The sequence below is a fragment of the Cynocephalus volans genome, chromosome 8, assembly GCF_027409185.1.
Source record: "Cynocephalus volans isolate mCynVol1 chromosome 8, mCynVol1.pri, whole genome shotgun sequence".
Classification (NCBI taxonomy): domain Eukaryota; kingdom Metazoa; phylum Chordata; class Mammalia; order Dermoptera; family Cynocephalidae; genus Cynocephalus; species Cynocephalus volans.
Window position 1 is genome coordinate 30,476,461 of NC_084467.1, and position 60,948 is coordinate 30,537,408.

Sequence of the window (60,948 nt, forward strand, 5' to 3'; positions counted from 1 at the left end):
GAACACTGGACCTTGGTGTTATTAGCATCACACTCTAACCAACTGAGCTAATTGGCCAGCCCCTACCTAATTTTCAGGGTTTGCAAATCTAGCTGGACTTGGCACATAGAAGGCACTGAAAAAATGTGAATGAATGTAACTAATGAACAAAAGAAAACTTTGTTGTAACAGGTAAGCGTCAGGGTCCCTCCAAGCCTGTTCTGGCACATAGTTCATGGGATGACTGGTTATCTGGGCAAGGATGATGGCAGAACTCCTCAGGACCTGGTCCCAACTCCTCTCCACACCATAAAAGGGTATCCCATTAACCCTGGAGTCTCAGGTAGCCACTCCTAAAGAGGGGGCTATGAGGAATGTGACAGCTGGAAAGCAGCAGGTGCATTTCTTAGTAGCCCTGATGCGGCTACTGTGCCAACAGGAAGGCTGGAGCGATGTCTCCTCCCCACATTTCCCATTTCCAAGGCTTTGTTTAACTCTCTTCCCAAAAGGCAATGTCTCCTTGCACCTTTGGGCAGTTTTGATAATCAGTGTTTCTAGTTGGCTTAATTAGGTTTAATTATCCACTCACTCTTCTTCAAAAGCTCAGGCTGTGAAGAGGTTGTCCAACTGGGGTTTTAAACAACTGGAAGAGCCAAAGTACAAACGAACATGTGAGGAGCTGCCCAAGGGATGGGTTGAACCAGGAAGGAAAATAACAACCCAGAGTGAAGTGCTGCAGGGTGAAGGCAGTGAAACCTTACTGCCATGGAGATGACTAGGGCAACAGATTAAGTGTGAGGAAGATGGCCAGTTCCAGAGTTGGGATTTTTTAAAGTAGATATATTAAAAACAAACAAACTGAAGGTCTGAGTGCTGGGGGTAAAGGTGGACTCTGGAAAATCCTGTTTTGAAGCAGGCCCTGGCCTCCAGATGATTGGGCTTACAGGTAGATTAGTACCTTTTTGGCTCCCCTAGTTCTTTCCATTTGGTACACTAGATTCAGATCCTGGGGCAGCTGCTCAACTCCACCCAAGATCTTGGCTATCTGGGCTTGGAGAACAAGAGAGTATTAGCCACTTCCACAGTCCAATAGGGATCCTGTAGAAGGAACAGGAAGACAGGATCACCAGACTCTCAATCTGAACTAGCAAGCAGGTGAAGTCACTGCTGGTCCTAGTTCCATTGTGTGCCAGGCTGTGGAGGCGTGGGGAAGGAGCAGGGCTGCAGGCCCATTGCAAAACAGTCCAACTTGGGCCGAGCCCGTGGCGCACTTGGTAGAGTGCGGCACTGGGAGCGCTGCGACGCTCCCGCCGCGGGTTCGGATCCTATATAGAACTGGCCGGTGCACTCACTGGCTGAGTGCTGGTCACGAAAAGGAAAAAAAAAAAAAAAAAAAAAAAAAACAAAAAACAGTCCAACTCCTTTTTTATGCAAATGAAAGAGGCAAACCTTGGTGCCACACTTAGTCCTAGGAGCAGCTTGGCCCCCCCCCCCCATCTTTCCCTAGTATGTGCATCAATGCCTGACTTAACTAAAGGTAGGGCTCATCCTGAAGTGAAGTGGCAGCAAAGGAGGGTGGGGAAAGAGGTTAGGTCAGATTTACCTAACACAAAATATGTAGCATAACAGGTGCTCATTAGATCTCAGTTGCTACTAGAGTTGGTGAGAAAGAGGGAGGGAGGCATTAAGAACTAAAGGATTGAGTTAGTCCATAACCCTGGGCTTCAGAACAAGATACTTTCAAATCAAGGGCTGGTTTTATTTTCCAACAGAATCTTTTTTTAATATAAAACAAAGATAAAACACATTTCAACCCTACAATCTGCCAGCATGCCTTGTTTCTACAAGATGCATGCTAGACCATAAGACCACATAGTAGAGTCTTTAAGAGCATTTGCTTGGGAGACATAGAAAAAGCAGATCTCAGGGAAACCTGGGCAAGCCCAAAAGCTGAGCTACAACCCTGAACACTAGAGTAGTCCTTGTCTTTTCAGATCCTCATATGTCTTCTTATTCACAACATTCCCACTGGAGTCTTCATACTCTTCCTAAAAAGGAAGGGGTACACTTTGTTAGCTACATCCCCTAGGAGAAATGTTTAGAACTAATCCCTGGGTACCTGAGCTCACTCTGGACTGACTCTGTAGCATAACCCGGTACTCTGAGATTGGCATTCATCTCAACTGGCATCCCACAGGAGAATTAAACCCTACTTCCCTAAGGTAGCCATTGTGTGTAATGAATTAACTTCTCTCCTAGACATCTAGAATGGTACCAGTCATGACCCAACCCTAGAGAATCTGAGAAAATAGTTCATTCAATCACTTTGTGTGTTTAAGATGAGGAATCCTGGTTAAAAAAGGCTAACCTAAGATAGCAGTTTCCAAATGGATCCAAGAACCCTGAGTTTCTGCCCAGAGGCCATGGCAGAGGTTGAAATGGAGGCCAATAACGCTGAGCTTCCCCACTTCCAGAGTAGTCCTGCTTTATTCTATTTTATACATCAGAGTTCTACATTACATGTGGAAAAGGTTCTGCTGCTAAGAAAGGAATATTGAAAACCACTGGCCTAAAAGGAAGGAAGCCTACAGCCAGTTGATGTGGGACTTGGAGTTAGTTGCTACCATACCTCACATACATGTCATTTCTCATCTGTGAGACCTGCACTTGGGACGACTATCTTAAGTCCAACAGGGCACCTTCCCAACCCTACAGGAGGATCATCTCCCAACAGATGCTTTCCTCAAAGGAGATCTAACACATGATATGGATTCTCAACTTGTTATTTTATGAATCTCCATGTCAAGATAAGAGACTGGGTATCCTGCTTGCCACTTCAAAATTTCAATGGGAGAATACAACCTGTCTAAGACCCAGATTTAAAGTCTGACAAGTATCACAAATAAGTTAGGCTTACATGTCAAGAGTCAGTTTATAAATACTGTCATTATACTTGCTACTACAGTAAACCAGGGACCACCTTTCTTCTCCCTTCTACATGGTGAGAGAGCTCTGTCACTTGACGCTATCTGCAATGCTGTCCACATTAGCACCCACCTCAGTGTCAGGCTGCCATCGTTCTGAAGCCTTCTGCAGTTTCAGTTTGGCCCACACTGCAGGATGAGAAATAAGCAGCAATCAGGATTGAGCATCCACTGGGTACACAGTGTTACAACACCCCCACCCACATTAGGATCCCCCTGGATGGCCCTGCCATTGAGACTCTTGCCTGCTCTAAATAAGAATTTTGGTTTTGGACCACCTATAGACAAAACCCCTTTCATTGCAAGATTTATCATGATCTTGTTTTGCTGTAAAAGAAAATTGGATTAAATATAACCAAAGACTTCTTAGAACAGAGAACTATTGAAGGAAGAAGTTATGTGGAACAACCTATAAGAATTATGGGAGAAAGTGACCATACTGTCTTAAAGTTCATAATACAAGAGAAAAGATATTTGACAAGATATTGTCAAATATATTTAAGTCTGATGTGTATATTTCAAAAACTTCAGTGGAGGGTGGGCTGGTTAGCTCAGTTGGTTAGAGCACAGTGTTCTAATACCAAGGTCAAGGGTTTAGATCTCCCATACTAGTCAGATGCCAAAAAAAAAAAAAAAGCTTCGGTGGAAAAATAAGGTGAAATATCACAGCCAAAGAGGGAAAGATAAGATGGGTTAAAAGACAATGGAGACATTAAAATAAAAATTCTAACAGTTTGATAACAAATTATCCCCATGAAGATAAAAAGGGGAAAACATCTACAAAAACCATCATAATTTTAGAGGAAGTGATCAGATACATACACAAGAAAGGACAGATACAAAACCAAGGAAAGAACGACTTGAATCTCTAAGAATGGTGTCAGGAAGGTGAACTCTTAGACCAACTGGCTACGTGGAATAGATAAGACAGTCTGCTGCTAGAGAGGGAAGATAATAAAATATCAACAGATGATGGCAAAAAGGTAGAACTACTTGATTCCTATGTTTTCACCTTTCCCATCAAGTAGAACAATCTCTAAAATAGATATGATTAGAAGAAATATCGTATAGAGAAAGTTGAAGTCTAAGACGGGTGAAGAAATAGTAAGTGAGATAATATATGAGACGCTTAGCTCTGTATGTGGCATATAGGTGCTCAACTAATCATTGCTAATTCCTTCCTTGCTAATTGCTTTAAATTAGCTGAAGTTCTCAGGCCCAGATAATACATACATCTGGAAGGAATGGAGAATTTGTAATGTGCTGACTATGTGACAAGGCAGGGCCCTGTCATATTCTTTGTCTAGGCCCTTCAGGAATCCAACCCAGAGTGGTACAAAAATGCTGGAGACTGAAAATGCTGTCATGATTCTCTTAAAGAAAAAAAGGGGTGTAGGAAACTGTAGAGCAGTAAGGGAAATATTACTCCTCAGAGAAATCTGAAAGCAATTAGAAAGAATGTGATCATCACTGTGTGTCAGTGTGGATTCACTAAGAATAAGTCAAGCAAATTAATCGAATTTCCTGGTTTTGATGGGATACCTGACATAATAAAGAGCTGTAGGCACAGGGTATGATAATTTTAGTAAAACAATTGCCTTTATAGACAATGTCCCTGGATTTCACTAAAATGTTTAAATCTACTATGCTTTTATTATAAACAAGATGGTGATATTTGAACTTAATGCTATTAGTTTATTAGGTAGATTTATACCTAGTTAGAATATTGGTGAAGTGTGACCAGCCACCTAAATGGAGATTTCTGGTGGCAATTCCATAGGGCTTTTTCTTAGTTGTGTTTTATTCAACTGTTTAAAAAATCGTAAATCTAGAGCAATGAAATAATTAAATAATACATTTATAGGTGAAAGACTTCATATAAGTTAAAAAAAAAAAAATCAACTGCGACTTAAATGACAGTACCAAATCCCTCCCCCCAGGCTAAAATCTCCATGAGAGAAAAGAAAAACTTCAATAGAATGATCTTAAAACAAAGACAAACAAGTACATCCAGGATAACATCTATGCCAATGGTTACTTCCCTGCTCCCTCCCCCCTTCTTAGGGAAAAAGTCCTAGAAGGAGCAGTACTATCTAACTATTTTACAACCAGCCCTAGTGGAGACACAGCTGACTAGACTACAGATGGGACCTGACCCAGCTGCACCTACTACTGCCTTTCCCAGGTATTAGAAATTGGGACACTGAATGAGCTGGATAATGGTGACGGTAGACTCTGAAAACTGAAGAAGGTCATACAGAGCAACAGCAAGAGTTGCCTTCACTGTATACTAAGATAAACTAAGATGAAGAGAAGATAGGAGAAGTGGAGGAAGCAGCTGTACAGAGAGTAGCACAGCTAGATAAGCACATACTTGCAAATAGGATGGAACACATGAAGTTAGTTTTAATAGGATCTCTTCCTTATAATCAAAAATCCATAAGACATCTAGTTTAAATGCTTTTAAAAAAGCATAAAGAAAAATTACAGAAACTCTCCATAATAATAGAATTCAACTCTTATTATTGATGCTTACTATTAGTAAGACACCTGAGACATAGTTTATCACAGTCTTGTGGGAGTCAATATGTATATAACAATCTATATAACAATCTCTTTGTTATTGAAAGGCAGCTAGAGAGTTAATTTAAGTTACTTAAAAGGAGGACTAATATCTGGAAGAAAAGCAGGAGAGGGGATGATGATAAATTTATAACCTATAAATAATCTATAGAGAGTGGGGAAAAAACACAAATGAAAACAGAAAGTGATAACATTGAGGTAGAAGTAAAACTATAAATGTGATCCAAAAATATTAAGGGAAGCCACGATGGGTGGAAACGGTACAATTAATCAAAGAAGTGGCAAGAATAAAGACATGCATAAGAAATTCATTAATCTAGATAGCCAAATAAGGAGATAAATTCTGAAAATAATATGAATAATTAAACAATCATGATCTTGCCAACAATATTCTAAAAACAAATTTTTTCCAAATATCTCTATATGGTTAATGAGAGAATGCATAAAGTTTCTTTCTGGAAACACCCTAATGATCAACCCTTTAAAAAAATCTAGTTGGAGGTGATTTAAAAGAAGGCAGTATAGCACTGTGGAAAGAGAAAAGATTCTGTTTTAGGACAGACATAGGTTTGAGCTCTGTTTTTTTTTTTTTTTTTTTATCCCTAGCTTTTTCCACTTATAAGATAAGACCTTGAAAAAGTTGCCTAACTTGCAAAAAGAAAAAAAGAATGAAAGGGTAAAAGGGGAGGGTAAAAGGGGTTGACCAGTTAGCTCAGTTGGTTAGAGCATGGTGTTGTAAGACCAGGGTCAAGGGTTCAGATCTCCTTACTGGCCACCTCCCCCCAACCCTCCCCCCACCCACGCCAAAAGCTACCTAAATTCTCTTGGCTTTGGTTTCCTCTTCTGAAAATGTGGGTGACCCACTACCTCACTGGGTGTTCTGAATACTAAATGAGTGTAAAATATCCTTCATTTACCTGGCATATAGCGGGCACTTGATAAATGGTAACTAGTAATATTAATGAATGAAAAGATAAAGGTAACTTTGGATCTTACTCCTCAGACTCTGCTGAAGAGCCCAGAAGTGATGATGATAATAATGACAGCTTACACTTAGTCACTGAGAGCATACTATGTTGTGTGTCAGGTGTGGTTGTAAATGCTTTACCTTATCTCATTTAAACTTCGAGACAACTCCATGAAGAAGATACATTATTACCATCTACATCTTATAGATAAGGAAAATGAGGCACTAAGTAACTTGCCCAAGGTCCCACAGATATTAAGTAGTGGAGCCATGACTTGAACCCCAACACACTGCTTCTCCAGAGTCTTCTGCATCCTTAAACGATATGAAACTACATTAGAAATGTAGTTTTGAGCCAACTTTACCTTTGAAGTAGAACATATCAAAATGTAAAGAACTAGACAGAATCTATCAACCAAGTCCTGGGGTATAGATCATGACAAAAGATGATGAAAAATTAAAAGCAGAAAAACTGCTTTTTATAAACAAGATGGTAAGAATACTGATAGGTTAAAGACAAAATCCACTGAATCATTATGAGAATAAGAAATAAACAATGCTTCAGACCATCAAGATATAATGACCTCCAGTACATAATTCAACCAAACAATACCTATTAGTAATAGACAATACAAATCAGTAGTAGAAATAAACTATTAGTTAAAACATTAAAGTTAGAAATGTTAAAAATAACTGGCTAAAATGAATAGTTTCAAGTCTACTAAATAATCCATGTAAATGAGAAGTATAAACAAATCTAACAAAAACCAAGATACTCTTTCCAGCAAAGGAGATAAATACAAATAGACCAATTAATACACTGAGTGTAAGTGACCTAATACCTCTATTAAACTGCAAGTATTGATGACTGGGTTAAAGGATAGCCAACATTTGCTGATGATTGGGGAAATGGTCTAAGTCTATCACAACAGAACAAACAATACTATCAGATAAAGAAAATTTCAAAAAGAAAATGGGAATGACTAATAAGGTTACAATACAATATTAAGTTTATGTGGCTCAAACAACACAAAACAAAATGCATACACAATTGGCAGAAACGTAAAAGACAAAATTTAATTATAACATGCCCCTATCATAATTAAAAATGAATAGATAAAGGTATAAAGTTAAAGACCTGAACTTGCAGGAAGATTAAACCAGCTCACACATAGAGAGAAGAACTTCTTTTCAGGTGTATTTTTAACAAATCACTGACTATATACTTGAACATAAACACAATATATCCTAAAAGCAGAAATTCTATACTTTATTGCATGGGCCAAGAAAAATAAAAATAAAGAAAATAAAGTTAAAAGGTGCTCAATTAGAATTAAAAGTATTATTTTAAATAATCTCTGAATTATTTTTTGAATATCAGAAATAAAGTCTTTAATAAATAAAGCTCTAGGGCTGGCTTGTTAGCTCATTTGGTTAGAATGTGGTGCTGATAACACCAAGGTCAAGGGTTCAGATCCCCATACTGGCCTGCTGCAAAAAAAAATAATAATAAAATAAAATAAAATAAAAATAAAGCTCTAAATACAACATATCAAAACTGGATCTCCCTGATGGCATTCTTACAGAATGACATCTAGTGCTCTTTTTTTCCCTTTTTTTTGGGTGGCTGGCTGGTACAAGGATTGAACCCTGGACCTTGGAGTTATCAGCACCATGCTCTAACCAACTGAGCTAACCAGCCAGCCCTGACATCTAGTTCTAAATGGCTGTATTAGAATGAATAAAGAAACAAAGAGAATAAAGTTCTCAACTAAAGACTTAAGAAAGGAATACAGAAACAAGATCACAGAAAGTATTAGTAGGAAAAAGGAAATAATAAAACTCAGAATAGAAATAAGGCACTTGGTTTCCTACTTTGTCATTAAAAAGGAAAAAATCAACAAATTATACAGGTTATTAACTACAGAATATTCTTAGAACAGTCACTTTGGGAACTTCCAGTCAAGATGGCGGAATAGACGGTCCCTAGCATCACTCTCTCTCACAAATCAACCGATTTACAACTATAAAAACATAACATCAAGTGCATACGGAATGGGGAGACGTCCAGCAGAGGAAGCAGAAGCTCCGTGGAGACCACATGCCCTGCGGGGCCACCGTCACGCAATCCAGCAGATAGGCTTCACTGCCGCCACCTGGCTCCATTCCCAGCCCGGCCCAGTGCGCACAGAGTGGGGAGACGTCGGCAGGGGAGGCAGAGGCTCCACAGAAACCACACACCCTGTGGGGCTGCCACTGCTGATCCACCAGGTAGGCTTCACTGCAGGCACCCGACTCCATTCCCAGCCCGGCCTAGTGTGCACGGAGCAGGGTGACATCCGGCAGGGGAGGCGGGAACTCCGCGGGGACCACACCACTGTCGCACGATCCAGCAGTCTGGCCCAGTGTGCGCAGATCGGGGAGACGTCCAGCAGGGGAGGCAGAAGCTCCACAGAGATCACACACCCTGTGGGGGGGCCGCCGCCATGCGATCCAGCAACAGGTAGGTTTCACCGCTTCCACCTGGCTCCATCCCAAGCCCGGCCCAGTGTACACAGAGCAGGGAGACATCCAACAGGGGAAGGGGAAGCTCCGCAGAGACAACACGCTCTGCGGTGCCTCCGCGCATCCTAGCAGCCCAGCCCAGTGTGTGCGGAACAGGGAGACGTCCAGCACAGGAGGTGGAAGTTCAGCAGAGACCACACACCCTGAGGTACCGCCCCGTGACCCAGCAGCCTGGCCAAGTCCAAGCTGACCAGAGAGGTGGCTCCCCGGAGAGGCCCAAGACCTGAGGCAACCACACACGCAAGGCACTAGTGGCCAACTGAGCAGTCACTGAGGTAGCCATACCAAATTGGCAACCACAGCAACATCTTAGACAATAGTGTCAAACCTGTGGACTGTGAAACCCCCTGCCACAATGAATAAACATCAAAGAAAAGATACCAGAAATATGAAAAATCAAGAAAGTACACCACCAAAGGGTAATAACTCTCAAGATCTAAATCCTATAGAACAAGAAGCCCAAGGAATTTCGAGTGATAATTCTAAGGAAACTGAATGAGATACAAGAAAACTCTGCTAGACATCATGATGAAATGAGGAAAAGGATAAAGGACCTGAAAGAGGAAATGTAGAAGGAAATCAATGACCTGAAAAAATATGTAGCAGAACTTGCTGAACTGAAGAATTTATTCAGCGAAATAAAAAACAAAATGGAGAGTTTAACCAGCATGCTTGTGGAAGTTGAAGAGAGAATCTCTGAACTTGAAGATGGGCTGTTTGAAATAACACAGGCAGACAAAAAAAAAGAAAAGAAAAAAGAATCAAAGGCATTGAAGAAAATCTGAGAGAGATATCAGACAACCTTAAGCGCTCAAATATCTGAGTCATGGGTATTCCAGAAAGGGAGGAAAAAGGAGATTGCATTGAAAACATATTCAACAAAATAGTGGCAGAAAACTTCCCAGGTATTGGAAAAATCACAGATCTTCAGATCCAGGAAGCTCAAAGATCTCCAAATGTATTCAACCCAAAAAGGTCTTCCCCAAGACATGTTATAGTCAAATTGGCAAAACTCAAAGACAAAGAGAAAATCTTAAAAGCTGCAAGAGAGAAGCATCAAATCACCTATGAGGGAGCCCCAATCAGACTAACATCAGACTTTTCATTCCAAACCCTAAAAGCCAGAAAGGAATGGGATGATATGTTCAAAATACTAAAAGACAGAGATTGCCAGCCAAGAATACTTTACCCTGCAAGACTATCCTTCCGAAATGAAGGGCAAATAGTATATTTCTCAGACAAACAAAAGCCGCGGGAGTTCACCACCACACGACCACCCTTACAAGAAATTCTCAAGTGAGTACTGGGTTTGGTTCCTGAAAAATAACTACCACTGCCATAAAAACCCAAGAAAAATCAAAACCCACTAGTATAATAAAAATGGCATTCATGAAGAGAAAACAAGCAAAAAGGCTATCTACAACCCAAGGAATCAACAAACACAGAAAACAAACAGTAAATTGGAAAGCAAGGAACAAAAGACACCTAAGACGACCAAACAATAATCAATAAAATGCTAGGAATAAATCAACACTTTTCAATAACAACTCTTAATGTAAAAGGCTTAAATTCCCCAATCAAAAGACACAGACTGGCTGACTGGATTAAAAAGAAGAACCCAACTATATGCTGCCTTCAAGAGACCCAACTCACCCATCAAGACTCACATAGACTAAGAGTGAAAGGATGGAAAAAGATTTACCATGCAAACAGAAAAGAAAAACCAGCTGGAGAAGCTATTCTTATATCTGATAAAACAGACTTTAAACTAACAACCATAAAAAGAGACAATGAGGGATACTACATAATGATAAAAGGATTGATCCATCAAGAAGACATAACAATCATAAATATATATGCACCCAATATTGGAGCAGCCAGATTTATAAAACAAACTGTATTAGACCTAAAGAAGGAAACAGACACTAATACCATAATAGCAGGGGACCTGAACACCCCACCGTCAATATTGGACAGATCATCTAGGCAAAGAATCAGCAGAGAAACACAAGATCTAACCAATACTCTAGACCAATTGGACTTGGCAGATATCTACAGAACATTCCATCCAACAACCTCAGAATATTCATTCTTCTCATCAGCACATGGATCATTCTCCAGGATAGATCACATATGAGGTCACAAATCAAGTCTCAACAAATTCAAAAAAATTAGAATTATCCCATGTATTTTCTCAGACCACAATGGATTAAAATTAGAAATCAATAACAAACGAAATTCTGGAAACTATACAAACACATGGAAATTAAACAGCATTCTACTTAATGACATCTGGGTCCAAGAAGAAATCAAGCAGGAAATCAAAAAATTTATTGAAACTAATGAAAATAATGATACATCATACCAAAACCTGTGGGATACTGCAAAAGCAGTATTAAGGGGGAAATTTATTGCATTAAATGCTCACCTCAGAAGAATGGAAAGATGGCAAGTGAACAACCTAACACTTCACCTTAAAGAACTAGAAAAACAAGAACAATCCAACCTAAAGTTAGTAGACAGAAAGAAATCATTAAGATCAGAGCAGAACTTAATGAAATTGAAACCCATAAAACAATACAAAAGATCAATGAATCAAAAAGTTGGTTTTTTGAAAAGATAAATATAATTGACAATCCATTAGCATGGCTAACAAAAAACAGAAGAGAGAAGATTCAAATAACAAAAATTAGAAATGAAAAAGGTGATATTACAACTGATTCATCTGAAATAAAAGGCATCATTCGAGACTACTATAAACAACTATACGCCAACAAGTTTGAAAATCTGGAGGAAATGGATAAATTTCTGGACACACACAAGCTCCCAAAACTGAGCTATGAAGATGCAGAAAATCTGAACAGGCCAATAACAATAAAGGAGATTGAAGCTGTTATCAGAAGGCTCCCAACAAAGAAAAGCCCAGGACCAGATGGATTCACAGCAGAATTTTACCAAACATTCAAAGAGGAATTGACACTGATTCTCTACAAACTATTCGAAAAGGTTGAAACAGACGCAAATCTCCCAAACTCATTCTATGAAGCAAACATCATCCTGATACCAAAAGCAGGTAAAGATATAACCAAAAAAGAAAACTACAGGCCAATATCCTTGATGAATATAGATGCAAAAATCCTCACTAAAATACTAGCAAACAGAATACAGCAACACACACGTAAAATCAATAAATGTGATACACCATGTTAATAAACTCAAACACAAGGATCATATGATCATCTCTATAGATGCTGAAAAAGCATTTGATAAAATTCAACACTCATTCATGACAAAGACCCTCTATAAGTTAGGTACAGAGGGAAAGTATCTCAACATAATTAAAGCCATATATGATAAACCCACTGCCAATATCATCCTGAATGGGGAAAAGCTGAAAGCTTTTCCTTTAAGAACAGGAACTAGACAAGGATGCCCACTCTCACCACTCCTATTCAACATAGTGTTGGAAGTACTAGCCAGAGCAATCAGAGAAGAGAAGGAAATAAAGGGCATCCAGATTGGAAAAGATGAAGTCAAACTGTTCGTGTTTGCAGATGACATGATCCTATATATCGAACAGCCTAAAGCCTCTACAAAAAAACTCTTGGAGTTAATAAATGATTTCAGCACAGTAGCAGGATACAAAATCAACACACAAAAATCAGTAGCATTTCTCTTCTCCAATAGCGAACAGGCAGAAGGGGAAATCAAGAAAGCTTGCCCATTTACAATAGCCACCAAAAAAATAAAATACTTAGGAATTGAGTTAACCAAGGAGGTGAAAAATCTCTATAACGAGAAGTACAAACCACTGCTGAGAGAAAGTAGAGAGGATACAAGAAGATGGAAAGATATCCCATGCTCTTGGATTGGAAGAATCAACATAGTGAAAATGTCCATACTACCCAAAGTGATATACAAATTCAATGCAATCCCCATCAAAATTCCAATGACATTTTTCTCAGAAATGTAAAGAACTATCCAGATATTTATATGGAATAACAAAAGATCACGCATAGCCAAAGCAACACTGAGCAAAAAAAATAAAACTGGAGGCATAACACTACCTAACTTTAAACTATACTACAAAGCTATAATAACCAAAACAGTATGGTACTGGCATAAAAACAGACACACTGATCAACGGAATAGAATAGAGAATCCAGAAATCAACTCACATACCTACAGCCATCTGATCTTTGACAAAGGTACCAACCTTATACACTGGGGAAGAGACTGCCTCTTCAGCAAATGGTGCTGGGATAACAGGATATCCATAAGTAGGAGAATGAAACTAGACCCATACCTCTCACCATACACTAAAGTCAACTCAAAATGGATTAAAGAATTAAATATACACCCTGAAACAATAAAACTTCTTAAAGAAAACATAGGAGAAACACTTCAGGAAGTAGGGCTGGACACAGACTTCATGAATATGACACCAAAAGCACGGGCAACCAAAGGAAAAATAAACAAATGGGACTATATCAAACTAAAGAGCTTCTGCACAGCAAAAGAAACAATTAACAGAGTTAAAAGACAATCAACAGAGTGGGAGAGAATATTTGCAAAATATACATCTGACAAAGGATTAATATCCAGAATATACAAGGAACTCAAACAACTTTACAAGAATAAAACAAGCAACCCAATTAAAAAATGGGTAAAAGAGTTAAGTAGGCATTTCTCTAAGGAAGATATACAAATGGCCAATAGACATATGAAAAATGCTCAACATCACTCAGCATTCGGGAAATGGAAATCAAAACTACACTGAGATACCATCTCACCCCAGTTAGGATGGTTAAAATCCAAAAGACTCTGAATGATAAATGCTGGCAAGGTTGCGGAGAAAAAGGAACTCTCATACATTGTTGGTGGGACTGCAAAATGGTGCAGCCTCTATGGAAAATGGTATGGAGATTCCTCAAACAATTGCAGATAGATATACCATATGACCCAGCTATCCCACTGCTGGGAATATACCCAGAGGAATGGAAATCATCATGTCAAAAGTATACCTGTTCCCCAATGTTCATCGCAGCACTCTTTACAATAGCCAAGATTTGGAACCAGCCCAAATGTCCATCATCGGATGAGTGGATACAGAAAATGTGGTATATCTACACAATGGAATACTACTCAGCTATAAAAACGAATGAAATACTGCCATTTGCAATGACATGGATTGACCTAGAGAGAATTATATTAAGTGAAACAAGTCAGGCACAGAAAGAGAAATACCACATGTTCTCACTTATTGGTGGGAGCTATAAGTAAAGAAATAAATTCACACACACACACACAAAAAACCGGGGAGGGGGGGAGAAGACATAACAATTACAATTCTTTGAAGTTGATAGGACAAGCGAACAGAAAGGACATTGTTGGGAGGGAAGAGGGTGAGGTCGGAGGGAGGGAGGTGTTGGTGATGGGCCACAATAATCAACCACATTGTATATCGACAAAATAAAATTAAAAAAAAAAAAAAAAAAAAAACGAAAGAAAAAAAAAGAAATGCAAATACTGGATGATCATGCTTATATGTGCAGTGTGAACCACAAAGTGTGACCTATTTACCACATTTTGAGAATCACTTTTTTCCCCACTCATCCAGTGGGTTCTTTTTGCTTTTATTTTTTCTTTGTTCTTTTTTCCAGCTTTCTTGAGGTATAAATGACAAATAAAAATTGTATATATTTTTTAAAAAAAGTCACTTTGTATAAAGACGTAATCTCTATGTAAATATAAAGTTTCAAATAATAGAAGAGAATGTAGCATGTAATCCCATCCATTTTATGTTGTCAATAGGTTTTGATCACTAAACCTGATATGGTGTCTCAAAGGAAAACAAAAGTTCAACTTATTTATGAACATAAATACAAAATTTCTTAACAGAATTCTAAGAAGATAAATAACTACATTAAAAGAATATTTATCCCACGTTCATGGGTTCTAGATGCCCATATTGGCCAGACACCAGAAAAAAAACAACAAAAAAAGAATATCTATCAACTCATATGAAATACTCTAGAAATGCTCTTTTTATGCAGTGCCCGATAAAAGAAAAAGTGGTAAAAATGTTATAATTATCTCAACAGATTCTGAGAGATATTTGACAAGATTCAGTGGCTTTTCTTGGCTATACTCGTTTTAAAAATTAGTACTAAGTAATCTTTCTTTTTTGGAATATGATACTAAAATCAGGAACCAACCTGAAAATTAGTATAGATGTACAATCATCATCCCCTTTAAAATCAGCATCAGGCAAAGATGACTTGCTTCTATTTAATGTAAGGCTTGGGTAACTATCCACACACACACACACACAAAAAAAAAAAAACATGAAAAAAATGAAATAAAAATATCACCTTTATTTTTGCAGTTGGCATGACTGTAAGCCTTAACTGATGCAAACAAATCAATCTTGAGGTATCAAAAGCAATAAATTAATTCAGGCAAATTGTAGGACATAAGAAAATACACAAGAAATAAGCTGATCTATTTATTAGATCAGCAGCTAGAAAATAATCTGAAAAAGAGATAGCATTCAAAATGCAGCATTATGATTCATTCTACGAAATTTTATTACTATTTTAATTTCTTCCAAAGCGAAGGGCAAAAATGAAAAAAAGAAGCTAATTGGATAATCTGGCAATAAGACACATTATCATTCTGACTGGAAGAACTATATGGTCCTGACTGGTAAATTAATAAGGAATGACAGGAAAGCAAGGAGTCCCCAAAGCTTATTGCACACAAAAAATGCAACGGAAGAGGAACCTCCAGAATCCACGGGATAAGTCAGGGATCAGGAAGCTCTTTATAGAGGTCATTTCTATTTGGCTCTGCGATGGAGGATTGATAGCCCCAGAGTAGGGAGCCAAAGGAGTTAACTGACCGAGCAGCTGAACAGCGTGCTTTAAAGTACAACTAGGAGTGAGAGCCTGTAACTTAACAAAGTGGACTGGCAGAATCCCTTTCCTCACAGTCTAACCAGCCTAAAGTGAAACGTGGCAGAGAAGAGATAAACTACAAAGAAAATTAAAAGCCTGCCAGGAAGATGCTAATGGAAGAAAGAGCTACCACTGCCAGGAAAATAGAAGCTTCTGCCTGAGGTCCCCTGGGTTGCTTTAGCAGCACATTCCCAGCGCACTCCACTTTGCTTTTACTCCAAGAGGTATTTTGCTGCTGTGTTTCTGTGTATCTGCCCTGTCTCTTCAGAAATAAGTTCCTGAGGCCATTTCTATTTTTTCCTATTTAACAGCAGTTCTTAACATATTAAAATCAATTCAGATAAGTATATATAGAACGATGCACTCAAAATCTTGCATACAGGGAAGTTCAGATCCATATCAAAAGCCCTGTTTTATACTCAGCATAGGGCTCTTCTCCAGGGAGAAACAATCAATACATCTAACTCATTCCCTGCAAAAATGTAGTAATTGTATGACTGTCCTAGTTTTAATGCATCCACAACCTACTGCTGTTGGACCTGGATACCCTGGGGTATTGGGACAGTCAGTTGTAGGAGGAGTGGCTACTTGGTCTGGCCTAGGGAACAGTAAATAAAGCTTACTTACAGGAGACAGCATCTTCAATCTGCGTCACATTAGCAAAGTGGGCAGTGTTTGGGATGCCCAAACACCTCATGCCATGAGCATGACGCCATTCCTGGGAGAAGAGAGAAGCAAAAGGACAATGTAAATGGGAATAACTGAACACAGAGCACTAACTCCATTCTACTCCTAAACCTTATCCTGACCCTTTGCAAAAGACTCCACCCAAAGGCAGCATTCCTTTTGCAGTTCATGTTTGTAAACAGCTGGCTGTGACTGACAAAAAGTTACTGCAAAGCAACACTGCATTGTTTGCCTCACTGGGCTGGTTTATAAAACCTAGATTCCAGACCTATTATTCTTATAGATAAAAATCTCTGGGTCGAGGGCCAGCCCTGTGGCTCACTTGGGAGAGTGTGATGCTCGTAGCGCCAAAGCCGCAGGTTCGGATCCTATGGCCAGCGTGCTCACTAACTGAGTGTGGTGCAGACAACACCTTGCTGGGGGTTGCGATCCTCTTACCGGTCAAACAAACAAACAAAAAATCTCTGGGTCGAGACCACAGAAAAACACTACAATTCTAACCAGTCACCTCTTATGCTATGGGAGAACCTGAAACAGCCCCCACAACCCCCCCTCACCAGCATGAGTAAGGATTATTGATAACAGGTCAGCATCACCTTTGTAGGTAAAGGAGAAGAATGTTTATCAGGTAGAAGAACGGATGTGTGAGAGAGCAGGGAGAGACACTGACATAATGAAAGTTTTGCCTCAGGGAGGGTAAATGGCATGGGCTTTATCCTGGATGTGAACTCCAGTCACTGGAGGTAGTGTTGAGAAAGATTCAGAGTCCAGTCATGGGCTCAGCAGAAAAGACCCAGGATCAGTTATTAATACATATGTGTGAGAGGGTGAGAAGAGTTCATATAAATTTACCATCCTTGGTCCTAAGTCTTTTCCATTCTGTAAAATTTCCTTCTAAGTACTAAGAACTGAAGACAGAAACAAAACAAGGGTGAGCCCACTTACTGAAGTACCACTCAGATAAGGTCTTGTCTCAAGAATAGCTTGATAAATGTCAGCCCATTACTTTCTTTTTTTCAAAGAGGCAAAGGCCCATTTAAGACCCAAAGAAAGATGCAGTCAGCCCCTTTTTCAGTTTTAAGTACTAGCAATGGAGTCAGAGATTGGTCTAATGTGCTAGCAGAAAGACAAAAAGAGAGAAGTATAAGAACAAGCAAGAGAAAACTAAAATGAGTTCAAATGGCAGAGTGGTAGAATGCCTCCAGAAACTGTCTCTGGTATTCAAGATAAGCTCTGGTACCAAAAGCCAAGGGCTTGATTTTAGACACATCCTTCTCTGATACCCTTCAGATCTGAACATTAGTGGTCCTCATAAGCTGTTGCTATCCTCTTCTCTAAAACTCTCATGTTTCTACTTCAATTCCCAGGAGAAATCGCTCTGAATTCCTTACAGCAAAGTGCCGCTGGAAGGCCTTGGGCCCTCGGTATGTGTAGTTTCCACAAATCTCACAGTTGTAGTTAATATTCAGGCCATGAAGTTTATACAGCCAGTAAGGAATGGGCTAAAAGAAACCAAATAAGAAACAGTATTAGTCTACTAAGGTCTGTATCTGCTCCCAAAATAGGGAATGGGGAGACAGGGTCACGGCTGGGACTCACTTTGCCATCCCAGCCAAGAGGCAGGTTTTTGGGGTTGTAAATGATCTCATTCTCTTCATCTTCACTTTCACTCTCACTGATCTGCTCTTCCTCCTCTTCTTCCCGCTCTTCTCCTGTCCTTGCTTGCTTGCGTTGTACATTTTCATGAGTGAGATGTCGCTGTTCCTAAGGTTGGTCCATAAATGAAAAGGAAAGTTAGAGAAAAGTAGTGCACAACAAGGGAAATTTTCCATAAGCTTGCTGACCCCTCACTCCCAAGGATAAGGTTCTTTCTTGTAGAAGAAAGGAAAGTGTTGCCTTCATAATTTCTTATTAGCAGGCCCTACCTGATCTCGAAGGAAAAAGTCAAATGTTTTAGATCACTTGCTTACTCATCTGAGGCTGCAGATTATTGCAGTACAACAGAGAACAAAACCTCATCTGTTCTGCTTCTAAAATATTTCCTGAACTAATCCTTTCACCTTCCTGCTGTTACTTCCCTCACCAAGATTACCACCTTCTAACTTGCCCCGAGTCTCTCCCCATTCCAGTTCAGTTTCTGTTCTGCTGCCAGATTTCTCTGTCTAAAAAAAACCAAATCTAACGGTGCATCCTCCTGGTTTTTAAGAACTTTTATTGGCTTCCTACTGTTTATAGGACAAAGTCCAAATTTCCAACATAACTCTCCAAATTTTTCTCTGACTACTCCCTTCCTCACAAGACACACTCCAGACGCTTAATTTCTTATTATTTCCTAAACAGATCATTTCCTTTCATAATGTTGTACCTTTGTGCTTGCTTGTTTCCTCTACCTGAAACATTTTTTTCTCCCTCTTTCTACCTAGAAAACTCAACTTCAGTATATTATGGCATATATTACATTATACCACAATTATTTGTCTCCCCTCAACCACAACGTATGTTTTTCAAGGGTAAGGGGCTTGAAGACAATGGCAGGAACCGCAGGCCTTGGCCCTGCCCACTGCCCTCTGAGCAACCAGGCCTAGCGACCATGGAAGAGCCATGCCATTCGCCCCCGGGGCCCTGAGATGGAGGGCCAAGGGCCTTAGCATCCCCCCCACCAACAACATCCGAGAGTGTACTTATTAGAAATGAGTGTTTCTATGAGGTATGTAACTTATCTGCTCATGTCCTTCACCAAGTTTCTGCTTAGATTTTTCTAATTCATTTTTAAGAGTTCTTTTTTTCATTAAGGATTTAATCTTTGTGTTAAATTTATTCCTTATGAGTTGACATTAAAATTAACAAAAAAGAAAAAATATATAAATTAAAAAGAAAGAAATAAAAAAAATAGTTCACACACAAAAAAGGGCAAGGGGCTGGGTCATATTCACTATTGTATCCAAAAACTTAGCATAATGTCCGAAACCAACAGACATCAACAAATGATAAAATAATGGCTAAAATCTTATCAGTACGTAATGAGAACAATTTCTGGAAAGCATTTGGCTTGAACTGGTTGGAATTCCAAAGAGAATGTTGTCACCTCCTGGCAGGGAAAGATAAATGCTCTCAAAGGAGGGAGAAAATAGTGGGCATACCTCATGACAAGGGTACGAGGTCAACGGCCTCTCAGCCATCTTCAGAGAACTGGCAACTCGGATTGCTACCAATACTAGCACAGCCCAAGTTCACTGTGGAGAATATGTGTCCCCAATGTTGGGCTAGCCTTTCACCGAAAGCAGTCATAATAGAACCAACAGGTTCTACAGCTATTACAGTAGTCCCCACTTATCCATGGGGGATATGTTCCAAGACCACCAGTGGATGCCCGCAATTGCAAATAGTACTGAACCCCATATCTATGTTTTTCTCTACATATACATACATATGATAAAGTTTAATTGATAAATTGGGCACAGTAAGAGATTAACAATAACTAATAATAAAATAGAACAATTAAATAAAATAAGGGATACCTGAACACAAGCACTGCCATACCTTGTCACTTGATCTGATAACCAAGACAATGACTAATGGGTGGATAGTATATTTGTCCCGCACAAGACAGAGCAGGATGGCATGAGATTTCATCATGCTATGAAATGATTTCACCATTCAGAATGGCATGCAATGAATTGTTTATTTCTGGAATTTTCCATTTAATGTTTTTAAACCACAGTTGACTACAGGTAACTGAAACTGTGGATAAAGGGGTACTGCTGTACTGGTGGTTCTCAAACTTAAGGGCAGAATGATAATGTCCATGACAATTGACAAAGACATGTAAACAAGCTATCTGAGCCAGAGCCGTCCACTCAAAACACCATATGAGCATCTGTAAAGGGAAAGCCTTTGAGAGCAGTTGAAAACTGTACTAAGCAGACACTATCAGAAAGGCTGGTTTTCTGAAGGACTCTCAGAGACACTGACCATCTTCTCTGGATGAGTGTTGTCCTTTCTTCCACCTTCTCTTCCCAGAAAGATCTATTTTTCTCCTGCTCCTCCCTCTACTTTCTTAGATAAGCACCTTGGTCAAGCTGGCCCTTTTTCCACCCCCAATCCACACTTCAGCTCCTCCTGAAAGAGTATTCAAGGAGAATATTCACAGCCCTACTGAGTTTCTTGTAATTTTCTGAACATGTAAGTAATGCCTTTTCATAATAAGTCATGACTGAAAAGCTGCTGGGAGTAGCCTTTCTCTTACTTGCCTTTAGATTGTCTGCCTCTTGGGCTAACCCCTGGATATATTCTTTTTATATTTGGGGTGGCTAGCTGGTACAGGGATTGAACTCTGGACCCTGGTGCTATCAGCACCATGCTCTGACCACCTGAGCTAACTGGGCAGCCCACCCTGGATATATTCTGAAGCTCAAGCAAAGAAGCTACACTATTCCAGATACTATATTGAGAGGTTAGTCTATTCTCTATTCTTGGCCTTATGGGAATTGGGCAACCTTGGGAATATCAACTAACAACAGAACAGGAATTTACTGAGGGGCCAAGTACCGTTAAAGACCCCTATTTTGTGCTGAACTAGTTTAACATATATTCCTTCCTCTTTTGAACGTGAAAAAAAAATATCCCACATGAGTTCCTATCTCTCTTACTCCCATACTTTGTAGCACTTACAGCCCTCAGCAGGATGGGTTACTCACCCCAAGAATCTCTACATATTCATAGATCTGGGCTTCCAGGAAAGCAATGTCTTTGTTCCTCTCAGTGTCTCTGAGAAAAAGAAACAAGCTGTATCACTCAAGGGTTCTTTCATCTAAAGATGCTCCCTATATCTGAGAACATTTATTCCATGGTTGCATTAAAAATTACAAGCACATGAGAAATATCATGCTGTGAAAGCAAATGCTCTCTTCGTCTCAAGACTGACCAGAGTCCTGATATTTCTTAGAATGCATAGAAGTCTCCTCTTTGACCCCATCTAGAAGGTGATAGGCATATCAAGACCATTTAGATTTCCATCAATACAGTCTATAAAGGAAATGTGGTAGAGGAGAATGAACTCTGTAGCAGGCAGACCTGGGCTCAAATTCTGACTCTGCTACTCAGTTACTGTGAGTTAGTGAACACATTCCATCATTTTTCTGAGGCCTTATCTGCAAAAACTCAGGATAACAACTTTGTTGTGAGAACTAGAAAAAACACATTAAAAAATACTCTATTCAAGCACGTGGCTCAAGAATAGATTTAACTGTCATCAGCAAAAATAAGCTTAGAAAATATTTTTTTGAACCTATTTAGCCTTTTAGCCTCCATAACCTAGTAGGCAACAACAGCTGCCTAGAACACTATTTCAACATTAGAAACTTCACCTGCCATCAAGCAGATTGTTGCTGACTTTAAAGTCTATGTTGTGGTAAAAATTCTGCACAGGAATAAAAAATTTTTTTATGTTTACTGGTTTATTATAAAGGATATTACCAAGAATACAGATAAACAGCCAGATGAAAAGATACACAGGGCAAGGTATGATAGAAGGGGTGCTGAGCTTCCCTGCCCTCTCTGGGTGTACCACCTTCCCAACCCCTCCATGCTTCCCAACATGGAAGCTCTTGGGAATAAAATTTAAAACCCATAAGCAGAGGTGCTGTCCCACCCACTCACCGCTTGGTACCCTTTGACTTGGGATTTTTGGCAAACAGAGAAGTGTCAAGTGACTCCAGGGACTTTCCTTTGGTGCTAAATAGCCTCTGTGCTCGCTCTTCTAGGGTCCTAAGGAGACAGGAAGGGAAAAGGATTTCAGGGTTACTTTACTATACAAAGTGTGCTTATTTTTTGCAGTGTGGGGTGACAGGAAAAATGTATTACATCCACTTAGAAGGTCACAGGAACAAATAGTAAATAGGACAGTTTTGACAGAAAAACCATTCTCTTACCCACCACATTTGAGGCCTAAAGCTAAGAGTGCAGATTTCAATCTGTCCAGACCCAGGGAGGCCAACTCCTGTACAAAAAAGACACAAGTTACAATACTATATAGATTTTGGGAAACAACAAATGCAAGGTGGTTTGTGGGTATTCCTGAGGCTGTGGCAGGACCACATATTACATTGCCAGTCTCCTAGCGGTAAGTTTAGACTCTCCAATGGACTGACTCTGTGGTCATGTTCAGACTTCCGTCACCTCTCCTATAGCTTAATGTTAGCTTGAATGTTATTTCACACTTTTCAAAGTAGTTATATAATTTTTTTTCCTTTTTATCTTTCCACATTCTTTGCAGATGCCTGGTCCTAGGAAATGGTGTCTTACCATAATACATCTATGGTATTAAAGACAGGTGAGCAAGTGGTCTCTCTGAAAGATGGACAGGCAAGATCAGTACTGCTGCTGAAGACAACATACCTCCCAGGAGGAGAATGCAGAGAGGTCAAGATGGGCTCCAGCATGGGTCAGGGCACTGCTTGTCTCTTTCTGGCAAGAAGAACAGGATGATGTTTATTAAGATCCAGGTTTAGGATGAAGGTAAAGGAGCCACCTAAATTGTCAGGTGCTGGTTGACCCCTTTCTTATAAATAAGGATCAAATTCCTATAGGAGCAGAGCAAACAAAACAAAACAAAAAACCCAAACCAAAACAAACAAACAAAAACACCCAGTTGGCCCATTCTCTTCCTGAGAGTTCAGGAAAAACTCCAGTTTATCCCAGGGGTTAAACTATGCAGTAGATTTGTAGCATGTAATCTATCAGTTTTTGGTTAGCAAGAACCACAGCAGTAATTATATGGTTGGTGAAAATCCTGGGCCCAGTTAATGGCAAGTGGGCCCTGAGAAATCCTATCCCAAAGCACACACAAAGAAAACCTAGCATACTTCACAGGGAACACCTCATGGCCACAACTGGTAACAAGGGATCTAACGCCCTAAAGCAGAGGCTAAAGATTACAGTAAAAAAATTATTTCAATTTCCAAGCATGTCCTCTGCCCACACCCCCACTGAAGCTCACCGGCCATCCAGGAAAGGTACCGTTCTCCCACTTCTTCTCAAACTCAGTCTGAATCTTCCCAAAAAGTTCATTCTGATCCTGGAGGGGCTTCACTCTGTCTGTGTAATCCTGAAGGTACTCAAGCAGCATTTCTAGGTACCTGTAGAGGAAACAGCAACATAGAGAAAGCAAAGGGGGTTTCTATTTTTGATTTTGACATATCGTTATGCCCTGTGGAATATACTTATCATTCTAGTAATACTTGTTTTAAAAATAATACTCATTTTTAAATGAGCTTACAATCGACTTTTTTCCCAGTATGTCATTTTGATTCTGGCCTTTCTTACCTCCTTTCATCATCACAACATAATGCCAAATACTGTAGTAAGGTCTGAATTAACTCGCACATAAAAGATTTCAGGTAGAAAGAAAATAGGAAAAACAGAGGAAGTTCAGGGTGTACGATTACTAACCAGGGGCATAATTAACAAAAACATAACTTTCTGTTTATACATCAGACCCAGTCACCTCACTTCAGCCACAATCTGAGAAGGTCTAATTTTTTCCCATTAAGCTCCAAAGACACAGAGGTCCCTTAAAGGGAGACTTCCTTCTATAAGACAAAATTAAGAACAGTATGGGCATAAAATCGAAGATGTGCCCATAGTCATCATATACTTGTCCAAAGCCAGAGTACTACAAATGTTTTAAAATCACATTACTTACAACCTCTGTCGTCCAATAAACCTGGAAGTCATTCATGGATGCCTTTTAGGCAATAAAGTTCAGAACTTTGCTTTCAAACCTTCACATTACTTTCTAATCAAACGCAGCAGAAGCCAATAAGCTATGCTTAATGCCTACCTCTTATACTCTGCATTCTTCCTTTCTTTAGGAATGTCAAACAACTGGTCAAAGATGGACAAGTATGTGATATAATCCAGTTTCTGAAAATGGGAAAGAAATGACAAGAGACTCAGTTAAGTATCTGCACCAAGTTACACTATAATCTCCAATAAACGAGATCAAAATTAAGTGTTCTCAGGCCTGGCCCGTGGCTCACTTGGGAGAGCGTGGTGCTGACAACACCAAGTCAAGGGTTAAGATCCCCTTATGGTCAGCTTTTAAAAAATAATAAGTAAATAAATAAAATTCACTGTTATCTAACAAAGTAACAAGGCCTGGATCATTTTAGGTTTTTTCTTTCCCACCATTCAATCCCTACAATAATTAGAGTATTAATTCCACTGGACTTAGCAGAATATCAGATATATAATTAACTCTACAAAATAAAGATCAAGTCAACAAACAGTAAACTAAAAGAAACATTTGTCAAACACTGACTGCATAACAGCTTCTTGGTTAAAGACTTTGACATCAGCTACATCCTAAAAAAAGTTCCTGAGAAGTGCCATTTGTCACTCATGTCACCACTTATTGAGCATCTCTACACTAAGTATGGATATACAGAAGAGAATAAGACAGAGACCAGCTGTCATGGAGCTTAAAATTAGTCACTGTACTTTTGGGACATTTTCTCACAACTCCATGTGAAACTTCATCATATACTTTCTTGTGACCTTTCGGAGATCATCATATTAAACCTCATCTCTTGTGATAAGTTATTTTTAAAAGTCTTTTAGAAAAGACAGTAAATAGCCTTTTGCTGGCAAAGATTATGTCGTTGTATCTTCCATGTATAGTATTTTGTGTGCCTAACAAGCATGATATGTATTCATGGGTTTTTAAAGAAAATTTTATTTTTACAAAAGTAAAACATGCTTGTTGTATTAATAAATAAAACTTACTAATAAATAATAAAATTTATTTATTTATTTATTTATTTATTTATTTATTTATTTATTTTGACCAGTAAGGGGATTGCAACCCTTGGCTTGGTGTCATCTGCACCACGCTCAGCTGGTGAGCACACTGGCCATCCCTATAAAGGATCTGAACCCGTGGCCTAGGCGCTATTAGCACCGCACTCTCCCGAGTGAGCCATGGGGCCAGCCCAAAATTTATTAATAAATAAGATAATACGCTTGTTGTACTCACTGTAGAAACATGACTTACATTTTGAATACTGTTTCATTCCAAGAAAGCACATCACCTCTTCAATATTTATAGAACAGTTCCAAAACACAAAGATGACACTCTGTAGTAGCTTAATGTCTAGTAGTCCCAGCCCACTATCTTGACTCACCCCTTAGAATCAGAACCTGTCCCCTCTCCCCAGGCCTTACCTCGGATGCCTTCAGGTTAATGTACTTGAGATAACAGTCATGGAGATCGAGGTAACGACCATATCCCTCTTCATCTGTGAACTCCACCAAGTCTGAAGGAATCAGATATCTCAGTGACTCAGATTCTACAGACCACTCTCTTGGACTGGCCTTTTCAAATGGACTGCTTGTTCCTAGTTTCATGAGGCAGCCCTTCACCCAAATGTCCTCCCTGTGCTCATGAAGTGAACAGACCTCAGCTTTCCAGACCAGTGTATTTGAGCAAGGACAGCACAAAATGAACATTTTGCCCAAGGCCAATTTAGGATGTCAATCTAGCCCAGAAACCAGCATAGAGAAAACGAGCAAGAAAACCTGGCTATAAAAAAGAAAAAAATAAATAAAAAATAAAAAACAAAAAAACAAAAACAAAAAACCTGGCTATAAAAATCCAAAACAAAACAAAAAATCCTGGCTATAAATTTCTCTGAGGCCCTGTGGGCAAATCTGAGCTCTGTCACTAACCTGTACTTTCACTAGTGCTGGAGAGAAATGTTAAACCTTACTTACTTTGTGCCTCTTCACTTGGATTCTCTCGAGCCTTCAGGAGCTCCTCAAATTCCACTGACATTGGCACACAGATCTGAGGAAAAAGACAGAAAAGCTCAGTTGGACTTTTCAAGTAAAAGTTGCAATGTCACAGAAATGGAGTGCACAAAAAGTTAGACTTGTGACACTTTATCTGACATTGATCTTTCTACTTCTCCAATTACTTTGCTTTTTTTCTTTTCTTTTTTTATACTGTTTGACCAAAAACTGCTAAAATAACACATGCTCACAAAAACTCAAATACAAAAAGATAAAATGAAAATTCAAACTCCCCCCTTATTAATTCTCTCCTGGAAATTGGTAACCAATGTTAACAGATCTTTTTCTATGCCAGTGGTTTCCAACTTTGCTGCAACAGGGGGAGTGTTAAAAAATCCTGATGCACCTGATACCACCTAAATCAAAGGGGGGCACATAGAAGTACTTTTTAAAGGTCCCCAGGTGATTCAAACATGCAGTAAAATTTGGAAACCACTCCTCTATGTATTCAAATATACTGGTTTGTACAAGCACATTCTTGCCTGCACTAGTTTTTCACTTTGTTCTTTTACATAAACAGACTTGCTTTTTTTCACTTAGTATATCTTAGGCATCCTTCTAATCATTTAATAAATCACCACTTGACCACGGCTGGAATAAGGAATGACACACCAGAATGGTACTCATGTCTTCTCTCCTGGTTAGCAGACCTCAAACTCTACTGTTCAAGGAAGAGGGGGCGTGTGGTGGTCCAAATGTATATGTGTCAGTACCTTAATCACACTACTTCAATAAACAGCCTCTCCTTTCTGGCAGTTTTAGCCTCTTCCCTTTCCCATCTGCTCCTTCAAGTATATACGTCTCGCCATCTTCTTTACAATCCTTATTTATCCTTATCTTTTTCCCGCCAGCCTTTCAAATGCAAGTTTCATGCTCCATGCCTTATTACCCTTTTGACCAGATTTCCACTCCCACCACTTCAATAAAACAGCAATCCTGGCAGTTACCAATCAACAACAGTTGATACCATGATTGCCTTTCTGAAACTCTCTTGTTTAGCTTCAATAAAACAACACTACCTGGAACTGTCATTTGACCATCATGATGGAAGTCCTCCCAGGCTCCTTTCCCTTTTCCTACTTTAAGTTTGCTCCAAGGCACATACAGTAGCTCTGACAGTCTCTCTTCACATTCCCTCTCTATCTCCCAGAACTCTATGATTCATGGCTTCAACCATCAAGTCTATGTGATGATTCCCAAATCTAAATCATGAGTCTTTATTGCTTGTGTGGACCCTGGTCACCTAATTCCAACTGCTCACAGGACACTTCTACCTAGATATAACACTACCTAAAAATCTACATATGTAAAAACTCATCTTCTACTGCAGTGGATTACTTCCTTCTTCCTTATTTCTACCAAGAGTACAACTTTCCACTTACACAGTCATGAAAGCTCAGAGTAATCTTTGACTCATCCTTCTCTACACTCCCTACAGCAATGTCTTGCTCTCCCTCCCCCAAAATTCCTTTGGTCAGCTGTGCAAGGTGCTTAGTGGATTCTAGATAACTAAGACAATCCCTGCTCCATATAATCTTACAGTATAGTGGGGTAGATATTCATGGTCACAAAATATGACAGGATCATAAGGAAAGATTAATATTGGGGAAGAGAGTAGGTTAGGAAAGGTATTTCATGACAGAGTTGGGCTCTGGGTTGAATCTTGAAGGTGTAATGAACTTCGGAAGTGAGTAAAGTATCTTTGTGTTAGTTGGATCCTCTAGGTAGAAGATTTTGAAGACAGAGTTAGGAGCACAAACATTTATTGGAGGGGGTGGGTGGTGTAAATTCCTGTGAAAGATAAAGAAGGAGAAAGCAAGATTGGGCAGGGAGAGCCTAGACCATGATGCAGAGTGGACTAGAGCAACCCAACAGGGAGCTCTGGAGCAAAGATTACTCATCAGAGGAGTCTCATATTGGGAAGAAATAGCCAGGCCCTAGTACCTCTAACCTGCTCAGTCACTGGGGATGCCCAGGAAGAGTGTGGCCTTGGCTTAAAAGCTGAGGGGGATCCTGAAAATCCTGTATTTGTAGGATGTCAGCTAACTAAACTTCTTGCAGCTAAATGGCAAGTTCTTCCTTGAAGGGACATCTGAGTGGCACACCTCCATTTTCTTTACATCTTTCCTTTAATATGCTCTTTGGGTAGGTCTGGAGAAAATATTTTGAGGTGATACCTCATTTGGGTGCTTCCGATGAAATTCCTTTATTTGCTTGAGTCTATTATAGAATTCAGCAAACTCATTGGGTCCTGAAATGGCATTGAGCTCCTCCTTTCGTAACCTGCAATTTGAGGAAAAATCCAAACAGCATAGAGCACAAAGTCAGTCCTTCAACCATGGCTCCTCAGAAGCACTAACTCCTGGATTGGCTGTGACTGTCACTTACCCATCCTTGTCATCATACAAATCTCTCAGATTCCCACTGACCTCCATATACCTCTGAAAGGCAAACACAAACTCATCAGAATGAAGTAATTTGCACAATTGCAGAGCTAAGCAATCAACAAGGGCTCTGTAGTCAAAGCCCAGGGAAGACTAAAGAGATATGGCATTAAAAGTTCCTGTGCTTTCTAGTCCCTTTAACAGACAGCCTTGGTTCCTAGTTGTTTATAAAACAGGTCAATCTGAAGATTACCTAAGTGATATGATTTGAGGGGTGGCAGAGTTTTTCCATCTTTAAATACTGATGCCTAACTTTCCCTATAAGAGACTCATCCCTTTTGGCTAAACAGAAGTTCTCACCTTAGACCCTCAAAGATAGAAGGTTGGTTGCTGTGATTTGACTGTCCCCCAAAGCTCATGATGGAACTAACTCCCAATATGGTGGTAGAAGGTGGGACCTTTGAAAGGTGATAGGATGGTGAGGACTGTGCCATCTTAAACAGGTTGATCCATTCATGGAACAATAGGTTGATGGTTTAATGGGTTGTCATGGGCATGGTTCTGATAACTTTATAAGGAGAGCAAGTGAGAAGATAAGCTCTCTAGCTCTTGCCACTCTTGCCATGTGATTGCCTACATCACCATGGGACTCTGCATAGAGCCTCCACCAAGAAGGGGCCCTCAACAGATGCGCCCCAGACCATGGACTTCCCTATCTCCAAAACTGTAAGAAATAAATGTCATTTCTTTATAAATTACCCAGTTTCAGGTATTCTGTTATAAGCAACAGAAAACAGACTCATACAGTGGTCCAAGATGATTTCCAGTAATTCAAAAAGCTGAATTGAGTAGTACACAGACTAAATAAATCATTACATAGCCTCCTTTGGAATCGAAGAATATTAATTCAGGATGTCACAGGTCTTCACTCCCTTCTCTAAAACTTTTGGGACAAGATTTGTTTCAGAATTTGGAATTTTTAAGTTTAGAAAGGTATCATATATTATGTAACATCCCTAGTGGTATCTGGAGCACATATTAATAGTTTTGCAGGGAACATTATGCATTATTTACTAAGTGGGATAAAGACCATAAACAACCTCTTATGGTTCAAGCCAGTTTTTGCCATCAAATGAGATCATATCAGATTTTGCCACCAAACAATTACCAAAAAGGGGGCTGGTTGGTGAGCTCAGTTGGTTAGAATGTGGTGCTGATAACACCAAAAACATCATGGTCCAGAGTTTGATCCCTGTACTTGCCAGCCACCAAAAAGAACAAAAACAACAACATTTACAAAAAAACCCACACAACTACAACAACAAAAAAACCCACACAACTACAACAACAAAAAAACCCACACAACTACAACAACAAAAAAACCCTTGATTTTCACAGCACAGTACTGAGGATTTGGGAATTTAGAAAAAGTACTGGAGATTTGTAATCTGATTTTCTCCCACAAATCAGAAGCTCTGATTAGGTCTTTTATTCCTTTCTAAACAGATTTTTTTTTTACTATAAAAAATTAAATTTTACTCATTAAAACATGAAACCTATGAACAATTGTGAATAAAATAGTAGCAAAATGTAATGTCAACAGTTAAACGTGAATCCTATCAAGAACATGCTATTCTCATTCTTTTGATTACATGCTGCTCCCCGATAACTGTTTTCTCTGCAATTTCAAAAATAAGACTAATTTTTCACCTTTAGCATAGGACACCTACTTCCCTTCAATGGGGAAAGAGGCTACCATTTCCCCTGCATTCTTTCTACCACCTATTCATCTCCTAATAACATGTCACTCTACTCCCGTTTCTAAACAGATTTCAAACATATGCAACAGCAGAAAGCATAGTGTAATGAACCTCCATTTACCCATCATCCAGCTTTAATAATTATCAACATTTTGTTTTTGACTAGCTTTTCTAAAAGTAAGAAATTGTGTGAACCTATGGATCATATTTTTTAAAATTTTACATGTAAGAAATTGAACTATTATCAGGCAAATGTAGTTTAGTAGTCAAAAGTACTTCAGAACAGTGTCCTGGGGAGAAAACACTTATACAGCATTCCCTTTTTTTGGAGAGAAGGAATAGTACTTTCTGTGCCTGAGTCACGATCCTCATAACTATTCCTTGCATATCTAAGGGACACAGGATGCTGTAAGAAGGGGTATCTTTCAGAGTAGTCAAGAATAAGATCCCCATTCAGAGAGTGAAGAAGGGCAGTTCGGCACCCTCACGTTCCGCAGAAGCATGGACATCTGTATGTCTAGGCAGACGGCCCGCAACTGGCCAATCCTGTTACCTTTGGCCAGGGCTCATGTTGGGACCCCGCACCCCGCCTCCTCTCTCTTTTCCCGCCCACCCAAAGAGAAGCAGACAGCGGGGCACTCACATCTTGCATGGCCCGAGTGCGGTGGTCAGAATTGATCTGGTCCCGAAGCTGAAGAAAGGCAAACCGTGACACAGAGGCCGTTAGTTTGAGTTATGGAGTAGGAAAGGCCGCCCGAGGGCGGAGCTAACCCGCTCGGGTCTTAGCGGCTGAAGCAGAGGCCTCTGGAGCGCTGGGCCCGGGGAGGAGGTTACCAAGGCGGGAGCTCGCGGAGGGAGCCCTAAGAGGAGGCTGGGGGCGGGGGCGAAGGTGGTCTGAGGGCTAAAGAAAGCTTTCGGAGGTTAAACACGGGATCGGGGCTCATCCTCAGATCCCACTCACCGTGGACTTCTTAGTGAGCATCTCCTTGGCCATGACGTCCATGAGCCGTTCCTTCTCCTCATGATATCGCCGTTGCTGCTCCAGAATTGTCTCCATCCTCCCTTTGCCGCAGAACCTCAATTCAGACCGCCTACACGGCCGGAAGCAACTCCTGCCGCCTTGCCCGCCTGCGTCCCCTACGCTGCGCATCCGGCGGCACCAAAGTTCCGCGAGTCCCGGAAGTGCCTCGGGGACTCGAGGAAAATGAGCACCACAGGGAGATCCAGCCTATGCTACCGAGATGGCAACAGTGCCCCCTGCTGGTCGGGAGTGTGGTGACGCGATGTCGAGCGGTTTGTAGATGCCTCTAGGGGGCATACAAGAACCCAGGAACCTAAGGTTAAGCGGTCGGCTTCCAGGGACTTGCTGGGGCTGGCTGGGAGGGCAAGGGCAGTGTGTGGACTAAAGAGCGGTGGAAGAGTTGAATGGGAGTTGGGAAACTGAAACTTGAGTCTGTAGCTTTCAGTGTGACCTCTGAAAACGTTTTTTCCAGGCCGAGCCCGTGGCGCACTTGGTGAAACGTTTTTTCCTCCTCTGGACCTCAGTGGTACGTCAATATGGGGGGTGTGTGTGTGTGTGTGTGTGTGTGTGTGTGTGTGTGTGTGTGTGTGTGTGTGTGTGTGTGTGTGTGTGTGTGTGTGTGTGTGTGTGTGTGTGTGTGTGTGTGTGTGTGTGTGTGTGTGTGTGTGTGTGTGTGTGTGTGTGTGTGTGTGTGTGTGTGTGTGTGTGTGTGTGTGTGTGTGTGTTTAAATTTACATGTGTAAACAACCTATCAGCGGGGAATTCGTTAAATAAAATATGGTACATTTAAGCCGTAAAATGCTACACGGCCTTAAAAAAAATGAAGTCTATACAACCATTTCTAGATGGAGAAACGAAAACAGTCCATATGTGCATCCTTCATAGCAGCTTTATTCATATTCAACAAAAACAGCATGCAACCCAAGTGTTCATTAACTGGTGAATGGATCAATAAAATGTGGTATATCTATAAAATGAAATATTATTCAGCAATAAAGGAATGCTACAAGGATGAACCATGAAAACATTATGTTAAGTGAAAGAAGCCAGACAGGAAAATTGACAATGTATGTCCAGGTGAAATGTCCAGAAAGGCAAATCTATGCATTCAGAAAGTAGATGAGTGGGGCCGAGCCCGTGGCGCACTCGGGAGAGTGCGGCGCTGGGAGTGTGGCAACGCTCCCGCCGCGGGTTCGGATCCTATATAGGAATGGCCGGTGCACTCACTGGCTGAGTGCCGGTCACGAAAAAGACAAAAAAAAAAAAAAAAAGAAAGTAGATGAGTGGTTCCTTGTGACTGGAGGTGAGATTGGAAGTGACTACAAATACTCATGAGGAACCCTTTTTGGGGTGATAGAAATGTTCTAAAATAGGATTGTGGTGATAGTTGATATTAAATTTGCTAAAAGTAATTGAATTGTATACTTAAAATGGGTGAGTTTTATGGTATGTAAATTATACCTCAATAAAGCTGTTAAGTCTGTATGAACTCATATGGAAAGATGGCTATACAAACTGAAAAAAGCTAGATGCACAACAGTGTGTATAAAAATAGATGTGCAAAGAGGTTATTTCTGTAAGGATATCCAAGTAACAGTAAATAGTGTTTGTTCCTGAGGAGATAGCCTTGCAGATCTGGTATGGGAGGGAAATTTTTCTTTGTATAAACCCAAGGTACAGCATGAAAAGATTTGTTTGTTTGTTTGTTTGTTTTTTAACATAAACATGTATTACCTTTTTCAATTTAAATCTAAAAATGAAAATACATATATGCACAGTCACATTTAACAAAAGTAACGAGGATATAATACATCAAGGAGTTATTAGTAATTTACTTTGTTTTCTTTGCTTTTTTGAATTCTCCTATTTTTCTAAACATACATTACTTTCTGTTTTTATTTTTTTGGTGACTGGCTGGTGCAGGGATCTTGGTGTTACCACACCATGCTCTAACCAAATGAGTTAACCTGCCAGCCCTACTTTTTGTTTTTAAAAGTTTGAAAAATAAAATGAAGTTAATGACCCATGTTTTGCCTTCTCATATGGGTGTCATGAAGATCATATTTGTTCATGGACATTTAAGCAAGACCTCCAACCTTAGGGAAAGGACCCCAGTCACAATTCATCTGGGGATTTTCCTAGGTCACTAGAAAAGAGGTAAGAAATTCAGGAATGGAGAGACTCAGCAAATGTATTTGAGGGGTAAAGGCAGGGTAAGGTTTGGGAGCTACCATATTTCATCGAATATGAGATGCCATCAAAAGTAAAACTTACCATTATTTTATGCTTTACTAAGAAAGAGAAAAATTTGTTAATTAAAGTATGACCCACTTTTGATCATATATCTGGGTTTCTGAGATGTTAAATCTTTAAAATGTTTATATCGAAATAAATGAAACAGTATTGTAGCTGCACATCTCTCTCTTAGGCGAGTAGAACACCTACCGAGCACCATTTTTCCAGTCACTCTAGCCTGATTCCTGCCTTCCTCTCAGCGCTTCTGCATCTCCCCCTCCCCCGCTCCGTCAAGCCAGTCAGCAAGCCCTGCCTTTTCCAGCGCTGCCACCTGCCTGTCCATCTCTCACCTGGACCACTGCACTAGCTCCTAACCAGCCTGCTCATCTTACCCCTCCAATCCATTATTCATACCGCAGCCGGAGTGATCTTTCTAAAACTCTGATCATCTCACGCCCCTGCTCAAACATTTCCCTTGGCTGCTTTACCCGCAGGGTGAGGTCTGTTGAACTTGGCTTTTCCCGACCTGGGCGCTGCCTGCCATTTTAGTCTCTTGGCACTTCCTCCAAACGCAATTACTTGCTGCTTCCCTAAAGCACCGTATGTTTTCAGGCCTCCAGGCCTTTGCACCAGCTGTTTTCTATGCTGGGGCTGCTGTTCCTCAACAAGTATTTATTGAACATGTAGTAAGTGCCGGGAGCTGAGGAGGGATAAGCAAGGCAGTTGCGAGCCCGATTCTCAGAGGCTGGTAAAGAGAGAGAGAAAAAATGTAAGCACACTATCATTAGTTATAAGCACACGTGGTGCGCCTTCGTAAAGCTTTGTCGAAAATGCCAACGACGGCCTCAGCAAGTTTAGGACTCGAACTGGGCCCGGGAGGCAGCATAAAGCGGCTAGAACCCCGGATCGACCAGTGACGACGACTACCTGTGTGACTTTGGGCAAACGACTGTGGGAGTCCCCGCTCTGGGTAATGGAAGTGATAGTGCCCGCCCCCAGGATCTCGGGGAGGCCTTAGAATGAGATACACGGGGTCGCGCGGGGTCCGCGGGGCTGGAGGGCCCCTCCCGCTCGGGGCGCCGAGGGTTCCCCGGCCGCGGGCGCGACGTGTGCGCACGTCCCTGCCGCCGACAGTCGGACGGCCGAGCCCAGACCGCAGCCGCCGGGGCGGGGCGGGGACGGGGGGCGCCGGCGAGGGGAGCGTCGCTCCGCCCCATCTCCCCACTGTGGGGACAGCCCCCCATCGCTCACTCCCGCCCCCGCCCTTGAATCACCCGGGGTGGGGCGGGTCCGTGACCCATTCATGCCGGGAATCGGATCCAGATGTTCCCGCGGCGCGTGCAGCTGCATCCTTGCCTTTTTTGGCAAAAAACGTGCGGCCACGAGCAGATCCCGGGCCGCCCCCGCTCATCCTTGGGAAGAGGGGGAAGGAGGCTGAGGGTCTGGGCCCAGACTGGGGATCGGGACGGGGTGCTTGCTCTGCAGGATCTGGCCAGGGCTAATAGGGGAGGGGGCGATGTGTACCAAACGAAGGAACCCCACCGCCACCCCCGCTCCCGTCTGGAACCTCCTCCAAATCCCTTCCTTTCCCACATGGAGGAAAAAGTCCTCCGCCAGCGGGGGGAGGCAGGCCTAGCTCAGAGAGGCGGTAGCAGCGGTGGGGATCCCCTTCCTGGGGAGAGACTTCTCACCCCTTGACCCGCCCTGCACGGAGGAGGTCTAGAAGCTCCTCAGTCTCCTGGTGTGTGTGGAACCTTCCTTCCCCTTTACTCTCCCGGACAAACACACAGAGGCCTGTGCTTCCTCACACTGCTTTATTGCAGAATCTGGAAGGGGCTGAGCCAATCCCACCCCTCTGCCCATCTCTAGGCAAAACAGAGCTGAAATAAAATGAGAAGACACTCGAGGGACATGGGCTGGGCAGCACCCTGTACCCTAGGACCCCCTAACCAGCAAGCCCCTAATTTGCTGCCCAGACAGCCCCAGCCCTGGGGATAGGGGTGGGGTCAAGTCTGAGTTCAGTCCACTTTGGACAACTTCTCAAGCACTCATAGCAGACCTAAAATCTATGGAGAGACATCTAGATTCAAGAAGGCCTAGGTCCCAGAGTCCAAGTTTGGAGGGCTGGGGTCTAGAGCCCTGATTTGAGGAGGGGGCTTGGTTTGGTAACCCAGACTGTAAGTGAGAGGGCTGAGTTGTGGAGTCCAGGTTTGGGGAGGGGGTTTGAATCATGAAGGCTCCATAAGAGCACAGGATGGGAAGCCTGGGTCAGGGAGGACCAGTTTGGGGATGTTGGAGGGGGGAGACTGAATCCTCCCAAATGGAGAGGTCTCCCTCTGGAGAGGACAAATCCTCCTCTTCAGCAGGAGACAGACCCATTTTGGGGAGGGGCTGCGTTCCAGAGGTGGTTTAGAAAAGGAACCATAGTCCTGGAGCCCTGGTTTGGGAAATCCTGGGCCCAGGAGCCCTGTTCAGGGCCCTGCCTGGCTGCAGCCCTGGCACAGCACTTGGTCTCCGTCTGGCACAAAGCCTTGGCCCACCAGGGAGGTGGAGCAGCGGGCACAGGAGAAGCAGCTGTGGTGCCAGTGTCGGTCTTCAAAGGACACATACTTGCCTCCACCGAGTCCTGGAAGGAGACCAGAGGTTAGCACTGCATATATGGGGGTGGTCCTTCCCCTCAACTTCACCCAATACCACATCTCACTCCCACATCCCACTCCCTTGCCTGCACCCTACCCACTCCATTCTTTGACCCTCATCCCACCTACGATGGGGCGCTTGCAGCTGCTGCACTTAGGTGCAAAGAGTTCTCCAAAACAGTCCACACAGTAGGGATCCTCATTCCGGGAGGTGAACTGCTGCCCTGCCAGGGGCTTCTGGCACCAGGTGCAGACCAGACATTCTCGATGCCAGGGCTGATCACGGTATGTCACTCCACCCTGTGTCAGCATCTGTGGAGGCAGCATCCATTAGTGGAGGGGGGAGTTGGGGATTCCCACTGCACAACAGGCTTTACTCACCCCCACCCCACCGGTCCAGCCCCCACCTTGCTGCAGCGGGCGCAGCGTGGAGCAAACTTGCTCTCATAGCAGGGCACACAGTAGTGAGCACCCTTGTCGGGCACAAAGGAGCGGGAGCCCAGCGGCTGCTCACAGCCGCTGCACAGGAAGCAGTGCTCATGCCACGTTTGGCCTCCATACTCCAGTTTCCGGGACCCTGTAGGGAACAGGGATCCCACTCAGAGGCTGTGTCCCAAGTTCCTGAGGGCCACCCTCTGTTACTCCACCAAAAGTGTTCCCACTGCTCCCATAACCTGAGCAGGATGGTGTCCATGCACATGCAGCAAGAACCCCACCATGTGTATTGCACATGCTAACCTCCCCTCAACATTGCACACAATGGCTCAGCACGTGTTAGGTCCCCAAAACTAGACATGAGGGTTTTGTCATATATTAGGCCTCCATATGTCCCAGATGTGACTTTCTAAGCCCACATTAAACCTCCATGTGACAGGCATGATGTCTCAGTACCTGTTAAGCCCTTATACCACGGGCATAATAGTTCTAGCACACACATATGACCCCACATATACCGGGCAAGCAAGTCTCTGCCCACACAAAGTTCTAATGCCCTTGGTGTGATACGGTCAGTTCATGCTAAGCCCTTGCATCTCCTAAACATGCCATTCTCCACATGTCCTCACATATCTATTAGATGTGCAGGTCTCCACACATGTCAAGCCCTCTGTTTATCCATCTCTGCACACAATAAGTCCCATGCACCAAGCATGACAGTCTCAGCACACCCTTAGCTCCTGCATGTGCCACACATACAGGTCTTCATACATGCCCAGCCCCTAGGTGTGTATCAAGTGTGCCAATCTGTCTGCACATGGTAAGCCCCCAGGTGCACACCAGGGCCTATCAGTCCAGCACAAACAAAGCCCTCAGGAAGGTACCGAGCTTGTCAGTTTCTGCACATGCTAAGCTCTCATGTGTATACCTGGGCGTGTACATCCCTGTGCAGGCTAAGCTCCCAAGAGCACACAGGCACAACAGATCCTGCATACACTAGATTTCCAGGAACATGCTGTGTGTGCAGGTCTTTACACATACCAGGTCTCCATGTATGTATTAGACTGGCACATGCAAGGACTCTACACAGATACCAGGCATGCCAGTCCCCACACAGGATGAGACCCTGGGACATACCAGGCATGACGGTCTCCCCACAGGCAGAGCACTTTGAGGAAAAGGCGCTGCAGTAGCAGTCATTGCAGAGCAGCTCACTGTCCTGACAGGTGAAGGGTTCATCGGCCAGGGAGCGCTGGCAGCGGCAGCAGCGGAAGCAGCCCTCGTGGAAGTGGCGGTCTTCATAGAATAGCTCCTAAGGGGAGCACAGCAAGGGCGCTGGCACCCAGGTCTGGTGGACCCATCCTTTGCCCTCTCCCGCCAGTCTCTACCCACTCCCTGCCCTGCCTGGTCCGGTCCTTACCCTTGAGTCATGTCCAATAAGCTGCTGGCACTCAGAACAGGTTTTGGCGAAAGTGTTGTCATAGCAGGGTACGCAGTAGGGGCCGTTGTCTGTCTGGATGTACTTGCGGCCATACAGGGACTCACTGCATTTGGCACAGTCAAATGCCTCGCTCATAGTGGCGATGTGAGGGAGCCCTGTTAGGAGCACAAAGAGGGGCAGAGATGAGCCAGAGGGTCTGTGGCTTAGCCCCCGGTAAAAGCCCTTTGCATTCAAAAAAGAGTAAGAGACCAGGCATAGGAAATGCCAGATCAGAGCAGGTGGGGATGGGGATGGGGTGCTTCTGAGAACCCAGGAGTCCTGAATGTTTATTTCTACATTTAATGGTGGTGGGGGGAGAAGGGGCCAGGAAAAAAATCAGGAAACAGAAGTTGTTTTCTTATCTAGTTCTGGCAGATCTGGGGGAAGGGGTCTTTTCCTGGGTCAGTGACTCATTTCCTGCTCTGGCCTGAGTTTAGCCTCCACTGTCTCTACTGTCCCCAGGGTGGCAGGAGCAGAGACAGGAGCCATCCCACCCTACCCTTTATGAACAGCACTCCCACCTTCTTCTGACTCCCAGGAAGGGTCTCTAGGGATATGGATGGATAAAGGAACATTTAAAAAAAAATTAAATAAATAAATAAATAAATAAAGGAACATTTACCCAGAGCTCTGGAATGGGGAGCTTAGGAATGGGAATGGGCTGTTCTCCTCCTGATCCAGGAAACCATGGAATGCTAGAGGGATGCTGGATGGATAAATGGTGTCGGACCTCCCCTCCCAGGAGAATCACCCAAGCAACAAGAACTTCAGAGGCTCAGCCTAGTTAAGCTGAAGCAGGAAGGAAATCCTGCAAGCTGGACACGGCCAAGCTTTCCCAGCTGGACCCTCTGCCCTTATCCCCCTCCACTCCTGCTGTGTCTCTGGTCACACCAGCTTGTTGCAGCTTTGGCCTGCAACATCTGAAGCAGCTGTGGCAGCACAGATGGCCAGATGTCAGGTTTTGCTAGTAACGGGAGAAAAACGGAAAATGAGATGCCTGGGGAGGCAGAGGGGAACTGAGGCCAGACAGAGAGAGAGTACCGTGTGCCCCCCTGCCACCTCCTACCAGGCATCACTACTGGCAGCGTCTGGCAAAGCCCCAGGACCTCTCCCTCCTCTGGGTCATTCTTTCCCTCCCCCTGCCTCTGGGAGAGACAGCCTCTTCCCACCTTTTCTGATTTCTCAGGCTTTGGGGCAGGGGGAGTGAACAGTGAGAGAGCAGGAGCCACTGAAGACATTTCCTCCCCCATCAGGCCCTCTCTTGGGTGGGGAATAAGACAAGGGGGAGCCCTGAGAGCTGTTGCTGCAGACACCCAGCCCCCCACCAAACCTCAGACACTTTCCATTTTCTCAGGAACAAAGCATGTTTGCAGGATGAGGTCATCCACACAGCTGCCTCTGGAACAGGAGCATGGGGGTTGGGGGGTAGTAGGGAAATGGGGTTCCTAGTCCCTTCTGCTGCCCCTGATTCCAGCCGCTAGCCTCAAAGTCAGAGCTCCCCACCCCTGGCCTCCTCTAGCACAAACGCTGCTCTCTAAGAGCTGGGATCCTGGGGTGGTAGAGAGGAACCACCAGGACCCACAGGAAGGGGATGTTCTCACAGCTGCAGATGAGCCTGGGGAAGTTACAGGGATGTACAAAGGAACCCACCAGTCCACTTCCCCCCATTAGACTCCAGTGACTGGCAGTCCCCAGAGCTTGCCCTGGCTCAAGTTGAAGGAAAAGCCCTTCTTTTCTCAGCCACCCCCAGCAGGAAATTCTCAACAACAAGCGTTGCTCTGGCTTGGAGTTCAGACTCCAGGCGCCAGCAGAAGCCCCAAGCCTGGGGGGCTTGACTCTTTTGAAGGGATGTCTTGGGACTTTGCAGCTGCCCTTCCTTCTGTACAATGGGAGAACACCCAGTTCGCACCCCAGGCCAGAGCATAGGAGCTGGGGTCTTCAGCAGGGGCTGGCTGCTGGGGTGTGAGACATACTGTAGGGTGGAGGGTGCCCCTCCTTCTTAGTCCTCTTCCTACCTCTGGCCCAATATTTGAGGACTGCCTGGGCTGTCAGCCACTGGGCAGCAGGGGCACAGAGGTAGAGTGTGGCCATGTGTAGTCTGGGAGTGCCCTGGGCCTTTTCCTTCCTTGCTGGCTTGGCCTGCAGCAGTCATCACCTTCCTAGGCCCAGGCAAGCCCTGGGTCCGCCCCCTGAGAGGCAGTCACCACCCTGAGACAGGGGCACCCCAAATAGGGTATGGACATGGCTTCTATTTCCTTCCCAGAATCCCCCAATCCCCTAGTCTATCCAGCTGGGCTCTGGTGAGGACAGAGTGAAGGGCACCATTGAGGCCCACCTGTCTCTGCCTATCCCTCTTCCTCCCCCTTTCCCTGTCGAGACTGGGGGACTGAAGGGACTGGAGGGAGCCAGTCTTGTATCCTTCCTGGCTGGTAGGGGGGCAGGGTTCAGGGGAGACTGCTGGGTCTGCCAGATGGCTCTCAGCCCCTGCCTCCACCAACACACAAGAACACCCCTACACCTGACCTACACACACACATGCACACCGCACATGCACGCACACACACAGCACCTCCCAGTGAACTTCCTGGAGCTCAGAATGGCTGAATAACTGGCTGTGATGTGTGGAGTGTAGAGGCTTGAGCTTCGAAATATAAACCTGGGTCTGAATCCTGGCTCCTTTACTTACTAACTGGGTGAACTTGGGCAAGTCACTTAAGCTCCCTGAGCATGTTTTCCTAACTAAATGAGAAAATACTATGTTCTTCCTACCTCCTAAATGTGGTAGGAGGAGAATACCTGGCTTAAAAGTGATGATACTTGAAAAGCACCTGGCAGATAATAAGTACTCAGTAAATAGTAGCCATTATGTATTTTTACTGTTAGCCCTTCACTCATAATGGGATCAGACAGCAGTTTCTCAGGCAGGCCTGGGTCAGGGAGCTGGCCTAGGATTTGACCTGGACATTCTCAGTATAGGCCCAGGAGAGAACAGGAGGCCCCCAGGCCCATGGATCTTGCTGAGGAGACCAGTGGGGTCAGTGGTTGCTCTAGCCCCGTCGGCCTAATTCCAGTGAGACTCCTCACACAGGTACACAGGTGTACACACCTGCATGCTGTTTTGCCTCTCACAAAGTACACTCCCACCACCATCTCATCAGATCTCGCAAAAGGCAGGTAGGATACAGTATCATCTCCATTTTACAGCTGAGCACAGGAGGCTGGGACAGGGCAGGGACATGCCCAAAGTCCCTTAAGTATCAGAGTCCAGGTCCCCGGCCTCCCAGCTCAGAGCTCTCTCCTTCCCTCTCCCTTGAAATACTGTGCTGGTGAGGTGCAGGGAGATGTCAGCTTTTAAGGGCAGGGGTACAGGAGCTACACCAGAGCCTGGGTCTTCTCCCCAGCTGCCAGCCCTGCAATTGGAAGACACCCAGAAGCCTTTCCAATTACCCATGCCAACTGCTCAACCCTTGTATCTCCCCCTCCCCCCCACTGTCCAGGAGGACCCAGGCCAGGCCCCACAGCTGTGAGTCTAGATCAGAACAGATCCCTCCCCCGCCAGCCAGGAGTTGACAGGAGACTTAAGGAAAGAAATCAAACTCCCCCCACCCCCCAACCCCTCCTACCAGGCACCAATCCCAAACTCTCTGCTCTCCCCTGCCCCTCCCCCCATCATGGGGCCTGGAAATCAGAGCACTTTAGGGGCAAGGGGATGGGAAGAAGGATCCCAGAGTTGTTCTGAGGACAGGCGAGGAACAGTGCATTCACCCCAGGGCCCCAGGGCTTCGGGTCCCCCAGGGCTGAAGCAGCCGTCCAAGATCTGAGTTTAAAAATAAATTGGGGGAGGGGGGCGGCCCGTGGCTCACTAGGGAGAGTGCGGTGCTGATAACACCAAGGCCATGGGTTCAGATCCTGTAAAGGGATGGCCGGTTCGCTCACTGGCTGAGCGTGGTGCTCACTGGCTGAGCGAGGTGCTGACAACACCAAGCCAAGGGTTAAGATCCCCTTACCGGTCATCTTAAAAAAATAAATAAATAAAAATAAGTTGGGGCTGTCTTGGTGGCTGAGTGCATGACAGGCTCCTTCTTGATCTCTGTCTTACTGTTTCAGACCCTCTGGCTCACAGGGGGATCAGTCGGCTCAGAGTTTGTTTCCCCTCAGCCTCGCTTCCCAGTCTTTCAGGCCTGGGTCTCTCAGGGTCTATCTTGGAAGCTGTCAGCACACCTAGGTCTCTACCTTCATTAAATCTCGGTGTCTCGGTGAATGGCTCTGCTCCACTCAGCATCTCTGTGTCTGGGCACACCTGAGCCGCTGTCTTTATGTTTTGGGCGTCTCTATCTCTGGCTATTTTCCAGTGAGGCCCTCGCCTCTGGATCTCTACCTCGCACGCCCAAGTCCTGGTGTCTCTATATGGCTGAATGTCTTGATCCATACCACGCCTCTTTCTCTGTCTCTGCATCCAAGTCTCTGACTCTAAGCATCTCTGCATGCCTGAATGTCTGTAGTCTCTGAATGTCTCCGTAGGCCTCAGAGAGGCGGACTTAGCACGAGGCTAATGAAGCTTAAGCTTCAGGGCCCCTCCGAGGCCCTGGGAGGGACTCCAGCAACGTGTTCACTGGCGTCCTATGTATGCTTTTTCTTAAAATGCTCCACTAAACCCGATCGAGTCCGCCCCTGTGCCTCGGCTCTGTCTCTCCGTAACTCGGTGCGCCCAATGTCTGTCTTCGTTTCAATGATCTCTGCAGCCTCCTGTCTGTCCCTGTCTGTCTCGGTCTCTTGCTCCACCGAGCTTTCTGGGAGCCTCGGTTTCTCCAACCCTCCTGGTCCCTCTCTCCCTCTCTCTCTCTCTCTCTCTCTCTATCTGGCTTTTCTATTTCAAACTTGGCCCCCTCCCCCGCCCAACTCTCGCAGCAGCCCCCGCCCCGCCGGGCGGCCCGGGGAGGTCCAGTCCTGGCGGCGCTCTCCCGGCTCAGCGCGCCCCGGGCGGGGGCAAGGGGTGGGGGTCGCGGCTGCCCTTCGCCCGAGCGCGGGGGCCGGCAGCTGGGGGGCTCGGCGGGGCGCTCACCTCGCAGCGGGCGGCAGGAGCGGGGCGCGCGCGGCGCGGGTGGGGTCGGGAGCCGGGCGCCGTGTCCCTCGGCGGCTCGTACCTGCGGGCGGCGCCGAGCGGTGGCCGGGCGAGCTGCGGGGAAGGCTACTGGCTGCAGACGGACTGTGTGGGCGACTGAGAGCGGGGCCTCAAGCCCTCCCCGAGGAAGTGAGCGCGGGACCCGCCCCGCCCCGCCCCCAGCCCCCCATCCCGCAGGCGGGGGCTAGACCCCGCCCCTGCCTCCCTTTTAGACTCGAACCCGCCCCACCCCCTTCCTCCGGTCCTAACCTGGCTCTCCCAACCTTCCCGGGCGGCCAAGACCCCGCCCCTGCCCCCTCCCTGCTGTCCTCTCTGTTCCCACCCCCTCCCCCAGCTACAAGCAGGAGAGTGCTATATTCAATCTCAGACATGGGGTACAGGACGCAGCAGACCAGGGTGCATGTGGGGACCAAGAGTCCTCATGCCCTCCTTATGTCCTCCCTTTTGCCCCTAGCCTACCCCCAGGGGTCACACTCAGCCTGTTTTTGTGAAGGAGACTTTACTTTAGCCTGGAAAAGGGGGTGGTTTTGAGTCTGCTGTTATGGCCCTGTCAGTGGGGACTGAGGTGTTCTCCGAAAACATGGGGCGGAAGAGGGGACCCCTTTCCCCCCGTGGGGCCTTGACCTTCAAAGGACTTTATTCCACAAGTCTGAGTGGCAAAAACAGAGGTAACCATCTCCCTATTTCCAGCTGCATCCTGACACTAAGTCCTGCCTTGGTTTTCACAGTGCCCAGGAATAGTTTTGACCTTTGAGGCCCAGGGGAGACCCTAATCCTTGGCTCCCTGATCTTTGGGCTTCTGCGGAAGAATGTTAGGACTTTGAGTGGATGGGGCGCTGTGGGAGTGATGGAGGAGAAGGGAGGGGGACCTGTGCACTTTCTGACTCTCTGGCTTCCTCTCTGTGCCCAGGAGGGAGGAATGGTGCCTGCCAGGGACATGAGGCCCCTCCAGGTCCTTGAGGCCACCCCCCCTGGGATCATCAGGCTTGTCACTAGGAATAAATAGCCTCAGTCTGGAAGGGTGGGGGAGGGAGGGAGGAGGCTCTAGTGTGCTGTTTGCAAAACAAGATACTACAAACCAACCCTGGAAATAACCTCAGCATTTAGAGTGGAGATTCAGGTGCCCACAGAGGCTCTGCCACACCCCAGGCTGGGTCTAGTCAAGCTCTCACAGCAGGGCCTAATACCTTCCCGGGATGGGGCTCCCAAGGACCCTCCCCTCCCACCTCTGCATTATATGCCTGGGTTCCTGGGTCCCAAGTCACCCTCGAGGCCAGGTTTTTCAAAATTAAGTAATTGCTTGTTTATTATTGTTGTTGCTGCCTAAACTGTAAGAACCATGATGGCAGGGACTAGATCCTTTTATTCACCACTGTATTCCCAATACCTACTCCAATGTCTAGTACATAACAAATATCTGATGAGTGAATGAGTAACAGACACTGCTTCAATTTGGACACCCGCTCTCCCCCAGTTTGGACCATAGCCACCTGCTATCTGGAGTCCCTAGAGTGAGCAGGCAGCGGGTGGGCCGTTTTTCTGTGATGTCTCTTGCAGGTGTAAGGGACTCGTAGCCTGGCGAGTGCAGGGAAGACTATTCTGCTTGGTTGGAGTAGATAGCAAGAGGGGGTCTGCTCTGGGGTGAGGGAAGGACAAAGGTGAGGAGCATTCAGAAAGGAAGGGGTTATGAGTGAGTAGGAAAGTGCTGGATGGAAGGCAGAGTATTAGGATCTCTGTTCTTTACTCATGGCTTGAGTCTCTGCTGAATAGCCTTAATGAGAGCCGGTATTTCCTGAGTTCTTACTTTGCCTAAGTCCGTAAATACTTTGCGTATATTAATGCACTTGATTATCCAATAACCTTATTGCATGTATATTTTTATTCTCATTTTAAAGATGAGAAAATAGAAGCACGGAGAGATTAAGTAACCTGCCAAGAGTGACACAGCTAATAAAAGCAAAGCAGGGATTCAAATCCAGACAGTCAAAAGTAAAATCCTCCTATGTCAGAAATGAGCATCACCATTAGGCTCTACAGCATCTGTAATTATTTTACCTCTGAAAGCCTCAGTCTCCTCATCTGTTAAGGGTAAATGACTGTTCACAGCATTGTTGTGAGGATTGGATGCGTGCACACAAATAGGCCTTCAGTATGTGGGGATATCACCACTCACCCCCCCCCCCCATACTCACTCTCCTCTCATGGTCAAGTGTTAAGGTTCTGCTGCTTGGACTTGGAGTCTGGAGGCCAGAGAAAGTTAGATCTCTGGCTTAGGGTGGGGGAATGTGTGCTTTTCTTTCTCCATTTCCAGCTTCCCAGTGGGCTCACATTTCCCTGCTTGCTCTGTTTCTGTTGACCCAGGAGGACGCGCCCCAGGGAGGCCTAGGGATCAGCCACATGGACTCCCTGTTCCTGATCCCCATCTGTCTTCCACCCCTCCCTGGGAAACAGGTGTGTCTGAGCTGGGCCTGGAAGCAGAGCCTGAGTACTGGATGACTGGCGTTAGTGAGTAGGATCTGGTTGTCCCTTCACCTACCCAGGAGGTCCCCATGCACCCTTCCTTATCTCATGCTCAGGGTCTCCCAGCTGTTCTCTCATCTTGCAAGAGTTTTCAGAAGGAGACCCTGAGTGACTACTGACAGGCCTGTCATGGTTTCCTCTGGGTGCTGAATCACTCTCTGATGCCTGTAACCACAAGCCCTCCTTCCCCCTAGCGAGAACACATCCTTCCTTCTCCGGGTGTATTGCTCACACTTGCCCACTGCACTGCTTACAGCTCTTGCAGGCCTCAAGGCTTAGAAGACACCCTCTTTCAAAGCCCAGAAACTTTCCTTGTGACCCCAAGCCTGACAATGGATTGTGGGTGGAGAGGGTGAAATGAGTGACTTTTCAGAGAGCAGAGGGAGAACTAACTTGGTTAAATGCTGACTGTGTGCAGGAAACCATGCTAAGTGCCAGTCATTACCTCCTTCAGTCCTCCTTCAGTCCTCCTTCAGTCATTACCTCCTTCAGTCCTCACAAAAACCGTATGAGGTGGTCATTATTATTATTATCAACATTTTACAGAGTAGGACATTAGAATTAGATAATGCAGCCCCAAATCACACACTAATAGCTGGTAGACGTGCAATTCAAATCTGGGGCTGATTCCAGAGTCCTGTCTTCCAGTGCATAGATCTGGCTTTTCCTGGGTGTGCTGGTTACTCAATGCATTCTTCAGGGGAAGTGGTAGGTGTGGCTCAGGCTGCCACCTGCTTACTCTGCCTGATGGCTGGGCTTCTCAATCAAGATAAGATTGGAAAAGTAGGCATGGGCCATGCTGTAGATTGCATGCCCCCCCACCCAAAACTCACTGAAGCTTGATCCCCACTGTAATTATCGAGAGTGGGAAATCCTATTATGATAATTGAAAGGTGGAGCCTCAAAGAGGTGATTAGATTGTAAGGACCATGTCCTAGTTCATGGGTGTGATTCTGAGGGCTTTAAAAGGAGAGCATGTGAGGGTCTCTCTCTCTCTCCCTCTCTCTCTCTATGTTCCACCATTCTCCCCTGTGTTACTGTCACCAGCAAGGCCTTCACTAGATGTGGTCCCTGGACTTTGGACTTGCCAGCCTCTGAAACTGTAAGCAATAAATTTCTTTTTCTTACATAGTACCCAGTTACAAGTATTTTGTTATAAGCAACATAAAGGGACTAATACAGAAAATTAGTACCAGAGAAGGGGGGTGTTGCTTATAACAATTACTTGAAAATGTGGAAGTGGCTTTGGAACTGGATGTTGAGGAGAGGCTGGAAGAATTTGAATGAGCGGGCTAGAAAAAGCCTAGCTGCTGGTGGGAGGTTAGAAGACAAAAAACCAGGGAAAGTTTGGAACTTCTTAGAGACGGGTTAAATGGTGGTGAGAAGAATGCTGATAGAAACATGGACAGTAAAGGCCCTACTGAGAAGATCTCAGATGTAAATGAAAAGGGACTTATGGAAACTGGGGCAAAGATCACCCTTGCTATGAACTGGCAAGGAACTTGCCTGCATTCTGTTCATGCCCCAAAGTTTCATGGAATGTGGAACTTCAAGGTGCTGACCCAGGGCATTTGGCAGAAGAAATTTCTAAGCAGCAAAATATTCAGGAAGCTGAATGGCTACGTGTAACAGCCTACACTGAGTTACGGCAGAAAAGGCATGACAAAAAGTCAGGATTTTCTGTCTGGCCATGTGGTAGAGAAGCAGAGACCATTTTAGAAAACAATTCAATGGTGCAGCCCAGCGACCATTTGCTAAGGGGATTTGTAGAGAAGAAAGGGATTATCAAGAGGAGAAAAAGGTCCTGAAGGCATTGAAGAAGTCTCTGGGGCCACTTCTCCCATCACAGGCACAGAGGCCTGGGGAGGCAGAATGGTCACAGGGAACAGGCCTGAGGTTCCCTCTATGGGCTTGCTGCCCAAGGCCACTTTGGGAAGCTACTTCCAGCACCAGCACCCTGGCTGCTCCAGCTGTGGCTAAATTGGCCCCACGTGTGGCTGGACCTGAAGCTTTGGAAAGCCAGAAGCCTTGGCAGCTTCCATGTGGTGTTAAGTCTACAGGCTTACAGAATGCCAGAGCTGTGGAGGCTTGGGAGCCTCCACCCTAATTTCAAAGGATGTATGGAAAATCCTGGGGACCCAGGAAGAGATCTATCATGGGGCAGAGACACCGCAGACAGCCTTTGCTGGAGAAATGCTGAGCAGAAATATGAGGTCGAAGTTGTAGCAGAAAACCCTCACCACTGCCATGCCTCGTGGAGCTGTAGAGCTACCATGAGCAAGAGCTTAAGCATCTCTCGAGACTAGGAAAGCTACAGAAGCAGAGCTGCCTGAGGACTTGGGGCCCAATCCCCATACCAGCTTGTAGAGAATGTCGAACACGGAGTCAAGGTACGTGATTCACCAGCTGTAAGATTTGATGCCTGCCCTGCTGGGTTTCGCACTTGCTTGGGAGCTGTCACCCCTTTCTTTTGGCCTATTTCTCCCTTTTTGAATGGGAATATGTACCCTATGCTTGCCCCACCATTTTATCTTGGAAATAGATAACTCATTTTGATTTCACAGATGGAACTTTGGACTTCTGAGTTGAAACAAGTTAAGACTTTGGAGATGAATGTATTTGTATGTGAAAAGGACATCAGTTTTGAGGGGTCAGGGGTGGAAAGCTGTAGAGTGAATGCCCTCCAAACTTACTGAAGCTTGATCCCTGCTGTAACTGTTAAGGATGGGAAATCCTATTATTATAATTGAAAGGTGGGGCCTCAAAGAAGTGATTAGATTGCAAGGACCATGCCCTAGTTCATGGGTGTGGTTCTGAGGACTTTAAAAGTAAAGCACATGAGAATCTCTCCCTCTGCTCTGACATTCTGCCATGTGACACCCCCTGTGTTACTGTCACCACCAAGGCCTTCACTAGATGTGGTCCCAGGACTTTGGACTTGCCAGCCTCCAAAACTGTAAGCAATAAATTTTGTTTTCTGACAAAGTACCCAGTTCCAAATATTTTGTTATAAGCAATAGAAATGGACTAATACAGGCCAGATGATGAAGGGCCTTGTGTTTCAATGGTAAGTGGTAAATGAGATGGAATTTTGTTAATGCATTAGCTCTAGTTGGGGAAGGCTCAAACTCATACTTTTAGCTCTTTCATGCCCACTGTTCGACTGGACTGGTGCTTAGAAGGACTGAGGAGAGGACTTACTCTGAACTCCTCAGCTGGAGGGGTGACCCTGGTCGTGAGAAATGGACGCAATTACAGAACTTGCTGAAGGTCAGCTTCACGTGGTGGAAAAGAAACCAAATGCCTCTGGAATGCTCTACTATTCCCAACCCTCTCTCTCGACTTAGAGGCTGGTTTAATAATAACAAAAATAACAATAGCAGCTCCATTTTATTGTGAATTTGCTAAGGAGTGAACACAGCATTAAGCACTTTAAACATATTATTTCATTTAATCCTCACAACAATCCTGTGGGTATAGTGCTAGTATTACCCCCATTTTACAGATGGGGAGACAGAGGCTCAGCAAAGTTAACTTTGCCTTGGCTGGTAGCAGACTTAGGAAAGGAAACATGGTGAATAAAGGTAAACTCTCTTAGCTAATAAAAGTTGTCTCCAAGCAGCCTCTTAATCTGGTACAGATACAGTTTTGCAAGGCATAAGGATGTTTCAGCCAACAAGGAACTGCACACAAGACAGTGGTTATACCATAAAGTCTAAGTGTGTAGTCGGCTATATCATTTAGGTTTGAATAAATACACTCCATGATGTTTGCACAATGAACAAATCTCCTAACAACGCATTTCTCAGAAAGTGCCCTCATAGTTAAGTGAGGCAGGACTTTTATTTTACAGTGTAGATTTCCTTTATAGATGTAAATTTCTTTTACAGAAGAATAGTTTTTCAGAACTACTCTTATGTCTGCAGTTTCTCAGATTAACCCACTCAAAATATGCCAAAGAAGTATATTTTGGAGCGTGTTCTGAGGCCCAACACAAAAATTCGCAGGGCTCGGAGCTTCCAACGTATGGAGTAAATCCGGCAATGGGACCCCCGCCGTAGGTGACTGCACATGCGCACACGCCAAGCCCAGCTCGGCCACAGGGCAGCTCCAGCCACGTGTTCCCGGGTGTCAATGCGCGGCCGAGAGCGAAGGCGAGATCTCGGTGGCCGTGGACAGGCTCTGGCGAATGAAAACTTGCTCTTGCACAGCAATGAGATTAGACCTAGGAAACTACACTTCCCAGAAGCAGCCTGCGTGACCGCGTTTGCTGGAGGATATATTTCCGGAAAAGCAGGCTCCGGATAGGCTGCAGAGACGAAGTGGGCGGTTCTAAGCCTTGACTGCTTGGCCTGTTGCCGGTAGGATCAGTGGGTCACGCCGGCTGAGGCAGTGAGGGATCTCCGTTGTCCGCTGAGTTTTTCCAGGACTGAGCAGACATGGCGGCGGCTTTCCGGAAGGCGGCAAAGTCCCGGCAGCGAGAACACCGAGAGCGAAGCCAGGTAGGACCGCAGAGGCCCCCCGTGCGCTAGCCTTTGGCCGCCACGTGCCGCCGTTGCCCCAACCCTTCTCCACCCCGGTGTGCCTGGTCCTGGCTGTACGGAGATGCTGTATGTAAATACACGCAAATATACGCTAATGACGCCGGCGTGGCTGGGTCGGAGCCTCGCGAGGACTGGGGTTTGGGGGTTGTCCTCCTCTCTCTAGGAAGAGCAGGGGCTGCTCACAATTCCTTGGGGATAATCAAACCTACTTTGCAAGGTTTCAGTGCGGAAATTGAGTGAGATAATGTGTGTGAAGTGCCTGCCTTCTCTGAGGAAGTTGAGGTCACAGCTCACATAGCCAACAATTGCGGGGCTGGAATTGGGTCCCACGTCTAATGCTCAACTCTGCCTGCTGCATATGGGGGCCCTGACCGAAGAGATTGGTGTTACTGATGTGGTATCATTATCGTATGTGGGCTTAGTGGTTCGTAAAGCTCTGCCACATATGCTTTTGTTTATGCCTCACCCTGTAATGTTGATGTTTTCCATCCCCATTTTACAGGTGAGGAAACTGAGGTTCGGAGAGTGATTTTCCTATTCACATACACCCAATTCAGGCAAAATAAACACTTGTAGGAGGTCTAATAAGCTTATAAGCAGAATCAGTTTATCCACCTGACTGCTCTTGGGAATCTTTCTGAATTAGAAAGGACCTTAGAGGTACGTGGTCCAGCTTTATTTTGCAGATTGGGAAGACAGAAGAAAGGATGTGCCTGAAGTTGTGCAGTTGACTGATGGGCTAGACCTAAGGCCTCTTAACCACAGTTAATAGCACTTATCAGACATTTACTCTGATTAACAGCATTTATCAGACATTTATTGTGTACTTGCTGTGTGCTCAGTGGTGTGCTTGGACCAGTAGTGTAAGTTGCTACTTGTTTGGGAGACTGTGTAGGTCTATTTAAGTTAATAATAGGGCTGGCTGGTTAGCTTAGTTGGTTAGAACAGGGCCTTGTAACACCAAGGTCAAGGGTTTGGTTCCCCAGGCTGGCCAGCTGCCAAAAAATAAAAAAAATAAAAACAAAGTTAATAATAGCTAGAATGCTTACTCTGTGCTACAGCCAGGTAGAGTGTGAAATGCTTTACTCTTATTTAAGTCTCACAACAGCTGTGTGGAAGTTGGTACTATTATTTCCTCACATTTGCAGATCAGGAAATGAAGACTCAGATAGGTTAAGTACGTTGCTGAGAGACATGCAACTGTAGGTGGCAAACGGCAAAGGCAGGAATTACACCAGGTGTTTTGAAACCAGAGACTACTAAAAGATGAATAAGGAGGCAACTTTGTAAGAGATGGCACATAAATGCCAAATGAGGAGTGTGAGTGGGAATAGTAGAGGTGACAAGAAAGCATTATGGTGAAACTTGTTGGACTTGGAAGGCAAAACTGTCACTTTTTCAGCACTTACTATATGCTAGGCATAGCCTTACATGTTTTACAAGAATTGTCTCATATAATCCTACAACATCCCTATGAGGTGGATGTTATCCTCATTTTGCAAATAAGGAATCTGGTGCTTAAGAGATTGAATAGCGTATCCGAAGTCACAGTTGTAAGTAGTTGATTTGAATTAGCAGAGAAGAGAGGGCTTTCAAGGCTGGCCGAGGACATAGCATAGCCATATCTGAGTAGCAATAGAAGGTCTTTGTGGGAAAGGTGAGGAGAAGGCTGTGCTGGAAAGGTGGGTAAACACATTGACACGAACATTCCCTTTATTTAATTTTATTTTTTGTGGCTGGTTAGTACAGGGATCTGAACCCTTGACTTTGTTGTTATGAGACTGTGCTCTAACCAACTGAGCCAACCCGCCAGTCCCAAACATTCCCTATATGGGTAGTTTGAACTTTATCCTGTATGTGAGGCAGTGGGGGAGCTCCTGAAGATATTTTGCATGGAGGGGCTGTGTGTTATTATTTAAACTATTTCAGTTGTCTTACCAGGTTCCTGTCTATAATCCAGATATACATTCAAGTGGATATGACAAATTTCAACGTTTCTTCCTGATGTTGTTGCTTTTTTGACCGTTGAGTTTTCTTTCTCCACTCTGTCAACCTCCTTTTATCTGCAGTAATTAAAATAAAAATTATCAGGAGAGGTTTTGGGTGTTGTTTTAAATATTGGGTTATTTATTGCATCACTTGAAGGGTAAAAGGTGAGAAAGGTCACTGTTAAAAGTCCCACCCAAATTATTATGCACTTTTAAATAGAAAAGTATATATTTCCTCAGAAGTCAAGATTATTTTGAGCAGAAGAGCGCACAGTCTAGTGGGGTGTGGAAGAGCACAGACTGTGGTTCTAGATAGAATGGGTTCTAGTTTTATTTTTCACTTACTAGTTCTGTCTTCTTGGGCATATCATTCTTGAAACCTCATTCCCCTTCTGGAAAATTGGGATAACAATAGTGCCTATTTTACCTACTTTCCATGATTGTTGTGGGGATTAAAAGAGATTGTGTAACAAGCATAGCACATTGCTTTGTAACAGAGTAAGTTCTTAATAAATGTGACCTATTATGATGATGTAGGCAAAAGAATCCACCACAGACCCTGACAGGTATTAAAATGCTCAAAATATGGTAGCTTGTAGAAAGATAATAACAAGAGTTAATTCTTGTACCCTCTATGCTACTCAAATCTGTGTCAGAGAAAGTATTTTCTGTCCCACTTGGTTTTCTCTCATACCTTGTACACAGGTACAGTAATAACAGTAAACATATGCTGAGCACCTGCTATGTACCAAGCCATATGCAGGTACTACTACTTCCAGAAGCTCGTTGAATCTTCATGATAACCCTGAGAAGTAGGTACCATTATTTCTCAGTTAGGTTACAGTTCGGAGAGAGCAGCTCAGAGAAGTTAAGTGGCTTGCCGAAGGTCACAGATGTTAAGACCTGAAGCTTGGATTTGAACCCGTCTCCAGATTCTAAATTTAGTTCCCTTACCACAGTTGCCTCCGTGTTACTATGTTTTCCCTTCATAGTATTTTATAAACCCTTGGATTAAGTCTGTAGTAATTTTAGTACAACTGGCAAGTGCTTGCTTAGTGCCGAGTCATTGTTGCCTCCCTCTGTCCTTAATAGGCCAGGAAACCTACTATGGCAGTGCTTGTGACCTGGCATGGTCCCTCTCATCCTTGGGCAGAGCCCATTTTGGGGGAGGAAAGGGAACAGGGTAGCGGGTTGGCTCCAAGGACATGGATTTACTGAGCCCTGCAGAGACTCCTGTTTCTGTCAGGTGTCATGTTCATTGGAGTATATATTTGCTGAGCAAGCTAAGTGTTGTTTTTTTCTTTTGTCTTCTAGCCCGGCTTTCGAAAACATCTGGGCCTGCTGGAGAAAAAGAAAGATTACAAACTTCGTGCCGAGTGAGTTTAGTATTTCTGGTAGAGGTGCTGCCAAGAAAACTTGCAACCTTCCTGCTCTGCAGCTGAATTGCCTGAGTGTCCAACAGGGGATAGTTTCCTGCCATTGATAGAATGGCCAAAGTTCTGGCAGCCTGTCAGATACTTTTCTGTGACCCTAAATGTCTCTCTTTGTTTAGGCAGATCATTATTTATTTAACTGGAGTTGCATTGTGCATTTTTTTTATTATGTTGCTCCCAATCGTTTTCTCATGGTGGCTTTGATTTGCCTCTGCCCCAGTGTTTGAACTAAAAGCTGAATCTTTTTTCTCTCTCTTTTTTTGAACTACAAGATATAATCTAAAATTCCATTTGTTGAGTCTCTTACGTCACCATATGTGTGGTATGGAATGAAGAGATGTGAAAGATGGATTCATGAGACTGAGCGTGGGTGATAATGAACTCTGAAAACATTTTATAAAACAATTATCTCCATTCTTCTTCTCCTTTGGCACTTTATTTGCAAAATACTTTATAATTATTTGTTAGCCATACGTCAGCTGAAGTCTTTCTTGTGCTCCTGGTGCATATGGTGGTGATGGATTAAGTGGATTTCTCTAGGTCCAGAATTTTTAAGGCTTATAATAATAATTGAGTGCTGTTATTGGGCCAGGCAGTGTTCTGAGAGATTTATAATTTTGACATTCAGGTATTCCTCTTAATAACCTTCTGGGGGCTGGCCCGGTGGCTCACTCGGTAGAGTGTGGCACCGGTAGCGCGCTGATAGGGGGATGGCCGGTGCGCTCACTGGCTGCGCGTGGCGCAGACAACAGCGTGCCGAGGGTTGCAATCCCCTTACTGGTCAGAAAAAAAAAAAAAAATAACCTTCTGGGATAATAGTAACTATTATCATACCCATTTTGCAGATAAAATTGGGATACAGAGTGATTAACTAACTTATCCAAGTTTACTTAGCCAGAAGTGGTGGAGTTCAAATTTGAACCCAGACTGTCTGGTTTCAGAGTCCACAATTCTTGTCATTATGCTATACTGCACCATGTAGTTTCTGAGTCATATTTGGTCATTTGGTGCCCAAGCTTGCACCAGAACCCTGTCTGAAGAGTTTTAATTTGTGCTTTGTTTGGTGTCTCTCTGTAATGGTGTAAGTGGCACTAAAATGTGTGTGGTATGAGGATGGTTAATTTCAGGTTCCATTGGGATAGGAGAGGGCCCTACAGAGACATAAGCTCAACTTAGTGACAGTGGAGTGGATCAGATCTAGTCAGTGCTTTAGCTTTTTTGTTTCATTTTGTGTGAACTTTTAGATGCTTGTAAAGTTTGCTCATTGTGGGTTTTATTTTTTTATTTTTATTTTGCTATGAACCTCATTTAACTTGTTTTTTTAGTGACTACCATAAAAAACAAGAATACCTCAGAGCACTCCGGAAGAAGGCTCTTGAAAAAAACCCGGATGAATTCTACTATAAAATGACTCGGGTTAAACTCCAGGTGGGTGCCTAATGGATCAGTTGGTGTTTTGAGCTCCAACTGTTGTAAAATAAGGATCGGGGAGGAAATGGAGAGGAAGGGTCCTTGGACTTAACTTAGCCATTCTCTGGCTCAGGTGCTCTTGGTCAGTATTCAAGGCAAACCTGCCCCTTCATGAGGAGCATGCATTTCTGCTTCTGATCTGAGTTGTCCTACTCCTGGAGCTGTTCTAAGAGTGGATGACTGGAGGTGCTACACAGAACGTGCACCTCGGGGGCCTAGTGGCTTCAGTTGCTGTTAGCATACAGCATTCGGTTGTCTTCGTTCTAACCATGGACTGTGCCAACAACTTATTAATGATTTTAATCTAATAAGGAATATATATTTTCAATTTGGATTTTAGGATGGAGTTCATGTTATTAAGGAAACTAAGGAAGAAGTGACTCCAGAGCAGCTAAAGCTGATGAGAACTCAGGATGTCAAATATATAGAAATGAAAAGGGTTGCAGAAGCTAAGGTAAGAATGAACTCTTTGTTCTGATGTATTTTTGTTGATTAAGAAAGGAAACATAAATCCATCAGTTTGTAGTTACCAGCTGATTTCTTCTGGCATTTACAATCTTGCTTGATTGTGATAATGATTTTAAAGTGTAGTCAGCATAGGGGATTGGAAAGAGTTCAAGTTTGGGAAGGAGACTGGCATAGGTTTGAATTCTGGCTCTGCCATTACTAGCCCCATGACTATGGATCAATTAACCTCCCCGAGGCTGTTCCCTTATATCTATCTCTACACGATTATTGCAAGGATTCAGTTTTGTGGAGTGCCTAGCTTAGTACCTGACGTGTAGTTGGTGCTTGATAAATTTTAGTGTCCCTTCCCTTAAAAGTCTGAAGCAAATTCTTTGCTGGCTGATGATAATCTGTGAAATGGTTTAAACCATTGCAAATTTATTTCTGATACCCCGTTCGAACCCAATATAAAGTGAGACCATATTCTATATTCTAGAAAATCGAAAGACTAAAATCAGAGCTCCATCTGCTGGATTTCCAGGGGAAGCAACAGAATAAGCATGTGTTCTTTTTTGACACCAAAAAGGAAGGTATGAAATATTTGAAGGTTTCAGTGACAGTCTACCATATCAGTCTGTGTTGTTTGGTATGAGAGAGTGCCTTAAGGATTGTCTTGAATTTTAGTTGAACAGTTTGATATTGCAACTCACCTGCAGACAGCCCCGGAACTAGTTGACAGAGTCTTTAATAGACCCAGGATAGAGACCTTGCAGAAGGAAAAAGTGAAAGGAGTTACCCATCAGACTCGACTTAAGGTAATTTTCTCCATTGTTCTTTACATGTGAGTTTAGGGGAATCTAGGTTCCTTTTTTCCCACTGCATTTAATATAGTTATTAGTGGAAAACTCAAGTGGAAGGAAGATTTGATAATAGGGATGGAAGTGAAGGAGGGTTTCTTGGTTTCTAAGACTGGAGGACATGTGGTACAGTCGTCAGGAGCTCAGGTTCTGGGTTTGAATCCCAGTTCTGATTCTGTGCTTTGTCCTTTTAATGCTTGTAACAGACGCCAATGTTTTTAAAATGTAGAGAAAAGGAGGGGGCACTGAAGAATAAGGGATTTGGTATACTTTGATATTGAACCTTCAGCAGTGAATACACATGTCATAAGGTCTTTCATATTATGTATTTGTAAACAAAATTTTGTATTGACTTTTCCTTATGGTGCTTTCCATCACTAACTGGGTTGTGCAAAGGACATGCTTTTCCTCAAAAGCCTTCTGGAGTTGAACTCTCACTTCCGACTGATTCATTTAAAAAAATGCTGTCAATGTGTTTCAAGCAGACAGCTGTTCTGTTTTGATTTGAATCATTTACACCGCATCAGTTTTGCTTCCAATGTTTAATTTCACAGCAGTTCTCTCTAGCTCAGAGGCAGCTAAACTTGCTTTAGTAATATAAATACCCCTAATTAGTTTGACTATATTGGGTAATCTCATAAATTTGACAGTCTGTGCAATAAAGTGAAAACAAAAGCTGTCTGAAACCACTGCTGTGAGACTGTGCTGGAATCGGTGACTTGTTGAAGTCTGAGGCCCAATAATATTCCCCTCTATGTAGATAACACTTCCAGCTGAGGAGCTGTTCTAGTGTTCTTGTGATAACCCTGTTTGTCAATTAGTTATATTTTCAATTAGTTGTGTCACTGACACTTCTCAAGTATTGTGGTAGTTCCTGAAGAGATTAGTATACCAAATTCCTGTGTAGAATAGTTCACCAACATAGCTTTTGAGAAATTTGGAAGGTTTGGGTCTTGCCATTTTTGTGTAGTAGTATAGTTCCTTTCTATTTTTTTTTTTGTTTGTTTGTTTAAAACGAAGTTATTTTTATTAAGAAATTGTAGTGGGTGGATTGGGAATTTAGTATGTAACTTGGAGGAGGTGGACAATCTGTGAATGGGCTTTAGGAGGTCTGTGAACATTCTCCTCCCACACTGAAATTTTGTGCAAATAGGTATGTATGTTTGCACAGCTTTGTACAAACATGTATGTACATTTATCTCAAGAAAGAACCCAAAGCTTTCATCAGTTTCTCTGAGGCTTGTGATTTTCCAAAACTTAATGACCCCAGTGGTCTTTGAGGAGTCATTAGCAGTGAGAATTCTCAGGTCAGCTTCTGCTGAGAAAATCCTTCTGCACTCTGAGTTCTAAGATTCTCAGGCACCAGTGTGCTGCCTGGTGATCCTTCTCTTGCTTTCTGCTCACTATGTGTAGGGTTTCCAATATCGGTTTATTCCTGCCATCATCTCAGGTAACTGTGGCACTCACACAAAGGCTGAAGAAGCTTAATGTAGTAGTGGAAAGATTCCTGGGATCCTTGAGACTCGGGGACAGTCCTGACTCTGCTCCAGGTGAACCATGTGTCCTTGAGACCTTGAGCCAGTTATTTTTCTTCTCTGGGCCTCATTTTTCTGCATTTGTAAAATGACAGGTTTCGATAAGATAGTCTCGAAGCTTCCTTTCAACTCTAGAATTCAATGTTCCTAAAATGGGAAACTTTATAGTAATGACATTATGTTGTTTCTAGAGAAAGGAGGGAGTTGATGAAACCATTTATGCATTTGGGCTTAAATGGGTTAAGAAACAGTTTCTTATTCATTTTTGTCCCACTAATTGTTTTATTGAAAATGTGTGTGTTTCTTCTGCAGAAGATAGCTAAGGAAAGGCAAAAGCAATATAACTGCCTTACACAGCGGATTGATCGAGAGAAGAAATTGTTCGTTATTGCACAGAAAATTCAAACACGCAAAGATCTTATGGTGAGGGAAGAGAGCCGTAGGTTGTCTTCTCTTCTTTCTTTCTTTCTTGTAAAGGTCTTCACTGAGACTGGATTTCAGCTGTGTGTAAATCAACCCCTGTGAAAATGTCTGCTCCTCAGGGGCAGTGGTTTGAGCCAATGTCTGTTACTTTGACAGTGTTGAAATGTTCCTTGATTAAGACAGTAATAAGGGGGTTATTAGTCAGTGCCTTGGAAGAGCAAAGGGTAGGATCGGGTAGCATATGAACTTTATAGCTTATGAGCAGCTCCCGTAACATTTAAACAGGTTAACAAAATAGTGCATGTCAGTCATTGGTGTTTAAAAATAGACAACATTGTGTAGTTAAATAGCAGAGCTAAGGAATATAAGATGCCTCTTTCATATTATTATCATTCCTCTAAATGTCAGATTCTTTAGGTCAGCCTTTCTCATCCAGGGTTCTGTGAGAGAATTAAAATTGTAATTTTAAGCAAAACAATTATTTAAGCACCTTCCTTCTCAGTTTTCCCAAGGATTGTACACATTTAGTACTATTGTAGTTGCCCACGGGAGAAGTTAATTCATTGCATACAGTGGATGCCTCGGGCAGTAGGGCTGTGTCTCTTCTGAACTTTGAGAAGGGCTGAATTGGGGGCTTTCTGACAGGTAGTTTATTAACCTTCCTATTTTGCAAAACCCACTCCTACTGTTTACTGATCACCTTTTTACTCTTTTGTAGGATAAAACTCAGAAGGTAAAGGTGAAGAATGAAACAGTGAATTCCCCAGCTATTTACAAATTTCAGAGTCGTCGAAAACGTTGACATGTTATAGATAAGCCTTATTATTCTGCATTGAAAAGAAATCTGTTTTTTTCCTAGTAACTTCAAATTCCATTAGTCCAAATGGCATGGTTTTCCTGTTTGTAACCATAATTTATTGTTGATCTGACATTTGATGTCTTTCTATGAACATCATTAAAGCCTCCTTCCCCTGTGTTACTGTTTTTGGATTATAAACTCAGTCTCATTTTTATACGCAGGTACTTCAAAAAGTTCGTGGAAAAATGAGATTAAAAGATGATACGAATTTTTCCACGAACTTTTTGAAATACTCTAAAATTTTTTTTTCATTATGAAAGTGATATAATCTCATTATAGCAGATTTGGAAAAATAGAATTCACCCCTAATCCCAGTACTTACTCAAGAACAACAAATATTTATTGCATACTTATTGTGCTAGGGGTTAGAGCTGTGGAGGTAAACAGCTACTGTGAGCATTCTTGTTTATTTCCTCCATTTTGTAAAGCTATGACTGTTTTTGTTCGTATTTTTGTGTTTTGTAGTTGTAATTATTTTAAACATTTTTATATCCTAACTTTTCAATGAACTCATTTATCCTTTTCCATTTTGTAATGTTACTACATTTTTAAAAAGAAATACATGCTCATGGTAAAAATTAAAATAAGTATTATTATTTTTATTTTATTTTAATTTTTTTAAAAGATTACCAGTAAGGGAATCCTAACCCTTGACTTGGTGTTATCAGCACCACACTCTCCCAAGTGAGCCTTGGGCTGGCCCTAAAATGTGTTATTTTTAATGATTGCATAATAATATCAAGTGGGTAGACTGATTTTATCTTCATTTATTCTTTTATTGGATATTTAAGTAGCTTTGTAAATTATCCAAGGAGGAATTTTTTTCTCTTATACTTTACAGCTATAGATAGAAAACCTTGGAACGAGAAACCCATGGAAGCACCTCTGTCTTGATGAAGGTCAAATCAGAATAGCCCTGGCTCTGTTCCTGTCCTCTGCACTCGGGCCAACTCACGATTTCAAGGCTGTAAATGGCTTGGAACAGTCCTTTAACCTGAGAATATGGACCCCAGCATGTGTGGGGCAGCTTCCTTCTCTTTCCAGGGTCTCACCCTTTTCTTACCTGCCCCTTCAGGGATCGTAGGCTGAGGCCAGTTAGGACAGGACTGAGCATGCTTAGAGCAAGTGTGGGAGAACAGGGAGAAGAGTTCTGGGAGGCTTGCTTACATCTCAGCCCCTGGAGGGGGAATAGCTGTGCATGGATTTGAAAGATTGAAAACTTG

The 60,948-nt window shown here is 43.5% G+C and overlaps 3 protein-coding genes across 4 annotated transcripts; 1 reads left to right on the forward strand and 2 right to left on the reverse strand.

The window, feature by feature from the left end:
- Positions 1 to 1,717: 1,717 nt before the first annotated feature.
- On the reverse strand, positions 1,718 to 31,848 carry SF3A3 (splicing factor 3a subunit 3). The gene is made up of 17 exons (XM_063105534.1): positions 31,679 to 31,848; positions 31,361 to 31,408; positions 28,962 to 29,014; positions 28,751 to 28,856; positions 26,496 to 26,568; positions 25,947 to 26,038; positions 24,565 to 24,647; positions 23,722 to 23,860; positions 23,121 to 23,189; positions 22,655 to 22,722; positions 22,383 to 22,490; positions 21,422 to 21,491; positions 18,324 to 18,488; positions 18,116 to 18,226; positions 16,665 to 16,755; positions 3,037 to 3,092; positions 1,718 to 2,027 (listed from the first exon to the last, which is right to left on the reverse strand). Exons 1-17 carry the CDS (start codon positions 31,772 to 31,774, stop codon positions 1,950 to 1,952), a joined length of 1,506 nt encoding a protein of 501 aa, XP_062961604.1. The 5' UTR covers positions 31,775 to 31,848; the 3' UTR covers positions 1,718 to 1,949.
- A 3,925-nt stretch (positions 31,849 to 35,773) lies between these two features.
- Positions 35,774 to 43,819, reverse strand: FHL3 (four and a half LIM domains 3). Of its 2 annotated transcripts, none has more exons than XM_063104646.1 (6): positions 43,672 to 43,819; positions 38,468 to 38,643; positions 38,185 to 38,359; positions 37,020 to 37,189; positions 36,738 to 36,924; positions 35,774 to 36,599 (listed from the first exon to the last, which is right to left on the reverse strand). In XM_063104646.1, exons 2-6 carry the CDS (start codon positions 38,621 to 38,623, stop codon positions 36,445 to 36,447), a joined length of 843 nt encoding a protein of 280 aa, XP_062960716.1. In that variant the 5' UTR covers positions 38,624 to 38,643; positions 43,672 to 43,819; the 3' UTR covers positions 35,774 to 36,444. The 2 variants fall into 2 exon arrangements, with proteins under 2 accessions (XP_062960716.1, XP_062960715.1); XM_063104645.1 differs by having other exon boundaries at positions 43,590 to 43,819.
- A 6,699-nt stretch (positions 43,820 to 50,518) lies between these two features.
- On the forward strand, positions 50,519 to 59,850 carry UTP11 (UTP11 small subunit processome component). The gene is made up of 8 exons (XM_063105026.1): positions 50,519 to 50,671; positions 54,016 to 54,077; positions 55,460 to 55,562; positions 55,945 to 56,058; positions 56,548 to 56,641; positions 56,736 to 56,866; positions 58,756 to 58,866; positions 59,585 to 59,850. Exons 1-8 carry the CDS (start codon positions 50,609 to 50,611, stop codon positions 59,666 to 59,668), a joined length of 762 nt encoding a protein of 253 aa, XP_062961096.1. The 5' UTR covers positions 50,519 to 50,608; the 3' UTR covers positions 59,669 to 59,850.
- The last annotated feature ends 1,098 nt before the right edge of the window (positions 59,851 to 60,948 follow it).

Excerpts from the sequence above, each read along its gene's own strand:
- SF3A3 (XM_063105534.1), bottom strand. The coding sequence starts at position 31,774 with ATGGAGACAATTCTGGAGCAGCAACGGCGATATCATGAGGAGAAGGAA. Across the intron at positions 29,015-31,360 it reads GCACTCGGGCCATGCAAGAT|AGGTATATGGAGGTCAGTGG; the intron begins GTGAGTGCCCCG and ends TTTGCCTTTCAG. Across the intron at positions 2,028-3,036 it reads GATGGCAGCCTGACACTGAG|GAAGAGTATGAAGACTCCAG; the intron begins GTGGGTGCTAAT and ends CTTCCTTTTTAG.
- FHL3 (XM_063104646.1), bottom strand. The coding sequence starts at position 38,623 with ATGAGCGAGGCATTTGACTGTGCCAAATGCAGTGAGTCCCTGTATGGC. Across the intron at positions 36,925-37,019 it reads GCTGCGCCCGCTGCAGCAAG|ATGCTGACACAGGGTGGAGT; the intron begins GTGGGGGCTGGA and ends CTGCCTCCACAG. Across the intron at positions 36,600-36,737 it reads CTGCAAGCGCCCCATCGTAG|GACTCGGTGGAGGCAAGTAT; the intron begins GTGGGATGAGGG and ends GTCTCCTTCCAG.
- UTP11 (XM_063105026.1), top strand. The coding sequence starts at position 50,609 with ATGGCGGCGGCTTTCCGGAAGGCGGCAAAGTCCCGGCAGCGAGAACAC. Across the intron at positions 56,059-56,547 it reads AAAGGGTTGCAGAAGCTAAG|AAAATCGAAAGACTAAAATC; the intron begins GTAAGAATGAAC and ends TCTATATTCTAG. Across the intron at positions 58,867-59,584 it reads AAACACGCAAAGATCTTATG|GATAAAACTCAGAAGGTAAA; the intron begins GTGAGGGAAGAG and ends ACTCTTTTGTAG.